This window comes from Theropithecus gelada, chromosome 20, assembly GCF_003255815.1.
Source record: "Theropithecus gelada isolate Dixy chromosome 20, Tgel_1.0, whole genome shotgun sequence".
NCBI classification, from domain to species: Eukaryota; Metazoa; Chordata; class Mammalia; order Primates; family Cercopithecidae; genus Theropithecus; species Theropithecus gelada.
This window is the reverse complement of record NC_037688.1, coordinates 47,739,044-47,789,924: the sequence shown is the minus strand read 5'-3', so window position 1 is coordinate 47,789,924 and position 50,881 is coordinate 47,739,044. Positions and strand designations below refer to the sequence as shown.

The following is a 50,881-nucleotide window of genomic DNA, read 5'->3' as shown; positions in this document are numbered from 1 at the left end:
TGGGAAGCAAGAGCAAAGAAAGAAATAAAAATAAAAAATAAAATAAAATGCACATATAAAATATATGATATATATAACATATATATTACATATATATTAATAATAAATATACATTAATATTTTTTTTAGCCATGGGGGTCTATGTTAGGCCAGGCTGGTCTTGAACTCCAGATTTCTAGCAATCCTTCTGCTTCGGCCTCCCAAAGCGCTGGGACTAAAGGCGTGAGCCACAGTGCCTAGCCTAAAACTGCATTTTAGACTGTAGACCTCAATTCAAACTTAACTCCTTTGTTATGTTCTTGTACCAGAAGTTGGGAGAGTCCTGGGTTCTGATTCCAATCCTATCAGTTATAGCTGTACATCACAGTCCAGGTTACTTAACCTCTGTGCACTGGAAATATAAAATAAGGAAAAATCATTTCATGGAGCAGCCAGGAGAGATAAATGAACTCAGGGATGAGACATGCCTAACTTTGTGCCCAGCACATAGCTGGCCTTAGCGGCCTTACATCATCAGGGTGCAGGGGCCATCATCCTCTTCTCTACTGAGATCACCAATCTCTACAGCCTTTCCATATAAGTTGTTGGTTTCCTACATCTTCAAGGTACTCTTAGAGGCCTGGCCTACTGGGCAGAATCCCCTTCCCAAAATATTTCACCACCCTCATTGCCAAACAGTCTGGAAGAGGGCTCAACCAAGGTTTGAGGTGACAGGAATCAGAGTCTGGCGCTAGGAATGGGTTGGATGTCTGCCAAGGCTGCTCTAGGACAGGGAACATGGGTGTGCTCTATGGGATTGTAGAACCCAGGGCTGTCATATATAGAGGAGTTGGGTGGAGGCACAGGGAGAGAGATTTGGGTTTAACTAATTTTTTTTTTTTTTTTGAGACAGAGTCTTGCTCTGTCATCCAGGCTGGAGTGCAGTGGCACGATCTCGGCTCATTGCAACCTCTGCCTCCTGGGTTCAAGTGAGGACGCTTGATTAATTTTTGCTTTTTTTTGTTTTTTTTGAGATGGAGTTTCACTCATTGCCCAGGCTGGAGCGCAATGGCGCAATTTTGGCTCACTGCAACATCCGCCTCCCGGGTTCAAGCGATTCTCCTGCCTCAGCCTCCCGAGTAGCTGGGATTACAGGCATGTGCCAACATGCCTGGCTAATTTTGTATTTTTAGTAGAGATGGGGTTTCTCTATGTTGGTCAGGCTGGTCTCAAACTCCCAACCTTAGGTGATCTGCCCGCCTTGGCCTCCCAAAGTGCTGGGATTACAGGCGTGAGCTACCGTGGCCAGCCTAACTTTTCTTATTTTTAGTAGAGATGGGGTTTCACCATGTTGGCCAGGCTGGTCTCAAACTCCTGACATTAAGTGATCTGTCACCTCGGCCTCCCAAAGTGCTGGGATTATAGGTGTGAGCTGCCACACCTGGCTGGCTTAACTGAATTATGTGTGTGTGTGTATATGTGTATACATACATACATATATACACACATACATATGTATACACATATATATACATACATATACATATGTATATATAAAAATATATATATTTTTTGAGACGGAGTTTTGCTCTCGTTACCCAGGCTGGAGTGCAATGGCATGATCTTGGCTCACTGCAACCTCCACCTCCCGGGTTCAAGCAATTCTTCTGCCTCAGCCTCCCAAGAAGCTGGGACTACAGGCGCGTGCCACCACGCCCAGCTAATTTTTGTATATTTAGTAGAGATGGGGTTTCACCATTTTGGCCAGGATGGTTTCAATCTCTTGACCTTGTGATTTGCCTGCCTCGGCCTCCCAAAGTGCTGGGATTACAGGTGTGAGCCACCGTGCCAGGCCTTTTTTTTTTTTTTTGAGACAGAGTCTCGCTCTGTTGCCCAGGCTGGAGTGCAGTGGTGCAATCTCGGTTCCCTGCAACCTCTGCCTCCTGGGTTCAAGTGATTCTTCTGCCTCAGCCTCCCAAGTAGCTGGGATTACAGGCGTGCACCACCACACCTGACCTGAATTATATCTTTGAGAGGACATTATGCCAGGCACTATGCCAAGGACTTCCTATATGTCATCTCATTTGATTGCACACAAACCTTATGAGATAGGTACTATCCCCATTTTACAGATAAAGAAACCAAGGCTCAGAGTCCCTGATCACTTGTCCAAAGTCACAGAAACAAATATAAAATGTATCAAAGTTTGAATCCAGGCCTACCTTAGTGCAAAATTTGGAAGCTTAAACACTGTGTTAAGAAGTCAGGGCCGGGCGCGGTGGCTCACGCCTGTAATCCCAGCACTTTGGGAGGCTAAGACGGGCGGATCACGAGGTCAGGAGATCGAGACCATTTGGCTAACACGGTGAAACCCCGTCTCTACTAAAAATACAAAAAAATTAGCCGGGTGAGGTGGCGGGCGCCTGTAGTCCCAGCTACTCGGGAGGCGAGGCAGGAGAATGGCGTGAACCCGGAAGGCGGAGCTTGCAGTGAGCCGAGATCCCTCCGACACACTCCAGCCAGGGCGTCTGAGCAAGACTCCGTCTCAAAAAAAAAAAAAGAAGTCAGGCCAGGCGCAGTGGCTCATGCCTGTAATCCCAGCACTTTGGGAAGCTGAGGCTGGCAGATCACGAGGTCAGGAGTTTAAGACCAGCCTGGCCAATATGGTGAAACCCTGTCTCTACTAAAAATACAAAAATTAGCCAGGTGTGGTGGCGCACGCCTGTAGTCCCAGCTGCTCGGGAGGCTGAGGCAGAAGAATTGCTTAAACCCAGGAGGCAGAGGTTGCAGTCAGCCAAGATCACACCACTGTACTCCAGCTTAGGTGACAGAGTGAGACTCTGTCTCAAAAAAAAAAAAAAAAAAAAAGAAGTCAAAGGCTGGCTGGGCACAGTGGCTCATACCTGTAATCCCAGCACTTTGGAAGGCTGAGACAGGTGGATCTCCTGAGCTCAGGAGTTTGACACCAACCTGGGCAACATGGTGAAACCCTGTCTCTACTAAAAATATAAAAAATTAGCTGGGCATGGTAGGATGTGCCTGTAGTCCCAGCTAAGTAGCTGCAGGAGAACTGCTTGAACCTGGGAGGTAGAGGTTACAGAGAGCCAAGATCACACCACTGCACTCCAGCCTGGGTAGCTGGGCGAGACTCTGTCTCAAAAAAAAAAAAAAAAAAAAAAAAAAAGTCACTGTGCGCCGTGACTCACACCTGTAATCCTAGCATTTTGGAAGGTGGAGGCTGGGGGTTACCTGAGGTCAGGAGTTCAATACCAGCCTGGCCAACATGGTGAAACTGGCCGGGCGCGGTGGCTCAAGCCTGTAATCCCAGCACTTTGGGAGGCCGAGGCGGGTGGATCACGAGGTCAGGAGATCGAGACCATCCTGGCTAACATGGTGAAACCCCCTCTCTACTAAAAATACAAAAAACTAGCCGGGCGTGGTGGCGGGCGCCTGTAGTCCCAGCTACTCGGAGGCTGAGGCAGGAGAATGGCGTGAACCTGAGAGGCGGAGCTTGCAGTGAGCCGAGATCACGCCACTGCACTCCAGCCTGGGTGACACAGCGCGAGACTCTGTCTCAAAAAAAAAAAAAAAAAAAAAAAAAAACATGGTGAAACCCTGTCTCTACTAAAATACAAAAATTAGCCCGGCATGATGGTGGGTGCCTGTAATCCCAGCTATTTGGGAGGCTGAGACAGGAGAATCACTTGAACCCAAGAGACAAAAGTTGCAGTGAGCCAAGATCGTGCCACTGCACTCCAGCCTGGGCAGCTGGGCGACACTCCGTCTCAAAAAAAAAAAAAAAGAAGTCAAAGGCCAAGTATTGAACAAATGTTAATTATCACTAAATTGTTATCATTATTTGACAACAATTCTACTTTAATGAGAGCTAGAGGTTTGGCAGTGGAATGAGCAATTTGGGGTGGGGGATGGGAGTTGCTTCTCCTCCAGTTCAGACAAAGGTTGGATTAGCTTCTTTTTTTTTTTTTTTTTTTTGAGACGGAGTCTCGCTCTGTCGCCCAGGCTGGAGTGCAGTGGCCGGATCTCAGCTCACTGCAAGCTCCGCCTCCCGGGTTTACGCCATTCTCCTGCCTCAGCCTCCCGAGTAGCTGGGACTACAGGCGCCCGCCACCTCGCCCGGCTAGTTTTTTGTATTTTTAGTAGAGACAGGGTTTCACCATGTTAGCCAGGATGGTCTCGATCTCCTGACCTTGTGATCCGCCCGTCTCGGCCTCCCAAAGTGCTGGGATTACAGGCTTGAGCCACCGCGCCCGGCCTTGGATTAGCTTCTGATAGAGATTCAAGTGTTTAGCACAGACAGTTGGATTGGGGCCCTAAGGTTCTAGTTGTGGGGGTACAAGGAGATTTCCAAGGCCTGTTCTCAGCGATCTTTTTTCCAGGGGAAGGGTTTCACTCTGTCAGCCAGGCTGGAGGGCAATAGTGCCATCATAGCTCACTGTAGCCTGGAACTTCCAGGCTTGGGTGATCCTTCTACCTCAGCCTTCCGAGTAGCTAGGACTACAGGTGCAAGTTCCCAAGCCTGGGTAATTTTTCTTTTCTTTTTTTTTTTTTTGAGACGGAGTCTCACTCTGTCACCCAGGCTGGAGTGCAGTGGCGCAATCTCGGCTCACTGCAAGCTCTGCCTTCCGGGTTCACGCCATTCTCCTGCCTCAGCCTCCTGAGTAGCTGGGACTACAGGCGCCCGCCACGGCGCCCGGCTAATTTTTTGTATTTTTAGTAGAGACGGGGTTTCACCGTGGTCTCCATCTCCTGACCTTGTGATCTGCCCGCCTCAGCCTCCCAAAGTGCTGGGATTACAGGCGTGAGCCACCGCACCCGGCTAATTTTTTCGTATATTTGTAGAGATGGGGTTTCACCATGTTGCCCAGGCTGGTCTCAAACTCCTGAGCTCACGCAATCTGCCTGCCTCAGCCTCACAAAGTGCTAGGATTATAGGCATGAGCCACCGCACCTGGCCTTGAAATCTGTCTTTTTCTTTTCTCTTCTTTTTTTTTTTTTTTTTTTGAGACGGAGTCTCGCTGTGTCTCCCAGGCTGGAGTGCAGTGGCGCGATCTCAGCTCACTGCAAACTCCGTCTCCCGGGTTTATGCCATTCCCTGCCTCAGCCTCCCAAGTAGCTGGGACTACAGGCGCCCGCCACCACGCCTGGCTAGTTTTTTGTATTTTTAGTAGAGACGGGGTTTCACCATGTTAGCCAGGATAGTCTCGATCTCCTGACCTCGTGATCCACCCGCCTCGGCCTCCCAAAGTGCTGGGATTACAGGCTTGAGCCACTGCGCCTGGCCTCTTTTTTTTCTTGAGACGGAGTCTTGCTCTGTTGCCCAGGCTGGAGTGCAGTGGCGCAATCTCGGCTCACTGCAAGCTCCGCCTCCCGGGTTCACGCTATTCTCCTGCCTCAGCCTCCCAAGTAGCTGGACTACAGGCGCCCGCCACCATGCCTGGCTCATTTTTCGTATTTTTAGTAGAGACAGGGTTTCTTTTTTTTTTTTTTTTTTTTTTTTGAGGCGGAGTCTCGCTCTGTCGCCCAGGCTGGAGTGCAGTGGCCAGATCTCAGCTCACTGCAAGCTCCGCCTCCTGGGTTTACGCCATTCTCCTGCCTCAGCCTCCCGAGTAGCTGGGACTACAAGCGCCCGCCACCTCGCCCGGCTAGTTTTTTGTATTTTTAGTAGAGACGGGGTTTCACCGTGTTAGCCAGGATGGTCTTGATCTCCTGACCTCGTGATCCGCCCGTCTCGGCCTCCCAAAGTGCTGGGATTACAGGCTTGAGCCACCGCGCCCGGCTAGACAGGGTTTCACCCTGTTAGCTAGGATGGTCTCGATCTCCTGACCTTGTGATCCGCCCACCTGGGCCTCCTAAAGTGCTGGGATTACAGGCGTGAGCCCCCGCACCCGGCCAAAATCTGTCTTTTTCAAAAGGCAATTCTGAGGCTGGGCGCGGTGGCTCACACCTGTAATTCCAGCACTTCGGGAGGCCGAGGCGGGCGGATCACGAGGTCAGGAGATTGAGACCATCCTGGCTAACACGCCCAAACCCCATCTCTACTAAAAATACAAAAAAAATTAGCTGGGTGTGGTGGTGGGTGCCTGTAGTCCCAGCTACTCGGGAGGCTGAGGCAGGAGAATGGCATGCACCCGGGACGTGGAGCTTGCAGTGAGCCGAGATCACACCACTGCACTCCAGCCTGGGTAATACAGCAAGACTCGGTCTCAAAAAAAAAAAAAAAAAAAAAAGGCAATTCCGGACTGCAGCCAAGTGTGGATTCCACTGGCTTGGTTGACCTCCAGAGATCTTTTATGTTACACAGGCTGAAGTGCAATGGTAGTATCACAGCTCTCTATAGCCTCCACCTTCAGGGCGAAAGTAATTCTACCTCAGCCTCCTGAGTAGCTGGGACCACAGGCACACACCACCATGCCCGGCTAGTTTTTGTGTTTTTTTTGAGACATTGTCTTGCTCTGTCGCCAGGCTGGATTGCAGTGGCACGATCTTGGCTCACTGCAAGCTCTGCCTCCTGGTTTCAAGTGATTCTCGTGCCTCAGCCTCCTGAGTAGCTGGGATTACAGGCACACACCACACACCCAGCTAATTTTGTATTTTTAGTAGAGATGGGATTTCATCATGTTGGCCAGGATAGTCTCGATCTCCTGACCTCATGAACCGCCTGCCTCAGCCTCCCAAAGTACTGGGATTACAGGCGTGAGTCACCGTGCCCAGCCTAGTTGTTGTTGTTGTTGTTGTTCTTTATAGAGATAGGGTTTTGCTATGTTGCCTAGGTTGGTCTCAATCCTTTAGCCTCGAGGGATCGTCCTGCCTTAGCCTCCCAAAGTGCTGGGATTACAGGTGTGAGTCACCGTGCCTGGCCCTAAGCCCCTTCTGCATAGGTTCTATGACCTGCGGTGCCCTAACACAGCACTGGGAAGTATTCCTTTGGGTTAGGCATTGCCCTCTCCCCCTACTGCCTCCTTAAATTTCTTTTTTTTTTTTTTGAGACGGAGTCTCGCTCTGTCGCCCAGGCTGGAGTACAGTGGCCGGATCTCAGCTCACTGCAAGCTCCGCCTCCCGGGTTTATGCCATTCTCCTGCCTCAGCCTCCCGAGTAGCTGGGACTACAGGCGCCCGCCACCTCGCCCGGCTAGTTTTTTGTATTTTTTAGTAGAGACGGGGTTTCACCGTGTTAGCCAGGATGGTCTCGATCTCCTGACCTCGTGATCCGCCCGTCTCGGCCTCCCAAAGTGCTGGGATTACAGGCTTGAGCCACCGCGCCCGGCCTGCCTCCTTAAATTTCTAAGGCCTTAGAGAGGATGAGTGTACCCTTCCCCTCATGGGCAATAGACTCTTCTGGATGGTAAAAAAGGCAGTAGAGGCGAGCATAGGCTCACACTGCCACCTTCAGTGGTGAGGGTAGAGACAGCTCATCTTCCCTCCTCACCCTATCCCACCTCATTCCATGTGGAGCCCCTGTCCCTGAGACTGTCAGTTGCCCCACTGGACTCTAGTCAAGTGTAACAATTCCTACTTTAAATCCCTTAGAAAAGTAGCCCGGTAGAGCCAGCCTCCTGAGAATGCTGGGCAATTCTGCAGTTGGTTTGGCCCAGAAGGCCCTCTCACAGGCTCTGGGAGGCCAGGGAATCAGGCAGGGAAGCAGGCCAGAGAGGCTTTCAGTGACCTTTGGTTCCCTGGGAAGGACTCAAAACCAGTAAAAGTTTAGCAAGTGTCATTAAATTGTTGCCAGAACTTAAAACTCATTTTAAAAAATGTGCACACACACACACACACACACTTTCTAGAGGATAAAAGATCATTTGGGGGGGTATGTATGAAAATATCTTTGATTAGGTTTGATTTTCTTTTTCTTAGAAAGAAAGCCTTTAAGCTACCTGCTTTTGAAATTAAACAAAGTATTAAGTGAATTCAGTACTTTGCTGTGTAACTTCAAGCTAGTTGATTTTGGCTGCTGAACCTCAGTTTCCCCATCAGCAAAGGCTGTGGTTTCATAGGAACTGGCAGTGAAGCAGGGCGTGGGCCCTGTGGTTTCATAGGCCCTGGGTGCTGAGAGGGAGGTATGAGCAGGGAGCTCAGGGTTCAGACAGAAACCTTTGGCCTGCCCAGACATCCCTTTGGGGCTTCTCTTTGTTTTTCAATCCTGGGTCCTCTCCTCATTCAGGTTCCTGGCATCTCACTTTCCCTCCCATCTTGGAAGAGAGGAAAAGCAGCCATTGACATGTTAGTGTAAAAATACTGTAGGGTAGGGCGTGGTGGCTCACGCCTGTAATCCCAGCACTTTGGGAGCCCAAGGCAGGCGGATCACAAGGTCAGGAGTTTGAGACCAGCTTGATGAACATGGTGAAACTCTGTCTCTACTAAAAATACAAAAATTAGCCAGGCATGGTGGCGAGTGCCTGTAATACCAGATACCCTGGAGGATGAGACAAGAAAATTCCTTGAACCCAGGAGGAGGAGGTTGCAGTGGGCCAAGCTTGCACCACTGTACTCCAGCCTAGGCAACAAAGCAAGACTCCGCCTCAAAACAAAACAAAACAAAAAAACTGCTGTCAGAGGTATTTCCTTAGCAACCCTAGCCTTTCAATCATTCAATATTCATTACTGAAGCCCCTCTGCCAGGACCTGAGCTGGGCTTCCAGGATTTGATTCAAAGATGAAGAGATGCTATCCCTGTCCTCAGGTGGTCCCCCGCTAATTTTCAGCTATGTGGTGGGGACAGAAGAAATAATGTCTTTGGGAGAAGGTGTGCAGGGAGGAGACACCACCTCTCAGGAAGGCTGGATCTGAAGTGAAGTTCTTGTGTTGTTCCTTTGCTGACTTTACAATCGCCCCTCCTGTTGTCTGTCCTGGGGCTTTGAGGACTTCAAAGAACTTTCAGCATCAGGATCTCATTTAATTCTTACAGAAGCCTGGGGAACACTCATGAGAGCCTGAAAGGTGTCTCTAGTTCTCTAGTTTTACCTTGAGAAAACAAAGCCTTGGAGAGATTAAACTATCTGCGTATAGTCACACGGGTTGCCATGGTGACCTGGACGCAGATCCTGGTCTTCTGGCACAGCTACTTTGGAAATACTGTTTGTCTTAGATTGGAACCTGGGATCCAGGTTCACAATGTGGCCCAGAGGAAGGCAAGGAGAGAAAGGGAGAGCTCAGGGATTTGGGGCTGAAATTAAGTGGCTGCCTGGGCTCGGTGGCTCATGCTTGTAATCCCAGTACTTTGGGAGGCTGAGGTTGGGCAGATCACCTGAGGTCAGGAGTTCGAGACCAGCCTGGCCAACATGGTGAAATCCTGTCTCTACAAAAATACAAAAATTAACCAGGCATGATGGTGGGTACCTGTAATCCCAGCTACTGGGAAGTCTGAGGCGGGAGAATCACTTGAACCTGGAAGGCAGAGATTGCAGTGAGCCGAGATCGCACCATTGCACTCCAGCCTGGGTGACAGAGCGAGACTCCATCTCAAAGGAAAAAAAAAAGAAATTACTCAGTCTATGATCTTGACGTGCAAACTAGCAGTGGAACCAGGGCAATAATCACAACCTCCAAGAGCTTACCATGAGCTCTTATCTTACTTAACACATTCCATGCAATTGTGCACTAGTATTCCCATTTTACAGATGAACTGACTGATACTAACTGGCGACTTGCCCAAGGTTACAGAATCAGAATCCTATCACAGGGCTATGTCATGCTTTTCCCACCATCCATTCCATCTACCAGTGGCTAGTGAAGGTCCCCTATTCCTATACCTAGGGATAGCAGGAACAATAGAAAGATTACATTAACTGCTTGGGGCAGCAGCCTGTCCCCTTTCCCTCCAGAGACCAGTTGCACTCATGTGGAGCTTAAACCTATAAACACTGGGCGGGTGTGGTGGCTCACACCTATAATCTCAGCACTTTGAGAGGCTGAGGCAGGCAGATCACTTGAGGTCAGGAGTTCGTGACCAGCCTGNTTTTTGTATTTCTTAGTAGAGACGGGGTTTCACCGTGTTAGCCAGGATGGTCTCGATCTCCTGACCTCGTGATCCGCCCATCTCGGCCTCCCAAAGTGCTGGGATTACAGGCTTGAGCCACCGCGCCCGGCCTTCTTGTTACTTTTTTAGAGAGGGTCTCACTCTGTTGCCCAAGCTGGAGTGCAGTGGTATGATCAGGCTTAATGCAGCCTTGGCCTCCTGGCCTCAAGCCATCCTCCCATCTCAGCCTCCAGAGTAGCTGGGAGCACAAGTGTGCACCGTCACGCCCAGCTAATGTTTATTTTTTTGTAGAAGAGGTCTCGCTGCGTTGCCCAGGTTGGTCTTAAACTCCTGGCCTCAACTGATCCTGTCCCTCCTTTGGCCTCCCAAAGTGCTGGGACCATAGGCCTGAGCTGCCATTGCCGGCTAATTTATTTTTACATTTGCTGAGGTGGGGTCCCACTGTGTGGCCCAGGCAGATCTTGAACTCCTGGCCTCCTCCATCTCTGAAAGTGTTGGGATGACAGGTGTGAGCCACTGTGCCCGGCCCAGGGTTTCTTTCTGAAGTGGTGAAAATGCTCTAAAATTGATGATAGTGGCAGATGCTTAACTGTGAATCTTCTAAAAACCCCTGCATTGTACTATTTAAATGGGTGAGTGGTCTGATGCATGAATTCTCTCTCAACAAAGCTGTTAAACAAGAACTCAGGGAACGGTGTCCATCCGGTCCTCCCCCCACCAGGCCCTGCTCTGCTGCCAGCCTGCCTGGGACAGGACCAAGTCCGCTGCTCACTTCTGCCCCGGCACTCGCAGCTGCCAAGATCACTGGCTTCGTGATCAGCCAGTGGGTGGGCTCACCTCATGTCCCCATAGGCTGCAAGCCCTGGGAGGGCCACCAGCACCACGGGTTCTCATGGCAGCAGTGCCTCTGTCTTAGGGAGAGGGCACATCCCTTGTTCAGGCCCCCGCCCCGGGCCCAGGCACCTTTTCTGTCTCTCGGCTGCATTTGATGATGAAGATGTTGGCATAGATGTCCTCCACGCACATCCAGCTGGACAGGGACAGTGTGGTGTCCGTCCACACCCAGTCCATCACTGCCCGCAGCTCCACCAGAAACGGCACCAGCCGGAACCTGCCCACAGCCAGGGTTCCCATCAGGTGGGCTCCCTCCTGCCCGGGCTGTGACCCCCACCCTGGCGGACCTGCACTCACGCTCACCCCTGGAAGAGGAAGAGGTTGAGGTGATTGTACTTCTTGGTGAGGAAGTTACCAAGGATGCGGGTGGGGTAGCCGCAGCGGATCTGGTAGGCGGACAGGGCGAAGTAGATGCATTTCACAAAGTACCACAGCTGGGCCACCACGTTCTGGCTGAACATCCTGGGGTGGGATGGCCAGGTCAAGGACCCCCTCAGAAACGGAGCCCTGCAGGGCCCCGCCCCCGGAGACCGAGCACCCCCGCGTGAGGGCCCACCTCTCGGTGACGGCAGGCAGGATGAAGAACATCCATAGGTGGATGGCCAGCACCAGCGCCACCTGGAAGGCCAGCTTGCCCAGCACGGTCTTGCGCAGGTAGAGGGCGCGGTCGACCACCATGGTACTGAACTGGATCAGCAGCATGACCAGAAAGGCCTCGGGTACCTGGTCGTCTGATAGGGAGGACGTGATATCCGTGGCCGCCGAGTGTTTCTGTGGCCGGGAGAGCACAGGTCAGGGGGAGCCAGGCCCTGGGGATGTGGGTGGCTGCTGAGCTCTGCGTACACTGGGGTGTCCCGGGTCTGGCTCACCCCAAAGGCCCAGAAGCCAAAAATGATGATGATGAAGTCGACGACGTCGGCCAGGAACATGAGGGCATAGACGTCGGTGGCTGCGCGGTACTTAGTGTGCAGGATGTCGTGGAAGAAGCGCCGTAGCGGCCGGTATGTGCCCTGGGCCCTGCGGAAGGGGCTGTTCAGCCTGGTGCCAGTACCCGCCTCCCCACCCCCACTGCCCAGCTGCCCCCGGCCACCATCACTCACAGGGACAGACAGAAGCCCTGCAGCCGCCGCCCAGCCGCCCTCACTCTTCTTCCAGCGCGGCTCGGCCTCTTCTCTCTCCCCGTGGGGGCCTCTTTCTCTTCCTCCCTGTCTTCAGCTTCTGTAGGGGAAAAGCTGACTTCTGCCTGAGCCCCCTGGGGACTGGGTCTGGCTCCCGACCCCCCTAAGAGGCTGGCATTCACCCCATCTGACAGACAAGCAGACTGAACACAGGAAGCGCCTAGTGTCACTGGCAAGGAGACAGCTGGGGCTGTGTCCTCTGTCTGGGGCAACCGTGAGGGACCAGCCCAGGCCAGCGGTCACCCTGCATGTGGGGGGCATCCCTGGGGGCAGAGCCAGGAGCTGTGGCTTCAGAGTGCCTTCCTGGGATCCAGGTGGGCCCTGCACTCGGCTTGGCCGTCTCATCTGAGAAGGACCCTCCCTGCAGTAGCCCCACTCAGAGAACTGGGTAGGCAGGAGGTGGTGGGACGGGGTGCTTATACCGATGGCTGCCAGTCCTCTCTGTGCTGGGCCCTCCTTCCTCCTCCTCCTAAAACGTAGACTGATGCGCCTCGTGTCACGGGGCCTGAGTTCCGCTTGGGGTTCTGCGGTCCCATCCGTCGATACGACCCTCGCTTCCACCTGAACATGGTCCTCGGTGGTGGCCTCGGGCGCTCCTGGCTCCTCCTCGAGCCCTGTGCCTGCCTTGGCCTGGGGTTCCGGCAGGGCCCCTGGCCCCTCCTCGGCCCCCTGCTCCTTCCTGCCGCTCTTGTCATGCTCCTTGGATGGTGAGTCCTCCTCGTGGTCCCAGAGGCCGTAGCACTGTGGGGCGGGAGGCTGTGGTGAGGGGGCCTTGCCTCCCGGCAGAGGGTGCAGGTGCCCAGAGGGCCTACCCACCCCCGCACTGGCAGGGCTCGCACTCACCAGCAACTGGGAGCGGTGGAAGAAGAGGGCCATGAGCTGCACCAGGTCGTACTTGATGTAGCCGTCAGTCTTCTCCAGGCCCAGGATGCGCGGCGGGAAGTAGGGCTTGTTCTCGTAGCGCCGCAGCACCGCGTGGCTGTTCCAGGGGAAGAATCCAAACTGGAACAGGTACTTGACGACCACTGAGACCTGCGGGGGAGGGGGCTCAGCACGCGGGGGGCTCAGCGCAGCGGGCCAGGCGCCCCCTCCCCCGCGGCCTCGGCCCACCTCGGTGAAGACGATGGCCGTCATCCAGAAGCGCTTGCTGGGCCGCGGGATGGACAGCATGGCCCACAGGAAGACGAGCACGGGCAGCACCAGCGAGCCAGCAGAGGCCGTGACCATGTGGTTGAGGATGATGATGAAGTAGCAGAGCAGCTCTGAGTGGGCGGCCACGCACTGGTACATGGCCCGCAGCAGCCGCAGCGCCCGGCCCTGCCCCTCCGCAAACAGCTCTGCCTCCTCCAGCTCTGGGATGCGCAAGCGCCTGCAGGGAGACCCGCGCGTTTGGGGGAGCCCGGGACTGCCCGGAGGCACACGGCCTGACCTGCTGCCGGTCACAGACAGGCTCCTGTCCCCCGTTCAGCGGCTCCCCGAGGGCCATGGTTAGGCTGGAGTTGTGCGCGTCCCGCCCCCACCTGTCCAGCAGCAGCTCGCTGGCCGTCCGCATGCGTCCCTGGGGCAGAGAGGTGCCAGCCTCGTGCTCCCCGGGGTCAGCGACCGCCTCCTCGCTGCCACTGCGCGTGTGGTAGCCAGTGCTCAGGGGGCTGCCCGTGTCGTCCGTTGTGCTGCTGAGTGGCTCCTCCGCGCCCAGCCCACTGGGGAGGGAAGCCGGGTCACAGAGAATCCTGCTCCAGAGCCTGACCCCAGGCTGCAGGGAGGGTCAGTGTGGAAAGTGCCCACGGTCCTTTGGTGGACAAGGGAATGGCGAGGGTCAGGGATGGCTGGACATTGCCCACCCTCCAGGGGCAGCAGCTGCGGTTCAGGGGTCACCCCAGCACCTACCTGGACACTGTGCTTGGTGCGTCGGGGGCCTCGGTGGGGCCTGGCAGCGTGGCCTCGGCCTCGCTTGTGTACAGCTGATCCAATATGCCCCGGTGCACTTCGCCACCCTGCAGGGCACAGGAGGGAGCTCAGGGCTGCCTGGCATGTGTCCCAGCTCTGGTCCCCACACAGGGTTTAGTGTAGCGTGGGCATGGGACTAGGCTGCTAAGCAGGCAGGGGCGTGGTCAGGCAGAGCAGGGATGAGCGTGGTGCGTGGGCCGGCTCACCTGCAGGAGCTCCTGCGTGAGGACGTAGCGCTCTGCCCGCAGCACGTCACTCATGGTGCTGTGGTGCCGGGTGAACTCCTGCAGCCAGCGCGTCAGCCCATCCACCAGCGCCTGCCCCAGCACCCACAGGAACTGCGCTGTGCTCAGCACCCTCTGCACCATGTGGCTCCGGCCTGCGGGAGGGCGGGAGGGGGCGCTGGATGGGCAGCCTGTGGGGCCCAGAGAGACCTCCCACTCCCCAGCCCTGGGGCCCACGCACCTGCCGCTGCCTCCTCGGGGTCCTCTGCCGGCTCCACCTCCTGGCTGGGGCCACCTCCTAGGCACAGGATGCTGGTCAGTGACTGGGAGTCCTGCAGCTTCCCCTCAGAGTCTCCACGCCACCCAGCTCACCTGTGGGTAGCTGTCCTGCCTGCTCCTGCCTTGCCTGCTCCTGCTGCTGCCGCCTCAGCACCGTCTGGGCGTTGGTCACCCATGCCTGGTATGCCATCTGTGGGCCAGCCCCCTGGGTTAGGACCCGGCCTTCCAAGCCATGGGACCCAGGAGGGAAGAGGAGGAATAGCCGGGGTTGGGCAAGCCTGGCACCAGATCCAGATCCCTGCTCTGTGTCTACCAGGGGCCTCCGTGTCCCTGAGCCCCTCCCAGATGTGGACCTTGAGGGGCTGTGGGTGAGGACCCCCATGCATGCAGCCCACCCAACTCCTGGTCTAGCACCGAGAGCCAGGGGCCCAAAGACAGACCCTGGACAGCCAGGCGGCCAGCACAAAGGTGTCAGGCCCATCTCACAGGTCAGGCCACAGGCAGCCACCAGAACCTGGGTGTTCAGAGCCAAGACCGTGGGGCAGCTACACGTGACCCACGTCCCTGGAGCCTGGTTTCCCATGGGACTTGGGGAGCTAACTGGAGGCGGAGGAGCTGGGCTTCCAGGCCCTGGGGGCATCTGGCACCCCCTCTGCTGCCCTGGCCGAGGGCCACAAGCTCTGTGGTTGCAGTGGGGCAGCGGGGGCTCCCCCACCTCACCTGGAAGGCACTCTGGGCCGATGGCCTAGGGTCTTCAGGGGCAGCCTCCTCCTCTTCCTCGCTGTCAGACTCAAACAGGAAGTAGTCCCCGGAGTGGATGACTGTGGGCAGGCAGTGCTGAGAGCCGGCCTTCCATGCAGGGAGACCCCCAGCCACACCCTCTCCGCCTGCATGGGCCAAGGCCCAACAGCCACCCTTCCCATGTGGAGCAGCCGGGAGCGGTGCAGGCACAGGACACAGGCCAGCGCGGTGGGACAAGACAGAGGTGGGCAGGGCAGCTGAGGAGCAGAGCCAGTGCAGGCTGGGGTGCTGAGTGGGCTGACTGCAGAGGACCCGGGGAAACCCAGGAGAGTTAGAAAAACAGACCGGGCACAGTGGCTGACACCTGTCATCCCAGCACTGTGGGAGACTGAGGCGGGTGGATCACCTGAGGTCAGAGATTCGAGACCAGCCTGGCCAACGTGGTGAAACCCCATCTCTACTAAAAATACAAAAATTAGTTGGGCATGGTGGCGGGCACGTGTAATCCCCGCTACTTGGGAGGCTGAGGCAGGAGAATCCTTTAAACCTGGGAGGTGGGGGTTGCAGTGAGCTGAGGTCACGCCCTTGCATTGCAGCCTGGGCAACAGGTCAAGACTCCGTTTCAAAAAAAAAAAAAACCCTGGCTTGGAGTGGGGCGCATGCTTGTAGTCTCAGCTACTTGGGAGCCTGAGGCAGGAGAATCACTTGAACCCGGGAGGTGGAGGTTGCAGTGAGCTGAGATCACACTATTGCACTCCAACCTGGGTGACAGAGTGAGACTCCGTCTCAAAAAGAAACAGAAAACGTAGAATGATGCAGTGCTTGCTGCTGGGACCGACCAGGTGAAACTGCCGCTCAGCTCCTGTGGCATCGGAGCGAGCTCTGAGACACCCCCGTTGGAAGGGCTGGGGCATCGCCGGGAGGACATTCAGCCCAGGGGTCTGCAGCCAGTGAGGCACCCCCCGACCCAGGAGGCCTGAGCGCGTCCTGACACTCAGGGCCTGGGGGTCGGGGAAGGAGGGGAAGACAGCTGCCCAGGCAGAGGACAGGTGAGGGCACAGAGGGCCTGAGAGGGTGGTCACAGGTGGGCTAATTGGGGGTACCTGTGGCGTGGTCCAGCCAGGGCCGCCACCACTGCCTCCGTGGCGGGGAGGAGCCCCCTGGACTGTCGGGCCCTGTGGAGGGGTGGGGTGAGTGTGAGGCAGCAGTCAAGGCACCAGGAGGGGTCGGGGCTGTGAGTGTCTTGGGGACAAGATGGGTGGAGACAGACACAGAGACCCACAGTGATGGGGGCCACGTGAGGCCACGGGGCTCAGAGCCCATGTGCGTGGACGGACAGTCACGGGGCGGTGATCACGCGGACAGGACAGGTGGGCGGGGAGCCCTGTGGGACATCACACGGGCACAGACGAGGCACACACCAGCAGGCACAGATATGCTGGACATGGGGCCTTGGATGCTAGACTCCAGCTGCACTCACCTGGCTCCGGACCTGGGTCCTTGGGGCCCAGGGTGTCCTGGGGGTGACCGCGGTCCGCCCGGCCCTGCCTGTGCTTCTCCTGCTTGGCACGGATACGCTCCATCCTGTAGGGGGAAAGGCCAGGTATGCTAAGCGCTGGGTGGAGGAGCCAGGGAGTCCCCGCCCTAGAGGCACCTACTGTCTTTTCAGCTGGGCCAGGGACTTTTCCTCTGTCCTGCGGTGGAAGTCGATGCTCTTGAGGTTGGCAGCGTTGTAGAGGGCAAAGCCCCTGTCGGGAGGCAGGGATGGGGTGTGAGCACCAGACACTCAGCCCCAGCAGCACGGGCAGCCGCCGCTCCCCGCTCAGCCCGGGACGGCTCAGCCGGCTCCTCTCTGCCCATGCTGGGCGAGAGGCACCCACCGGGGAGGCATCTGCTACCCCCACCCTCTGCGCTGTCTGCGATGAGGACAGGCCCTTCTGCCGTACAGATGCAGGGGTGTCTGGTGGCACCCACCCCACTGGGGCTGCAGGGAAGCAGGCAAAGCTGGCCCCAAGCCCGAACCCCTCCCTGGGGCATTCGTGATACCACACGGGGCCCTCCCGCCAGTGGGACACAGCCCCTAGCAGGCAAGTTGGCCGGGGGATGAGACACCAGCCACCGTCGGAACTGCAGCATGTGGTCTCTGACAGACCCAGCACTGGGGCAGGGTGTGATGGTGCCGGGAGTCTGCTGTCCTTCATTCTCTAGATGACATGCCCATGTCCCAGAGTGGTGGAGCCTGTTCTCCACAGGCTGGGGCCTGAGACAGCGAGGTCCCTCCCATTGCCCCCTCCCAGCTCCAGGACGGGAGCTCTGGGCGGTGTCTGGGCCAGAGCTTGCCTGGAGGCCAGCAGGGCGGTGGCCTGGAGGTCGGCCCTGACGTGCAGGTAGTAATAGCTGAGGAAGACACGGCGCTGCAGCAGCAGGAAGAAGAAGCAGATGCTGTCCCAGATGATGCCGGCCTCCTCCACCGGCAGCAGGCAGTCCTGGTCTCTGCCCATCATCTCCTTGGCTGCAAGGCAGGCGCCAGCAAGGCTCAGGGCCCAGGAGCAGGGGCTTCCCCACACCCTCCCCAGCGGCCATCCTCGCCACTCACGGTCATAGTAGCCCTTGACGGTGCACACAAGGCTGAAGAGCTGGATGACCCAGCAGAAGCCGGTCTGCATCTGCTCCACGAAGACGCAGGCCAGGAGCTGGGGGAGAGCAGGGTCAGCAGGGCCAGCAGGGCCCCGGGGCAGGGCGGGCGGGTGGGGCCGGGGCTGGGCTCACCGACAGCATGTTCTTGGAGATGATGACGGTGACGTTGTACAGAATGAGGCAGTCCCACAGCACGAGGCGGGCCCGCGTGTCCCTCTGCAGCAGGGCGGTGCCGAAGAGCAGCAGGTAGAAGCAGGCCAGCAGGTAGCCCAGCCCGAAGATGCTGATTCGGGTGGCCCCCGTGACAAACACCACCACCAGCACCAGCCAAAACAGGTACCGGAAGACGGCCACCTTCAGCATGTCGAGGTAGGACCTGCCAGGCCGGAGTGTCACGGCAGGTGCCCCGGCCACCCCTCCCAGAGGACTCCCCATGGAGGGTGGTGTGGGACCCACCTGCAGTGGATAAAGTTGGGCACAGGGTTGGGCTCCCCCCGCAGCGGCTCCAGGCGGTCGGTGTTGACACCAGCCATGCACTGCCACTCCTCCGTGCGCTCAGCTGAGAACACTTGCCACTGCTGGGAGGCGCACAGCAGCAGGAGGAAGTCGCCTGCAGGACGCAGGAGCTGCTGCTGTGCTGCTCGGGGACCCACACGAGGTGGGCATGGCGCACACAGCCCGCCTCCCACCCCAAGCCTGTTGGCGTGGAGCCACTGGGAGCGGGGACACGTCTGCCTGGGGGAGTGGCCGGGTGCCACTGAGGGAGCCCTGGTGTGGGGGCGTCCGCACAAGGGCTGCCATACACACATGTTGGGGTCTATGTGTGTGCGTGTGAGGTCAGGGCCTGCAGACCGCCATATGCCTGACTGCATGTCTGCCCTTGCAAGCCTGTGTGCACACTTGTGAGCAGATTGTGGGGTGTGAACATGCTCTGAGGGTCCTCTGTGGAGGCGGGGGTGGTGGGGGGCACTCACTGATGAGGTTGGTGGAGTTGGGGGCCCGGAAGAAATCAGGCAGGTACAGCCACTTGATGAGTGCGGAGTTCATGGGGACAGCCCGGCTCCAGCGCCACGGGTAATCTGGGGATGGCAGCGTCATGTTAGGAAGGGCCTGGCCTGCCTGGGGCCTGAGATATCCCGTCCCCACCTGCTGACCAGTGGCTTCAGAGCCCGAGACTTTTTCACCAACCCTCAGGATCCATGGGAATCACCTCACGCACACCTGCTGTCTTGAGAACTGACAGCTCTCGTGTCCTGTGTGTTCACACACACGCATTCCTTCAACTATGCGCCAAGCCCCTGGGGGCAAAGGAACCAAGCGGGAGGCCGGAGAGCACGGGGATGGGGGCTGCTGGGCCTCCCTGGGTTGTGGCTCACACGGCCTCATAGTCCATGATACCACAGTGTGTGTGATGTGACGGCTCTGAAAACAGCCAGGAGCCGCACGCAGTGCAGACCCCTGCAGCAGCCACAACAGGGAACGCCGCTCAGCACGTGGGACCGGGATCCACGGGACAGCCTAGACAGACCTCAGTGTGCTCTGCCAAGTGAAAGTCATACCCAGCAGCACCTGCTGTGAGTCCTGCTGACATGGCGTCCTGACAGGACCACGTGCCAGGATGGGAGGGGCCAGGGCCTGCGGGGGGAGGGAGCCATGGCTTTGCTGGCCCCGGCCACACTTCCTGGGAGGCATGTGAGGCAGGGAGGGTTGGTCCCTAAGGACTGAGTGGGTGGATGTGACTCCACACGTCTGCAAAACCCACAACACCGTCTGCCGCAGAGGGAACCTCACGATACGAAAACGAAGTTGCCTCGAAGAACCCAGGTTCTCTAACGCAGGTGTTTTACAGGAAAGATCTGGAGGGCCCAGAGGCAGGGGCAGCCCTGTAGCAACAGGCACAGCCGGCGCCCAGACCCCCGGCTCTAAACCTGACACTCCTGGAACGCGATCGGGCTCCCCAGAGCAGTGGCTGTGAGCACAGAGCTGAGCCTGGGAGCAGAAAACAGGACAGGGCCGGGCGGGGCGGCTCACGCCTGTCATCCCAGCACTTTGGGAGACTGAGGCGGGCAGATCACCTGAGTGCAGGAGTTTGAGACCAGCCTGGCCAACAGGGTGAAACCCTGTCTCTACTAAAAATACAAAAATTAGCCGGGCGTGGTGGTGGGCGCCTGTAAGCCCAGCTACTCAGGAGGGAGGCTGAGGCAGGAGAATCGCTTGAACCCGGGAGGTGGAGGTTGCGGTGAGCAGAGATGGCTCCACTGCAGTCCAGCCTGGGCGACAGAGCAGGACTCCATCTTGGAAAAAAAAAAGAAAAAACAAGACGGGCTTGAAAAGGGTGGGGCAGGTGGAGAAGGCCCAGAGCTCCCAGGGCCTGAAGCTGGGACCACATGAGACTAAACAGTGCTGGTCCCACAGCCAGTCCCAGAGATGACGACCAACATCAGTGTCCACACAGACATAAATACCTGAGTAAAGAAATCAGCAGAGGACAAAGGACAGCTTTTCCTTAGGGAAGATGCCAATTAATATACGTAGAAGAGTTGAGGAAACAGGAAACCGCCATTAGGAAACAGGGCCGAGCGCGGTGGCTCACACCTGTAACCCCAGCACTTTGGGAGGCCGAGGGGAGTGGATCACCTGAGATCAGGAGTTCAAGACCAGCCTGGCCAACATGATGAAACCCTGTCTCTACTAAAAAAAATAGGAAAATTAGCTGGGCATGGTGGTGCCTGCCTGTAATCCCAGCTACTTGGGAAGCTGAGGCAGAGAATCGCTTGAACCAGGGAGGCAGAGGCTGCAGTGAGCCGAGATTGTGTCACTGTACTCCAGCCTGGGTGAGGAAAAAAAAAAAAAGTTCTTGCTATGTTGACCAGAGTGGTTTCAAACTCCTGGCCTCAAGGGATCCTCCTGCCTCGGCCTCCCAAAGTGCTGAGATCACAGGTGTGAACCACCACGCCCAGCCAAATAAGGGGAGACGACGTAACAGTGTGTGGCCAGAGGGGCCAGGGCTTCCACTCAGCAGGGGGGAGGCCCAGTGTCTGTGGATGACAGAATTCTCGGAAAGTGGCCAGTGAGAAATGGCAGCTCTCCTGGATGGGAAACCCAGCTGACGGACGCACAGAGATAACAGAAAGGGTCTGTTTCATGAAGCCACAAGGCTGACCCCAGACAGCTCACCAATGCCAACAGGCTGGGTGCCATTGTGGGGCAGGAGGAACGCCCCTGAGCCGGCCACATGCACAAATGTGACTCCCCATCTCAGACTGCGGGTGCTGTGTGCCTTGAGCAGACCCTCATCACCAGGACAGCCACGCAAATCCAGTCTCAGGGCGCCAGCAACACCACCGGCCTCCCTCCGCAACTTCCCAAGAGACAGGAGAGGCGGGGGCGGCCTAGACCCAAGACAAGAGACTAGAGCAAACATCAGACCAGATCCCATCTGAAAACCAAACCGCCACAAAGCAGGGTGCTGGGGCCGGGGCTGTTTCAATGCAGAGGACACATTTGACGATGGCACTGCCAGGAGACAGGTCCGTGCGTGTGGGGCTGTGGGCTCAGGGACACCCACCCCCGGGAGACACTCGAGGCAGCTCTTGGGTGTGAGGTATCACGGCCGACCCACGTGGGGACCAGAGAGGACGCAGCACTCCTTGTGTGACTCACAACTTTCCTGAAGGTTTGAAATATTTTAAGATAGAATATTGGGCAAAAAGGAAAGAACAGCAGAGCCTGGAGAGGGCCGGGCCGCCCCCAAGAGAGGACGTAGATGAGGGCGCTGGGTAGGATGTGGGGTGGGCAGGAGGGACTGGGGGAGGCCAAGGCTAAGTCCAGGAGGGTGGACAGGAGCCCGGGGCAGGCGGGAAACACCCCACGGGTGTCCACAAAGCCCCAAAGCCCACACCCACCCAAGCCACGTGATCCTCACCGATGCACAGGGCCGGGGGCATCCCCAGGCACAGCAGGTACTGGTACAGCAGGAACAGAGCCAGGAAGAGGCAGTAGTTGGGCCAGAGGCGGGCGATGGCCTGGCGGTGCCTGCGGGTGAGGATGGCCACCAGCCAGCAGCCGTGCAGGGTCACCATAAAGTTCATGCGCTGCCCAATCACGTTCACGGCCATCAGGAAGCAGATCTGGGGAGGGGAGAGGGTGGGGTGTGGGGGTGCAGTGAGTCAGGGAGGGCGGGGTGTGTGGGGGTGCAGTGAGTCGGGGGANAGTGACATGTCCATGGAAAGTGTTTCTGGAACCCTTTTGAAGGTACTTTCTTTTTAAGCTGAAGACCTAAGTTAATAGGCCACCACTTGACACACTCCCAGCTCCTTTCATCAAATCAGAATGAAGGGGCTTGTTACTAAAGGAGCAACATAAACATGTCCATTGCCCTGTAGATTATCTACAGGACCCTCCAGGGAAACAAAGCCACCTTCCTTGAATCTCCACAGCAGTTTGTTCTGCTCTGCCTTACATCTTTTAGCAGTTTGCATATCTGTCCTTGCTATTAGACTATAGCTATATCCTTTACATCTATTCCTTACAGGCAAGATTTTGGCTTTGGAATCATGCCGTCACTCAGGTGCCAGTACATGGTTTTGGAGACAGTAAACACTCTGGACATGCTTCTCTATACAGGTGACTTTCCTTCTCTTTTCGTTCTAGACCCTGTGTCCAAGATAGCAAGTAAGTGCTGAATCTGGATGTTTCTACCACTGTCTCAGACCCACATGCCACGGTCCTATTTCAGGGCCCCGGCCCCCCAGTTCCCCAACCCCCAGCTGTCCCTTCTGAATCACTGCATCGGCTGCCAACTGAAAACCCCACGTCGCTGCCACTTCTAGAACCTTGATCAACAGCTTCCCGGGCACAGAAGAAAATTCAGACTCCTCTGCCTTGCTCTCAAAACTCTGGGATAGATCCCAGTTCCCCTGTCCAAGCTCATTCCTCCTCTCTAGCTCTTCTGCTTGCCCCGTCCCTCTGCCTCTTACCCTCCAGCCATTCTGGATCACTTGTTGTTCCCCAAACTTGCTTTGATGTTCCCAAATTGCTTTGTTCACACTGAACTCTACCCTCAGCCAGCTTACTATGACTGTTCATTGCGTGCTTACCAAGTGCCAAGTCCAGGTTTCAGTTATGTCACTAGAGGTTATATAAACTCAGAAGTTTGTTCTGGTGAGATAACACATCCCCATTAGCCCTAATACCCTTTATGAACTCTTACAATGTTCTTCGGTTAATCATTTTCCCTTTAGAACTGAGTGACCTTTACTAGTGTAATGCCTCACAATTTACCAAAGCAAAGAATCCAGTGTCAAAACGAGAAAAAGGAGGAGGTGAAGAGAACTCAGATCTCAAAAAAATATCCCCTCAAAATTCACGGTCATGACATAGCAGTTCTAGTGGAAATAATCACTGCATCTCAAGTTTATAGCACGCCAGTATATGGCTTCGATACAGTAACTAGTGCTGTATTTCCTTTTGTCTGAGAGGATCTCCCTGGTGTTTGTTTTAGCAGTCAAGAAAAGTGAATAACACACACAGTTGACCCTCCATATACTCGGGCTTCACATCTGCAGATTCAGTCAACAGCAGATTGAAAATATTTGGGGGGAATAGAAATGAAAAAAAAAAAACAAAACAAATAATACAACTTAAAAAACCAATACTGTAAAACAACTTTTTACATAGCATTTACATTTATTAGGTAAAAGTAATCAAGAGACGATTACAGGTTTAAAGGAGGATATGGGTAGGTTATATACAAATACTGTGCCATTTTATAAAAGGAGCTTGAGCATCTAGATTTTGGTATGAGGAGGAGTGTTGTCCTAAACTAATCCCTTCAGAATACCAGGGACTACTGTACTAGACTAGCACGTCTCTAAAATATGAGCCAGGAAATCCTAGGGATCCCCAAGAATTTTTCAGGAGAATTTTGTAAAGTCAAAACTATTTCCATAATAATGCTACTTGATTTTTTCACTGTCATTCTCTCACAAATGTACAGTGGAGTTTTCCAGAAGCTACATGGGTGATGTGTAATATCACAATAGATTGAATGCAGAAGCTGACACAAGAATCCAGCTTTCTATTGAGCCACGTTCTAAAGAGAGATGCAAAAAACGTAAAACGATGCCACTCTTCTCACTACATTTTGTCTCAAAAAAAGTTAAATAAAAACGAGGTTTGTTAGTGTGTCATGGGTTTATTCTTATTAAATTGCCCAATGAATATGTTTTTAATTCTGTTTTAATCTCTAATGCAGTACATATGATAGGTATAATCCACATGAACAAAAGCAAACGGGTACCCGGGCTGGAACGTTAGAGAACTGCAGTCCTAAACAACAGGATGTCTTCAGCCCTGGTCAGACTAAACTCACTCCCACCACCCCCTTCCCTCCTGTGGCCGAGGAAAAAGACTGATATAAAGCCGACTTTAAGAAAAACAGTTCTTCAGGCAGCTAAAGTCAAAGCCCTCTCTTTTCCTTGACTTCTTTTTCCTACCCTTTTTGGAGACCATGGCTTTGGGGGTCGAAGTGGGCGGGGCCTGGTCGTGGAGCATCACAGAGCCTCACAGAGAGCAGGGCCAGTCCCAGCAGCACTGCATCCTGGGAAGCGAGGCGCTCGCAGGCCTCGACCAATGAGATGTGGCTGCGTCACAAGGGGCGTCCCTCCAGGCGACCCAGGTCGCCAACCACTCGGGCCCGCGCTCGCTGCGCCAGTGCCCCGCAGGCCGTTCTGGGCGTCCAGCATGGTGGACTACTACGAGGTGCTGGGCGTGCCCCCGCAGGCCTCGACCGAGGCCATCAAGAGGGCTTACCGCAAGCTGGCGCTCAAGTGGCACCCGGACAAAAACCCCGAGAAAAAAGAGGAAGCAGAAAGGAGATTCAAGCAGGTGGCCGAGACCTACGAGGTGTTGTCGGACGCCAAGAAACATGATGTGTACGACCGCTATGGCGAGGCGGGAGCGGAGGGTAGCTGCGCAGGTGGCAGACCCTTTGAGGACCCCTTCGAGTACATCTTCAGCTTCCGCGACCCGGCCGAGGTCTTCAGGGAGTTCTTCGGTGGCCAGGACCCATTCTCCTTTGACTTCTTCGGAAACCCGCTGGAAAATGTTTTTGGGAGTCGGAGGAACTCCCGGGGAAGCAGAAGCAGAGGGTCTGCACCCCTTTTCTCCACCTTCAGTGAATTTCCAGCTTTTGAGGGTGGTTTTTCTTCTTTTGATACAGGATTTAGTTCCTTTGGCTCCCTGGGAAGTGGGGGCCTTTCTTCATTCTGCATGTCCTATGGTAGTGATGGGACAGGCAGCTTCAAGTCCATGTCGACTTCCACTGAAATAGTTGATGGCAAAAAAAACCACCACCAAGAGAATCATTGAGAATGGCCAAGAAAGGGTGGAAGTGGAGGAAGATGGAGAGTTCAGTTAAAGTCCTTCATAATAAATGGCATAGAGCAGTTGCCCCACATTGACACCGAGTAATCCCAGTCCACATTTGACTTAAAGAATATCTGGAGGAATAGCGGACTTTTTTTAGGATTGAAAGTGAACTTTGCTTTCAGAAAAACTGTACCCAAGAATTTATAAACATTTTATGCCAATGCCTGTCTTTACCGTTGGGACTACTACGGATAGGACCTCTGTTTGTCTTTCGATCACTGTAAACATCTGTATGCACTTTGCTGTTTATTAAACTTAAGCCTGAGGCTGACAATGATTATTTCCTTGTGCTAGGACAGAATGTTCTGCTCAGCACTTTAAGCCTTAACTTTTTCTGTTGGGAAAGAGTTGAGCCAGGTGGTTTGCTCTAAATCATTTGACTTCAATGTTTTACTGTGTGGTGGTGAAATTATGAATATATTAATACTCTGGCTTAATTTAATGATGGTTTTTAATTGCACATAAATGCTGGTGATGTAGGAAGAGTTGACCATTATTTAGATAAAAGGTTAAACCCAGGCTTTATAAAAGCAGGTAAACCTGGTAAGGTGGATGCATTAGTTTCCTATCATGGCTGTAACAAATTACCCAAACTTGGTGGCTTAAAACAACACACGTTTTTTTCTGTTAATATTTTGGAGGTCAGACATTTGAATCCCGTATCACTGAGCTGAAATCAGTGTAAGAAGCATGTTCCCTCTGAAGGCTAAGGACAGACCTTGTGGTTACATGGTTGGTCAATGGTGTACTAGAACTATCTTCAGCCCTAACGTGGTTCTCCAACTATGGTAGGTCCCAGAAATGTAAAAAAAGCATTTCCAGAAGGCCACACAGGACTATCCTATTGCTGTGCTTGGGACATATCAAATTAGGTTGATGAAAGCCAAATGTATCTGTAATATTGTTTGGGTGAGTCACCATATACACAACTGAGAGAGTACCTTTCTGTTGGCACGGGTTATGCCCCAAATGAAGACCTTTTGGGGCATGTTGTCTTGGGGTAGTCCATCACAAAGGGTCCCATCTTACAGGGTCAACTCTGAGGAAAGGTTTGCATAAGACATGAGAGCAAAAGGGCAACTGAACTAGACAGGCTAAAAAAAATCAAGAGCAGCATGCTGGTAATTTTTTACAGAAAAATCATGGCCTGAACACATCATTAACCAACAAAGACTGTGATAATGGGTTTAGATATGCTCTAGAACCCTCAAAATTCAGTCTACATGGAATGGCACCCAAGCAATAAACAGCAGGAACATGGCAGTTAGCTGGCACCATCCCACAGGGGCACACAGGGTCTCACACTGAACTCTGAAATCAACATGCTACAAGGTGCCTGGGTAGTTGCTTCTTATATAATAATTACACAAGAAGTATCAGAATAAGACAGCCTGTCACGGCTTTTGAAAAATGAGTTCATATTTTAGAGAACCAGACAAGGGAACTTACATGTGTGAAGATACTCACTGAGTAGTTTGCTGGGAGTGGGTTTGCTTTTGGAGCAGTTCAGGGATGAAAAGAGTTTTGAGAGATAGTAGGAAGGCATGGAAACAGTTTCATGGTAGTTTTGTGTGTTGGAAATCACCACTCTGGGTAGGGTAGAATGAGTGGTATTGTATCTACACAATTGGTTACATAAATCCTATTGTTCGGGTCAGCAAAGAGTGGCATACCAGTGTCACTCAGAGGTAGTGGGTCCCTGTAACAACTCTGGCTAGTTTTAACAGTTGAAAGCAAACACAACGTTCAAATTTTGATATATCCTGGATTACTGATGTCATAAATGGGAAGTGTTCCTTTTACAGAAGTGTAAAGCTTGATTGATTATTGTTTGTTTGTTTTAGAGATGGGGTATTGCTCTGTGGCTGTTGCCTAAGCAAGATTATACCTCACTGTAACCACAAATTCCTGGGCTCAAGTGATCCTTCCTCCTCAGCATTCCCAGTAACTGAGACTACAGCTACCACGCCTAGCTAATTAAAAAAAATCTTCTTGTAGAGATGGGAATGATGTTTACCCACTCTGTTGTCCCAGCAAGAGCATTTTATTTAAAGAATTTTTAGAATTCAAAAATCTCCTTTTAAAATGTCTCATCTCAAAAACATAACTGCTAGAGGCCTGTATGTGTGTACTCATCTCTTATAAAAGGATTTGATAAATCAGGTTTTCAGAATGGAAAAAGGGGTATTTCCTCTGGTGCAAAGATGACCATCTTGAGACTCCTAAAATGAATTCCCTCCGTGGAATCACTTGTTTCTTCTCACCAAGCACAGTGGGCAAGGAAAGGCATGACCCTATGAGCCCCAAGAGACCTGGAGTCCTGTGACCAACTCAGTAGGGTCCAAAAAACCAAAATGCCAGGTATCTTTTCTGTCTAGAGCTCAACACAGCTGGTTTTAATTCAGCTTACATCACACACTGGAGAGCATCTGGAAGAGGGAATGATCCTTTCTGTCCATCATCTTCTTCCCCTCTGATTCCACTTTCTGTCTCCAAACAGGTAGAGAGACTTCCCCATCATGGGAAATCATTCACATAACAGCTTACCTTTCTAGGAATTTCTAATTCCACTTTCTCATCAATGTTCTCAATAAATCTAGATTCATTTCCTTTTCTCACACTCTCCTTTAAACCCTTTCAGTATAACATCAATCACCACCAATCTTGTATTAGTCTGTTCTCACACTGCTATAAAGACATACTCAAGACTGGGTAATTTATAAAAGAAAGAGGTTTAAATGACTCACAGTTCCACATTGCTAGGGAGGCCTCAGGAAACTTACAATCATGACAGAAGGTGAGAGATAAGCAAAGGCATGTCTCACATGGCAGCAAGCAAGAGAGAAACAGAGAGGAAGAGCTTGTGAATGAATGGGGAAGAGCCCCTTATAAAACCATCAGCTCTCATGAGAATTCACTCAGTAGGATGAGAACAGCATGGGGGAAATTGCACATATGATCCAATCAGCTCCCACCAGGTCCCACCCTTAACACATGGGGATTATGGAGATTACAGTTTGAGATGAGATTTGGGTGGAAACACAGAGTCAAACCATATCATTCTGCCCCCTGGCCCCTCCCAAATCTCATGTCTTTTCACATTTCAAAACCAATCGTGCTATCCCAACAATCCTCCAAAGTCTTAACTTATTTCTGCACTAATTCAAAAGTCCATAGTCCTAAGTCTCATCTGAGACAAGGCAAGTCCCTTCCCCCTATGAGCCTGTAAAATCAAAAGTTAGTAACTTCCAAGACACAATTGGGGTACAGAAATTGGGTAAATATTCCCATTCCAAATGGGAGAAACTGGCCAAAAAAAGGAGGGGAGGGGGCTACAGGCCCCATGCAAGTCCAAAATCAGGCAGGGCAGTCATTAAATCTTAAAGCTCCAAAATGATCTCTTTTTACTTCATGTCTCACATCTAGGTCATGCTGATGCCAGAAGTGTGCTCTCACAGTCTCAGGCAACTTGGACACTGTGGCTTTGCAGGGTAAAGTCCCCCTCTATGCTGTCTTCAGAGACTGGCATTGAATGTCTGTGGCTTTTCCAGGCACATAGTGCAAGCTATTGGGTCTACTATTTGAGGTTCTGGAGGATGGTGGCCTTCTTCTCACAACTCCACTAGGCAGTGCCCCAGTGGAGACTGTGTGGGGGCTCCAACCTCACATTTCTTTACCACCCTGCACTAGCAGAGGTTCTCCATAAGGGCTTCACCCATGCAGCAAACTTCTGCCTGGACTTCCAGGCGTTTTCATACTCCTCTGAAATTTATGTGGAGGTTCCCAAACCTAAATTCTTATCTTCTGTGTACCCATAGGCCCAACACCACATGGAAGCTGCCAAGACTTGAGGCTTGCACCCTCTGAAGCAACAGCCTGAGCTGTACCTTGGCCCCTTTTAGCCATGGCTAGAGTCACTGGGACACAGGGCACCAAGTCCTGAGGCTGCACACAGCACGGGGGGGCCTAGACCCAGCCCACAAAACCATTTTTCCTTCCTAGGCCTCCAGGCCTGTGATGGGAGGGTCTGCTGCAAAGGTCTCTGATATGCCCTGAAGCCATTTTCCACATTGTCTTGGCGATTAATATTTGGCTCCTCCTTATTTATGGAAATTTCTTTAGCCAGTATTTCTGCAGCTGGCTTGAATTTCTCCCTAGAAAATGGGTTTTTCTTTTATACCACATGGTCAGTCTGCAAATTTTCCAAACTTGTATGGTCTGCTTCCCTTTTAAACCTAAATTCCAATTTCAGATCATCTCTCTCAAGTTCATAGTTCCACAGATCTCTAGGGCAGGGGAAAAAATGCCACCAGTCTCTTTGCTAAAGCACAGTAAGAGTGACCTTTGCTCCAGTTCCCAACAAGTTCCTCATCTCCATCTGACACTCAGCCTGGACTTCATTGTCCACAACATTATCAACATTTTGGTCAAAACCATTCAACAAGCCTCTAGGAAGTTCCAAACTTTCCCACATCTTCCTGTCTTCTTCTGAGCTCTCCAAACTGTTCCAACCTCTGCCTGTTACCCAGTTCCAAAGTCACTTGCACATTTTCAAGTATCTTTATAGCAGTACCCCACTCTCCATGGCACCAATTTACTGTATTAGTCCATTCTCACACTGCTATAAAGACAAACCCAAGACTGGGTCATTTATAAAGGAAAGAGCTTTAATTGACTCACAGTTCCATGTTGCTGTGGGGGCCTCAGGAAACTTATAATCCTGGCAGAAGGTGAGAGAGACGCAAAGCCATGTCTTATATAGTGGCAAGCAAGAAAGAGAGAGGAAGAGCTTGCAAGTGAAGGGATAAGGGCTCCTTATAAAACCATCAGATCTCATAAGAACTCACTATGATGAGGGCAGCAGGTGGAAAACTGCCCCCATGATCCAATCATCTCCCACCAGGTCCCATCCTTGACCAGTGGGGATGATGGGGATTACAATTCAAGTTGAGATTTGGCGGGGACACAGAGCCAAACCATATTAAATCTAGTGTGACCTCATGCTGGGAAAGAGTCAGTGGCCTCACTATTGCATACATTCACCTGTTCTTTACCATACTCAAAAATTAGCCTTGTTGATGTGGAATTCTCTAAGGGGCATAGCAAGAGTGATCTGTGCCACAGTTCCCAATTTGTTCTGCTCCACTGAGATAACAGTGAAGATTTGAGCAATGTAGTTAACACTGGAGAATATGTTCACATTGAAAAACTGGAAGAAAAGGGCAAGAGTCACTATTTAAATGCCATCCCATTTTTCAACATTTTTACAAATCTAATAAACCCATATTTTATAATTGAATAACTACACTGCATAAGAGGGAAAATCACCAATAAAAAAAACATCATGCAGTTTGATTTAAAAAATGAAACTTAAGAGTATTTTGCAATAATACCTATGTTAATAAAAAGAATTACAGAAATAAAAATACAAAAGGATCTAAAGTTATGGAAGTTCATATGCATTCGGTGAATATGACATAAAAAGGCTGAATTCATATCAATGAACCCCAAATATTCTGGAATAATGAAAGCTGCCTTTGAAATGTTTGGTAAAGGAGTAGATCCCACTATAGAAACTTGGAGTGGGATAGGGTGGGTTTGGTGATGTGATCAGCCTCTCCTGAGAAATGCTTTCCTTGTTGGACACATGTCCATTCATTACTGTCCCCAGGTTACTGGGCTTATACACTCACAGTTTATCTCCTCCCTAGTCCCTTCCACAATTTCTTGATAATTTCAGCATTCCAAGTAGAAGACCCATTTGACCTGCAACCATCACTATTCCTTCCAAAATCTGAGATGTCCGCACGTCATGCACCAGACCCCAAATCCTGAACAGATAATCTTTTATTAGCACAGATCCCTCTCTGGAAACTGAATTCCGTGTGTAATTCCATAATCACAGACAGACATCCCACTTTCATTGCCCTACTTCCACTGAACTGAGTCAACCTCTTTGACACTTCTACTTCCTGTGAGTGCTTAGGTCTCCTGTGGTCACCTCTCTATCTTTTGCAAGATGGGACCACTAAAAATTATCACGTTAACTATTGTAATTTGCTGTTGTATCATCTTTCCCCTGAAAAATATGCAAACAAAAAATCCAGGATGGGTCAATTCTCAATGTAGAGTGTCCCTGCTCCTGCCCAATGAAGGGCATGCACAACCATGACTATGGTGCCTTTACAAACGAACAGTCTCCATGAGTCACACCAGTCCTTGCCCATCCTTTGACAAACATTCGTGTCTGCCTCTTCTTCCTCTCAGTGACCATTTAAAACCTGAAATACCCTACTAGAGACCCCTTAACAGTTTATCTCATGGAAGACTATCATGACAACAAGCAGAAATAAAAGCCCTGGAAAGAGAAGTAGATATAGAGGCAATTGTAAGTAAACACATTTTTTAAAAAAGTGTTTTGCTTGGAACATTGATTGGATGAAGGCACGAACACCAACCTGAGATAGTGGCTTCCTGTTGGCACAGTTGATGCCCCCAATGAAGACCATGTTGGGCATGATCGGCCTGGGGTAGTCCATCACAAAGTCCCCTCGGAACAGCCACACGGATGCATGGCTGAGAAGATCCACCACTGACACCTCTCTCTGAAAAAGCTCAGAGGCAAGGCTTGCATAAGGGGCAGAAAGAGCATCGCAAATGTAGGACAGGGCCAGAGGATAGAGCATGTTCTTGACCCTTTGCAGGAATGTCATGTGATCTGAATTGGTTGTTAATAACTTAGGAATATAGGAGTAAGGATTTGGACACTGTGTGCCCTTAAAGTCTAAATCGCATGGAATGTTCCTTAAAAAAAACACAGCAGGAATTGACAAGTACTTAGCCAGCACCACCCCACAGAGGTAAATGGGGTCTATTAAAACCACATCAAAGGAAGTAGCATTCAGGTGCCTCATTAGGGTCTCATTATGCAGTAGCTCCACACAAGACCTATGAAAGACCAAAGACATATTTTTCAAAATTGCCATGCTTTTAGAAAATGTCTTCAGAAAATGTTCTGTTTCAAAGTACAGTTGAGTGTGGCCCAGCACAAGACGATCAAATTCATCCTGGGTCCACGGAATGGCATAGGTTGTCAGGGTGAAAAAGTTCTCTTCTTTGATGTGCATTTTCACCTCCGGGGTGAGGACCACCGCCTGGTGGCCTCTGGCATGGAGCTCCCGCACGGCCTCCCGCATGCTGAGCCAGTGGCTGCCATCAGTGGGCACCACCAGCACCTTCCCACTCTCAGCCCAGGGCTGGACACTGAGGAGGAGCAGCAGTCCTGTAGCCAGCCACAGCAGGGGAACCTGGGGTCCTGTGGCCATCTCAGCAGAAGCCGCCAACAGCTGACTGTCCACCCCACGCTGTGCCTTCTACATTTGTTTTCTTCATCTTAATTACCTTGTCACTGAGCCACCTAGCAAATCATCATGTAATTGGAAGACAGAGTGCCCTCCTCCAGTTACTTATTACCTGTTCGTTAATCTATCATTGCCTTTCATTATGGGCCCCACCCTGGGAAAGACTGATCACTTCTATCTTGAAAAACTCATCTGACCTTGCGCTCACTCTGGGGAACATCCAAGTTCAAGCTCTTGTTTCTCATCCAATTCCCAACACAAGGCTGTGAACACCCATTTCATGTCACTACCTCCTACTTCTCTATGAACCACATTTATCAGGTTGCAGCTGAGGTCTGAGGAGTCACCACTGCCCTAGTCCCCAACCATATGCTCTCTGCTGGATGTGACCCTATTTGCTAATGCTTCAAACTCTTTCTTCTCATGTATGAGTAACATAGCACATCCAAAAAACATACAACATTGCTAAGCAAACTTTCTCTAGCAGGGACTGGGGAGGCTGGATATTTGGTTTTGGTCATTTTTTGCAGCAGGATATTTATTGTAAGGATCAAAGAGGACTCTCTCTGAAGTGGCTGTCAATATGAAAAAAAGCTGCAGGGAGGCTGAGCTCAAGATGTGATGATCGGATTCTTGGGAAGACCTTGTTGAGAATTCTCCATCTATCCCATGGAAAAAGAGGTCCTGCTGTCTAAAGCACACATGGGCAAGATAACCCTAGCAAGGACCCACGGTGGGTTCAGGGAGCTCCCTGCTCACCAAGGGACCGGGGGAGCTAGAACCTGGCTTCAGATCTTGTACAGTCTGAATTCCTCTTCTGAATGCTGAAGGCTCCAGTCTTCTGCAAGTCTGCTTAAAGACTAAAGTGTCCATTCACCCAGGCCTTTATTTCATCCTGAAGATTATGATCAGGCTTTTCTCCAAGTCAATCCAGCACCAAGTTCTGATAAGAACGGTTCCTCCAGAACAGCATGGGCTGCATAATTTGTGGGGACCCAAGTTCAAATTTCAGATGGAGAATTAAATGTGTGCCCTTCTAAGAGAGAGACACCCTGAGCACTCACAAGGGTCTCAAGTCCACAAGGTTCGTCCTGTTCCGGAAAGTCACCACTACATGTGCTCACAAGATTGCTCATGCCTCCTTGTACTGGTCACCCCAGGATGATGTGGGCAGGTTCTCTGGTCTGTGCACACTTTCTATATCACTGTCTCTGTGTCTTCTTGCCTGGCCATGTCTGCCATTTCTGTTGAGGCTGAGGCTTCCCTTAGAGAGGAAGTTACCCCCATTAGATATCCACATTGATAATAGATTCCACCTTTGGACAGAAACTATGGGACAGGCAGTGAATGGAAGCATCCACCAGGGACACACCCAGCTCAAGGGCAACACAAGCAGGATGGCACAGAGAAGGAAGGTCTTCAAGGGCTTTGGGAACTCTCCAGGGGAGGACAATTCCTGGGGAATTGTGAAGATATAAAGGGCTAGAAAGGGATTCTTAGCAGTGAGTGCAACGTCTCAGCCTCTGAATTATACTTCCAACCCATTTAAAATTCTTTCCCTCTAAGCACCCTCCTGATGAGTCCAAGGTGAGGGGTGGAACACACCTGGGAGGTTGCTCTTGCCACATTCATGGGCTCCCGTGTTCTACCTCCAAGTAGTGGTGTTTTATTTAGACAGCGAAGTCATCTGATTTCAAGTGACACATCTGGAACACCTAGACACTGGGGAGGCCCATGTACCTTGGAAGATGGTGGTACTCCAGAGACCTGGGGGTGCTGAGGAGAGCAGAACTACAGGGAGGGAGGAGCTCCTGGTGCCTGGGAAAGAGGAGCAGCTGCCCAAGGCACCAGCTTCCAGGGTCTGGAGATGAGGAGGGGTCTGGGCTGCACAGATAGACTTGGAGCCATCTGAATATGTGGTGGTTGAAGCCATGGGTGTCAGTGAGGTCACCTCAGCAAAGTCCAGAGACAGAAAAAGGCATCCTGAAAGCCTGACCTGTGTAGTCTTATTCGCCTCTGCCAATCTCACAGACCTAAACATACAAACTGGAACTCTTTCATGTTTTTAAGAGAACGTAGAAACTAATCTTCACATCTTGGAGTGGACAAGTTTCCTTAGGGTACAAAAAGTACAAACAATAAAAACTTTGCTAGAATGTACCTCATCAAAATCTAGAACTTTTGCTCTTTGAAAGGTATCGTTTTTTAAAGATGAAAAAAAAAAAAGGAAGACAAGGAGAAAAGGAGATAATTGAATGGTAAGCTGATAGCTCTGAAGGCTGGAGAATAGAACTCTATGGAGTGCAGGAACAAAAACTAAATTTAAATTAACTTTAAAGGAACAAAAATTAAATTCCTCATATAGAGGAAAATCTCCTAGCTTTGAATTAGATGTGGGTTTCACTTTAAGCTTAGTGTCTGTGGTAGGCAGAATCACAGCCCCACGAAAGTATCTACATTGTAGTTCCTCAAATCTGGGAATATGTTCCATTACAGGTGGAAGAGACTTCACAGATATGATTAAATTAAGGGTTTTCAGTTGGGGAGGTCATCCTGGATGTCTGGGTGGGACGATGTAATCACAAGGGCTCTTACAAGTGAAAGAGACAGATGTAAGAGTTGGAGACTTGAGGATGCTGCACTGCGTCTCCATGGAAATGGAAAAGTACCATGGAATTCCAAAATTAAGAAGGAAAAAGAAAATTTCTGTTAGAGGAATGAGCTTACACTCAGTGGAAAGAATACAATTAAGAACAGAGAGAATCAGAATGCTGACATCAAAGAAACTATCAGATTGAAACCATTCTGGTTTTTGTTGTATTTTAAATAAATAAATTTAAAAACCATAGGAGCTGAAACTCCTGAGCTCAATGATTCTCCCACCTGAGCCCCCCAAGTAGCTGGGACCACAGGTGCATTCCACTGCACCTAACTTTTCATATTGGACTTTAAAAAACTGTTTTCTAAACTTTTAAAACACGATTTTCACATGCCAAAGAAATTTTCATTTTTTTAAGACAGGGCCTCACTCTGTCACCCAGGCTGGAGTTAGGTGGTGTGAACACATGGCACACTGCAGTCTCCATCTCCTGGGATCAAGTGATCCTCCTGCCCCAGCCTCCCCAGTAGCTGGGACTACAGGCCTGCACCATCACAGCTGGATGATGTTCTGATTTTTTGTAGAGATGGAGTCTCAGCATGTTGCCCAGGCAGCTCTCAGACTCCTGGGCTCAAACAATCCTCTTGCCTCAGTCTCCCAAAGGGCTGAAATTACAGGTGTGAGCCACCCACCTGCACACAAATTATTTTCAAATTAAAAGAGATGGGGAATTTTAAAAATAATGTAGGGGTAGCAATACTGATATCAGATAAAATGTATTTTAAGAATTATTATCTAATGACAATAGCAAACTATGTGAAGAAAATACAAGTCTCAAACCTACATGCATCAATCTAATCACTATGTATAAAGCAAAAACTATTCAAGAACCAAAATATAACTGGAGCAGAATTTGTTATGTAAGGGGATTTTTAAAAAGACATCCTTCCCAGAATTGGGAAGGTTTAGTAGAGGGTTTTTAAAAGATAGGAAAATTGCCCAGTGTGGTGATGGCTCACACCTGTAATCCCAGCATTTTCGAAAGCCAAGGCTAGTGAATCACTTGAGATCAGGCATTTGAGACCAAACTGGCCAACATGATGAAACTCCATCTCCAGAAAAATGCAAAAAAAAAAAAATTAGCTGGGCATGGTTTCATGCACCTCTAGTCCCAGCCACTTGGGAGACTGAGGCAGGAGAATCAGTTCAACCCAGGAGGTGGAGGTTGCAATGAGCTGAGATCCCACCACTGCCCTCCAGCCTGGGAAACAGAGCGAGACTCATTCTTAAAAAAAAAAAAAAAAAAAGAAAAGAAAAGAAAAGAAAAAGACAAGAAGAGAAAAATTGAAAAGACAGAATTTTAGTTGTGTCCATGGAACATTTATAAACATTGACCATATTGTTGTCACTAACTGCATAGGACAACTGAGCACTTGAAATGTGGCTATTCCAAATGGAGATATGCTGTAAGTGTCAGATATATGCTAGAGTTTGAAGACTTAACAAGAAAAAAAATCTACGAAAGATAGCTAAGTCATAATCTCATATTGAATACATGTTGAAAGAATAATATTTGGGATACATCTGGTTTAATAAAATGCATTTTAAAATTAATTTCAGTGGTTTCTTTTTTGCTGGTTTCTAACATGCCCACTAGAAGAGTTTAAATTATGTATGTGGCTTACATTATATTTCTATTCTGTATTAGACTATCAAGTAACCGATTAAGAATTTCTTAAGTAGTGTCTTCACAAGAAACGTTTTCTTATTATAATGCAAAATAACTAGAAAAAATAAGAGGGAGATGACTACAAAAAATATTCACAATATCAGAATTAGGAAACAGACTTATAGACAGTCATTGCATCAAAGGAGAAATTTTAAAACTGATATTTAAATTATCTAAAAGCAGTGACAAGAACAGCAATTTTTACCAAAACCTGAGGGACACAGAAAAAGTTTTACTCAGAGCCCTCAATGCTTCATTAAGAAAAATCAAACGTAAAGAAATGTAACATTCCTCTAACGAAGTTAGAAAAGCAGCTACAAAATCAGCCAAAAGAAACGAGGATGAAATCATTAAGGCAAAAATAAGCTGCAATTAATGAAACAGAAAATGAAACAGTAAAAAGAATATACAAATTCCACAATTATTTCTTTGAGAAGACCAGTCAAATAATTCAACCTATCATAAACTTTAAATCAAGGAGAAAGACAGGCAGAAAAAACATGAGATTTCAAATATGGTCTTGCATATTTGCAGAAAAATTTCAAATATAAGGGTCAACCAAACCAAGTAAGTAAGGGTGACAAAATAACAGGGAAATTAATGTAATAAAAATGATAATGGCATGCCTATCACAGATAACACATGATAAAGATTTTGGTGTAAATGATCTCTCATGCACTCAGTAAATTGGCATGAACGTGGCAAAGGTCTCCAGGTGAAATACCTTGTTCTGCAGGAGTCTTTTAAACTCTAGTAATGATGATGACAGTTCTTCCTCTAAGAGGCCTAAGGTGATCTGTGAAAATTCTTCTTTATTCACTTGACCCAGAAACACCACAAAATCATGCAAAACAAGAGGTTTCAGTTTTCCTGTTCACTTAAAGGACATTCGTGAAACTACCCAGGCCATCAAGTATATGCATACACAAAGAGCCACCAAGTGTCTGAAAGCTGTCACTTTACGGAAGCAGTGTGTACCATTTCGATGTTGCAATGGAGGGGCCGGCAACGTGCCCAGGGCCGAACAGTGGGGCTGTACACAGGGTCGGTGACCCAAATAGGGTGCTGGATTTTAGATGCACATGCTTCAAAATGCAAAGAATAATGCTGAATGTCAGGGTTTAGGTGCAGATTCTCTCATCATTAAGCATATCCAAGTAAACAAAGCATCCAAATGAGCCATGGGTCTTGCAGAGCTCATTATTGGATTAACCCTTACATGACCCCCACTGCCATATCAAGATGATTTTTACTGATAAGGAACAAATTGTTCCTAAACCTGAGGATGAGGTTGCANCCTGCGCTCACTCTGGGGAACATCCAAGTTCAAGCTCTTGTTTCTCATCCAATTCTCAACAAAAGCCTGTGGTAACCCATTTAACGTCACAGCCTCCTACTTCTCTGTTAACCACGTTTATCAGGCTGCAGCTGAGGTCTGAGAAGTCACCAACAGTGGTAGGCAATAGTAGGCAATCCATATTCATGCTCATGAATAACAACAGAGAAACACTACTAAGCAATCCAATAAATCTCTGTTTTGGAACCAAAGCAGAATCCATTGCTAATTCCCTCATCCACCAAATATTTATGGAATGTGTGAGCCCTACTGTATGCCAGTCACTATGCTAGGAACTAGGGCCAGAAGGCCAAGTTAGAAATGGTCCTTGCCTGAAAGGAGGGGTCACGTGGACGGAGACAAATTCAGGACCAGGCAATTACAGGGTATGGTGCTCTGGGGGCTGAGAAATCACACGGCAGGGCAGCAATGTGATGGTCTTACTTTGAGGGCTACTAAAGAGTGACATGTCCATGGAAAGTGTTTCTGGAACCCTTTTGAAGGTACTTTCTTTTTAAGCTGAAGACCTAAGTTAATAGGCCACCACTTGACACACTCCCAGCTCCTTTCATCAAATCAGAATGAAGGGGCTTGTTACTAAAGGAGCAACATAAACATGTCCATTGCCCTGTAGATTATGTACAGGACCCTCCAGGGAAACAAAGCCACCTTCCTTGAATCTCCACAGCAGTTTGTTCTGCTCTGCCTTACATCTTTTAGCAGTTTGCATATCTGTCCTTGCTATTAGACTATAGCTATATCCTTTACATCTATTCCTTACAGGCAAGATTTTGGCTTTGGAATCATGCCGTCACTCAGGTGCCAGTACATGGTTTTGGAGACAGTAAACACTCTGGACATGCTTCTCTATACAGGTGACTTTCCTTCTCTTTTCGTTCTAGACCCTGTGTCCAAGATAGCAAGTAAGTGCTGAATCTGGATGTTTCTACCACTGTCTCAGACCCACATGCCATGGTCCTATTTCAGGGCCCCAGCCCCCCAGTTCCCCAACCCCCAGCTGTCCCTTCTGAATCACTGCATCGGCTGCCAACTGAAAACCCCACGTCGCTGCCACTTCTAGAACCTTGATCAACAGCTTCCCGGGCACAGAAGAAAATTCAGACTCCTCTGCCTTGCTCTCAAAACTCTGGGATAGATCCCAGTTCCCCTGTCCAAGCTCATTCCTCCTCTCTAGCTCTTCTGCTTGCCCCGTCCCTCTGCCTCTTACCCTCCAGCCATTCTGGATCACTTGTTGTTCCCCAAACTTGCTTTGATGTTCCCAAATTGCTTTGTTCACACTGAACTCTACCCTCAGCCAGCTTACTATGACTGTTCATTGCGTGCTTACCAAGTGCCAAGTCCAGGTTTCAGTTATGTCACTAGAGGTTATATAAACTCAGAAGTTTGTTCTGGTGAGATAACACATCCCCATTAGCCCTAATACCCTTTATGAACTCTTACAATGTTCTTCGGTTAATCATTTTCCCTTTAGAACTGAGTGACCTTTACTAGTGTAATGCCTCACAATTTACCAAAGCAAAGAATCCAGTGTCAAAACGAGAAAAAGGAGGAGGTGAAGAGAACTCAGATCTCAAAAAAATATCCCCTCAAAATTCACGGTCATGACATAGCAGTTCTAGTGGAAATAATCACTGCATCTCAAGTTTATAGCACGCCAGTATATGGCTTCGATACAGTAACTAGTGCTGTATTTCCTTTTGTCTGAGAGGATCTCCCTGGTGTTTGTTTTAGCAGTCAAGAAAAGTGAATAACACACACAGTTGACCCTCCATATACTCGGGCTTCACATCTGCAGATTCAGTCAACAGCAGATTGAAAATATTTGGGGGGAATAGAAATGAAAAAAAAAAAACAAAACAAATAATACAACTTAAAAAACCAATACTGTAAAACAACTTTTTACATAGCATTTACATTTATTAGGTAAAAGTAATCAAGAGACGATTACAGGTTTAAAGGAGGATATGGGTAGGTTATATACAAATACTGTGCCATTTTATAAAAGGAGCTTGAGCATCTAGATTTTGGTATGAGGAGGAGTGTTGTCCTAAACTAATCCCTTCAGAATACCAGGGACTACTGTACTAGACTAGCACGTCTCTAAAATATGAGCCAGGAAATCCTAGGGATCCCCAAGAATTTTTCAGGAGAATTTTGTAAAGTCAAAACTATTTCCATAATAATGCTACTTGATTTTTTCACTGTCATTCTCTCACAAATGTACAGTGGAGTTTTCCAGAAGCTACATGGGTGATGTGTAATATCACAATAGATTGAATGCAGAAGCTGACACAAGAATCCAGCTTTCTATTGAGCCACGTTCTAAAGAGAGATGCAAAAAACGTAAAACGATGCCACTCTTCTCACTACATTTTGTCTCAAAAAAAGTTAAATAAAAACGAGGTTTGTTAGTGTGTCATGGGTTTATTCTTATTAAATTGCCCAATGAATATGTTTTTAATTCTGTTTTAATCTCTAATGCAGTACATATGATAGGTATAATCCACATGAACAAAAGCAAACGGGTACCCGGGCTGGAACGTTAGAGAACTGCAGTCCTAAACAACAGGATGTCTTCAGCCCTGGTCAGACTAAACTCACTCCCACCACCCCCTTCCCTCCTGTGGCCGAGGAAAAAGACTGATATAAAGCCGACTTTAAGAAAAACAGTTCTTCAGGCAGCTAAAGTCAAAGCCCTCTCTTTTCCTTGACTTCTTTTTCCTACCCTTTTTGGAGACCATGGCTTTGGGGGTCGAAGTGGGCGGGGCCTGGTCGTGGAGCATCACAGAGCCTCACAGAGAGCAGGGCCAGTCCCAGCAGCACTGCATCCTGGGAAGCGAGGCGCTCGCAGGCCTCGACCAATGAGATGTGGCTGCGTCACAAGGGGCGTCCCTCCAGGCGACCCAGGTCGCCAACCACTCGGGCCCGCGCTCGCTGCGCCAGTGCCCCGCAGGCCGTTCTGGGCGTCCAGCATGGTGGACTACTACGAGGTGCTGGGCGTGCCCCCGCAGGCCTCGACCGAGGCCATCAAGAGGGCTTACCGCAAGCTGGCGCTCAAGTGGCACCCGGACAAAAACCCCGAGAAAAAAGAGGAAGCAGAAAGGAGATTCAAGCAGGTGGCCGAGACCTACGAGGTGTTGTCGGACGCCAAGAAACATGATGTGTACGACCGCTATGGCGAGGCGGGAGCGGAGGGTAGCTGCGCAGGTGGCAGACCCTTTGAGGACCCCTTCGAGTACATCTTCAGCTTCCGCGACCCGGCCGAGGTCTTCAGGGAGTTCTTTGGTGGCCAGGACCCATTCTCCTTTGACCTCTTCGGAAACCCGCTGGAAAATATTTTTGGGAGTCGGAGGAACTCCCGGGGAAGCAGAAGCAGAGGGTCTGCACCCCTTTTCTCCACCTTCAGTGAATTTCCAGCTTTTGAGGGTGGTTTTTCTTCTTTTGATACAGGATTTAGTTCCTTTGGCTCCCTGGGAAGTGGGGGCCTTTCTTCATTCTGCATGTCCTATGGTAGTGATGGGACAGGCAGCTTCAAGTCCATGTCGACTTCCACTGAAATAGTTGATGGCAAAAAAAACCACCACCAAGAGAATCATTGAGAATGGCCAAGAAAGGGTGGAAGTGGAGGAAGATGGAGAGTTCAGTTAAAGTCCTTCATAATAAATGGCATAGAGCAGTTGCCCCACATTGACACCGAGTAATCCCAGTCCACATTTGACTTAAAGAATATCTGGAGGAATAGCGGACTTTTTTTAGGATTGAAAGTGAACTTTGCTTTCAGAAAAACTGTACCCAAGAATTTATAAACATTTTATGCCAATGCCTGTCTTTACCGTTGGGACTACTACGGATAGGACCTCTGTTTGTCTTTCGATCACTGTAAACATCTGTATGCACTTTGCTGTTTATTAAACTTAAGCCTGAGGCTGACAATGATTATTTCCTTGTGCTAGGACAGAATGTTCTGCTCAGCACTTTAAGCCTTAACTTTTTCTGTTGGGAAAGAGTTGAGCCAGGTGGTTTGCTCTAAATCATTTGACTTCAATGTTTTACTGTGTGGTGGTGAAATTATGAATATATTAATACTCTGGCTTAATTTAATGATGGTTTTTAATTGCACATAAATGCTGGTGATGTAGGAAGAGTTGACCATTATTTAGATAAAAGGTTAAACCCAGGCTTTATAAAAGCAGGTAAACCTGGTAAGGTGGATGCATTAGTTTCCTATCATGGCTGTAACAAATTACCCAAACTTGGTGGCTTAAAACAACACACGTTTTTTTCTGTTAATATTTTGGAGGTCAGACATTTGAATCCCGTATCACTGAGCTGAAATCAGTGTAAGAAGCATGTTCCCTCTGAAGGCTAAGGACAGACCTTGTGGTTACATGGTTGGTCAATGGTGTACTAGAACTATCTTCAGCCCTAACGTGGTTCTCCAACTATGGTAGGTCCCAGAAATGTAAAAAAAGCATTTCCAGAAGGCCACACAGGACTATCCTATTGCTGTGCTTGGGACATATCAAATTAGGTTGATGAAAGCCAAATGTATCTGTAATATTGTTTGGGTGAGTCACCATATACACAACTGAGAGAGTACCTTTCTGTTGGCACGGGTTATGCCCCAAATGAAGACCTTTTGGGGCATGTTGTCTTGGGGTAGTCCATCACAAAGGGTCCCATCTTACAGGGTCAACTCTGAGGAAAGGTTTGCATAAGACATGAGAGCAAAAGGGCAACTGAACTAGACAGGCTAAAAAAAATCAAGAGCAGCATGCTGGTAATTTTTTACAGAAAAATCATGGCCTGAACACATCATTAACCAACAAAGACTGTGATAATGGGTTTAGATATGCTCTAGAACCCTCAAAATTCAGTCTACATGGAATGGCACCCAAGCAATAAACAGCAGGAACATGGCAGTTAGCTGGCACCATCCCACAGGGGCACACAGGGTCTCACACTGAACTCTGAAATCAACATGCTACAAGGTGCCTGGGTAGTTGCTTCTTATATAATAATTACACAAGAAGTATCAGAATAAGACAGCCTGTCACGGCTTTTGAAAAATGAGTTCATATTTTAGAGAACCAGACAAGGGAACTTACATGTGTGAAGATACTCACTGAGTAGTTTGCTGGGAGTGGGTTTGCTTTTGGAGCAGTTCAGGGATGAAAAGAGTTTTGAGAGATAGTAGGAAGGCATGGAAACAGTTTCATGGTAGTTTTGTGTGTTGGAAATCACCACTCTGGGTAGGGTAGAATGAGTGGTATTGTATCTACACAATTGGTTACATAAATCCTATTGTTCGGGTCAGCAAAGAGTGGCATACCAGTGTCACTCAGAGGTAGTGGGTCCCTGTAACAACTCTGGCTAGTTTTAACAGTTGAAAGCAAACACAACGTTCAAATTTTGATATATCCTGGATTACTGATGTCATAAATGGGAAGTGTTCCTTTTACAGAAGTGTAAAGCTTGATTGATTATTGTTTGTTTGTTTTAGAGATGGGGTATTGCTCTGTGGCTGTTGCCTAAGCAAGATTATACCTCACTGTAACCACAAATTCCTGGGCTCAAGTGATCCTTCCTCCTCAGCATTCCCAGTAACTGAGACTACAGCTACCACGCCTAGCTAATTAAAAAAAATCTTCTTGTAGAGATGGGAATGATGTTTACCCACTCTGTTGTCCCAGCAAGAGCATTTTATTTAAAGAATTTTTAGAATTCAAAAATCTCCTTTTAAAATGTCTCATCTCAAAAACATAACTGCTAGAGGCCTGTATGTGTGTACTCATCTCTTATAAAAGGATTTGATAAATCAGGTTTTCAGAATGGAAAAAGGGGTATTTCCTCTGGTGCAAAGATGACCATCTTGAGACTCCTAAAATGAATTCCCTCCGTGGAATCACTTGTTTCTTCTCACCAAGCACAGTGGGCAAGGAAAGGCATGACCCTATGAGCCCCAAGAGACCTGGAGTCCTGTGACCAACTCAGTAGGGTCCAAAAAACCAAAATGCCAGGTATCTTTTCTGTCTAGAGCTCAACACAGCTGGTTTTAATTCAGCTTACATCACACACTGGAGAGCATCTGGAAGAGGGAATGATCCTTTCTGTCCATCATCTTCTTCCCCTCTGATTCCACTTTCTGTCTCCAAACAGGTAGAGAGACTTCCCCATCATGGGAAATCATTCACATAACAGCTTACCTTTCTAGGAATTTCTAATTCCACTTTCTCATCAATGTTCTCAATAAATCTAGATTCATTTCCTTTTCTCACACTCTCCTTTAAACCCTTTCAGTATAACATCAATCACCACCAATCTTGTATTAGTCTGTTCTCACACTGCTATAAAGACATACTCAAGACTGGGTAATTTATAAAAGAAAGAGGTTTAAATGACTCACAGTTCCACATTGCTAGGGAGGCCTCAGGAAACTTACAATCATGACAGAAGGTGAGAGATAAGCAAAGGCATGTCTCACATGGCAGCAAGCAAGAGAGAAACAGAGAGGAAGAGCTTGTGAATGAATGGGGAAGAGCCCCTTATAAAACCATCAGCTCTCATGAGAATTCACTCAGTAGGATGAGAACAGCATGGGGGAAATTGCACATATGATCCAATCAGCTCCCACCAGGTCCCACCCTTAACACATGGGGATTATGGAGATTACAGTTTGAGATGAGATTTGGGTGGAAACACAGAGTCAAACCATATCATTCTGCCCCCTGGCCCCTCCCAAATCTCATGTCTTTTCACATTTCAAAACCAATCGTGCTATCCCAACAATCCTCCAAAGTCTTAACTTATTTCTGCACTAATTCAAAAGTCCATAGTCCTAAGTCTCATCTGAGACAAGGCAAGTCCCTTCCCCCTATGAGCCTGTAAAATCAAAAGTTAGTAACTTCCAAGACACAATTGGGGTACAGAAATTGGGTAAATATTCCCATTCCAAATGGGAGAAACTGGCCAAAAAAAGGAGGGGAGGGGGCTACAGGCCCCATGCAAGTCCAAAATCAGGCAGGGCAGTCATTAAATCTTAAAGCTCCAAAATGATCTCTTTTTACTTCATGTCTCACATCTAGGTCATGCTGATGCCAGAAGTGTGCTCTCACAGTCTCAGGCAACTTGGACACTGTGGCTTTGCAGGGTAAAGTCCCCCTCTATGCTGTCTTCAGAGACTGGCATTGAATGTCTGTGGCTTTTCCAGGCACATAGTGCAAGCTATTGGGTCTACTATTTGAGGTTCTGGAGGATGGTGGCCTTCTTCTCACAACTCCACTAGGCAGTGCCCCAGTGGAGACTGTGTGGGGGCTCCAACCTCACATTTCTTTACCACCCTGCACTAGCAGAGGTTCTCCATAAGGGCTTCACCCATGCAGCAAACTTCTGCCTGGACTTCCAGGCGTTTTCATACTCCTCTGAAATTTATGTGGAGGTTCCCAAACCTAAATTCTTATCTTCTGTGTACCCATAGGCCCAACACCACATGGAAGCTGCCAAGACTTGAGGCTTGCACCCTCTGAAGCAACAGCCTGAGCTGTACCTTGGCCCCTTTTAGCCATGGCTAGAGTCACTGGGACACAGGGCACCAAGTCCTGAGGCTGCACACAGCACGGGGGGGCCTAGACCCAGCCCACAAAACCATTTTTCCTTCCTAGGCCTCCAGGCCTGTGATGGGAGGGTCTGCTGCAAAGGTCTCTGATATGCCCTGAAGCCATTTTCCACATTGTCTTGGCGATTAATATTTGGCTCCTCCTTATTTATGGAAATTTCTTTAGCCAGTATTTCTGCAGCTGGCTTGAATTTCTCCCTAGAAAATGGGTTTTTCTTTTATACCACATGGTCAGTCTGCAAATTTTCCAAACTTGTATGGTCTGCTTCCCTTTTAAACCTAAATTCCAATTTCAGATCATCTCTCTCAAGTTCATAGTTCCACAGATCTCTAGGGCAGGGGAAAAAATGCCACCAGTCTCTTTGCTAAAGCACAGTAAGAGTGACCTTTGCTCCAGTTCCCAACAAGTTCCTCATCTCCATCTGACACTCAGCCTGGACTTCATTGTCCACAACATTATCAACATTTTGGTCAAAACCATTCAACAAGCCTCTAGGAAGTTCCAAACTTTCCCACATCTTCCTGTCTTCTTCTGAGCTCTCCAAACTGTTCCAACCTCTGCCTGTTACCCAGTTCCAAAGTCACTTGCACATTTTCAAGTATCTTTATAGCAGTACCCCACTCTCCATGGCACCAATTTACTGTATTAGTCCATTCTCACACTGCTATAAAGACAAACCCAAGACTGGGTCATTTATAAAGGAAAGAGCTTTAATTGACTCACAGTTCCATGTTGCTGTGGGGGCCTCAGGAAACTTATAATCCTGGCAGAAGGTGAGAGAGACGCAAAGCCATGTCTTATATAGTGGCAAGCAAGAAAGAGAGAGGAAGAGCTTGCAAGTGAAGGGATAAGGGCTCCTTATAAAACCATCAGATCTCATAAGAACTCACTATGATGAGGGCAGCAGGTGGAAAACTGCCCCCATGATCCAATCATCTCCCACCAGGTCCCATCCTTGACCAGTGGGGATGATGGGGATTACAATTCAAGTTGAGATTTGGCGGGGACACAGAGCCAAACCATATTAAATCTAGTGTGACCTCATGCTGGGAAAGAGTCAGTGGCCTCACTATTGCATACATTCACCTGTTCTTTACCATACTCAAAAATTAGCCTTGTTGATGTGGAATTCTCTAAGGGGCATAGCAAGAGTGATCTGTGCCACAGTTCCCAATTTGTTCTGCTCCACTGAGATAACAGTGAAGATTTGAGCAATGTAGTTAACACTGGAGAATATGTTCACATTGAAAAACTGGAAGAAAAGGGCAAGAGTCACTATTTAAATGCCATCCCATTTTTCAACATTTTTACAAATCTAATAAACCCATATTTTATAATTGAATAACTACACTGCATAAGAGGGAAAATCACCAATAAAAAAAACATCATGCAGTTTGATTTAAAAAATGAAACTTAAGAGTATTTTGCAATAATACCTATGTTAATAAAAAGAATTACAGAAATAAAAATACAAAAGGATCTAAAGTTATGGAAGTTCATATGCATTCGGTGAATATGACATAAAAAGGCTGAATTCATATCAATGAACCCCAAATATTCTGGAATAATGAAAGCTGCCTTTGAAATGTTTGGTAAAGGAGTAGATCCCACTATAGAAACTTGGAGTGGGATAGGGTGGGTTTGGTGATGTGATCAGCCTCTCCTGAGAAATGCTTTCCTTGTTGGACACATGTCCATTCATTACTGTCCCCAGGTTACTGGGCTTATACACTCACAGTTTATCTCCTCCCTAGTCCCTTCCACAATTTCTTGATAATTTCAGCATTCCAAGTAGAAGACCCATTTGACCTGCAACCATCACTATTCCTTCCAAAATCTGAGATGTCCGCACGTCATGCACCAGACCCCAAATCCTGAACAGATAATCTTTTATTAGCACAGATCCCTCTCTGGAAACTGAATTCCGTGTGTAATTCCATAATCACAGACAGACATCCCACTTTCATTGCCCTACTTCCACTGAACTGAGTCAACCTCTTTGACACTTCTACTTCCTGTGAGTGCTTAGGTCTCCTGTGGTCACCTCTCTATCTTTTGCAAGATGGGACCACTAAAAATTATCACGTTAACTATTGTAATTTGCTGTTGTATCATCTTTCCCCTGAAAAATATGCAAACAAAAAATCCAGGATGGGTCAATTCTCAATGTAGAGTGTCCCTGCTCCTGCCCAATGAAGGGCATGCACAACCATGACTATGGTGCCTTTACAAACGAACAGTCTCCATGAGTCACACCAGTCCTTGCCCATCCTTTGACAAACATTCGTGTCTGCCTCTTCTTCCTCTCAGTGACCATTTAAAACCTGAAATACCCTACTAGAGACCCCTTAACAGTTTATCTCATGGAAGACTATCATGACAACAAGCAGAAATAAAAGCCCTGGAAAGAGAAGTAGATATAGAGGCAATTGTAAGTAAACACATTTTTTAAAAAAGTGTTTTGCTTGGAACATTGATTGGATGAAGGCACGAACACCAACCTGAGATAGTGGCTTCCTGTTGGCACAGTTGATGCCCCCAATGAAGACCATGTTGGGCATGATCGGCCTGGGGTAGTCCATCACAAAGTCCCCTCGGAACAGCCACACGGATGCATGGCTGAGAAGATCCACCACTGACACCTCTCTCTGAAAAAGCTCAGAGGCAAGGCTTGCATAAGGGGCAGAAAGAGCATCGCAAATGTAGGACAGGGCCAGAGGATAGAGCATGTTCTTGACCCTTTGCAGGAATGTCATGTGATCTGAATTGGTTGTTAATAACTTAGGAATATAGGAGTAAGGATTTGGACACTGTGTGCCCTTAAAGTCTAAATCGCATGGAATGTTCCTTAAAAAAAACACAGCAGGAATTGACAAGTACTTAGCCAGCACCACCCCACAGAGGTAAATGGGGTCTATTAAAACCACATCAAAGGAAGTAGCATTCAGGTGCCTCATTAGGGTCTCATTATGCAGTAGCTCCACACAAGACCTATGAAAGACCAAAGACATATTTTTCAAAATTGCCATGCTTTTAGAAAATGTCTTCAGAAAATGTTCTGTTTCAAAGTACAGTTGAGTGTGGCCCAGCACAAGACGATCAAATTCATCCTGGGTCCACGGAATGGCATAGGTTGTCAGGGTGAAAAAGTTCTCTTCTTTGATGTGCATTTTCACCTCCGGGGTGAGGACCACCGCCTGGTGGCCTCTGGCATGGAGCTCCCGCACGGCCTCCCGCATGCTGAGCCAGTGGCTGCCATCAGTGGGCACCACCAGCACCTTCCCACTCTCAGCCCAGGGCTGGACACTGAGGAGGAGCAGCAGTCCTGTAGCCAGCCACAGCAGGGGAACCTGGGGTCCTGTGGCCATCTCAGCAGAAGCCGCCAACAGCTGACTGTCCACCCCACGCTGTGCCTTCTACATTTGTTTTCTTCATCTTAATTACCTTGTCACTGAGCCACCTAGCAAATCATCATGTAATTGGAAGACAGAGTGCCCTCCTCCAGTTACTTATTACCTGTTCGTTAATCTATCATTGCCTTTCATTATGGGCCCCACCCTGGGAAAGACTGATCACTTCTATCTTGAAAAACTCATCTGACCTTGCGCTCACTCTGGGGAACATCCAAGTTCAAGCTCTTGTTTCTCATCCAATTCCCAACACAAGGCTGTGAACACCCATTTCATGTCACTACCTCCTACTTCTCTATGAACCACATTTATCAGGTTGCAGCTGAGGTCTGAGGAGTCACCACTGCCCTAGTCCCCAACCATATGCTCTCTGCTGGATGTGACCCTATTTGCTAATGCTTCAAACTCTTTCTTCTCATGTATGAGTAACATAGCACATCCAAAAAACATACAACATTGCTAAGCAAACTTTCTCTAGCAGGGACTGGGGAGGCTGGATATTTGGTTTTGGTCATTTTTTGCAGCAGGATATTTATTGTAAGGATCAAAGAGGACTCTCTCTGAAGTGGCTGTCAATATGAAAAAAAGCTGCAGGGAGGCTGAGCTCAAGATGTGATGATCGGATTCTTGGGAAGACCTTGTTGAGAATTCTCCATCTATCCCATGGAAAAAGAGGTCCTGCTGTCTAAAGCACACATGGGCAAGATAACCCTAGCAAGGACCCACGGTGGGTTCAGGGAGCTCCCTGCTCACCAAGGGACCGGGGGAGCTAGAACCTGGCTTCAGATCTTGTACAGTCTGAATTCCTCTTCTGAATGCTGAAGGCTCCAGTCTTCTGCAAGTCTGCTTAAAGACTAAAGTGTCCATTCACCCAGGCCTTTATTTCATCCTGAAGATTATGATCAGGCTTTTCTCCAAGTCAATCCAGCACCAAGTTCTGATAAGAACGGTTCCTCCAGAACAGCATGGGCTGCATAATTTGTGGGGACCCAAGTTCAAATTTCAGATGGAGAATTAAATGTGTGCCCTTCTAAGAGAGAGACACCCTGAGCACTCACAAGGGTCTCAAGTCCACAAGGTTCGTCCTGTTCCGGAAAGTCACCACTACATGTGCTCACAAGATTGCTCATGCCTCCTTGTACTGGTCACCCCAGGATGATGTGGGCAGGTTCTCTGGTCTGTGCACACTTTCTATATCACTGTCTCTGTGTCTTCTTGCCTGGCCATGTCTGCCATTTCTGTTGAGGCTGAGGCTTCCCTTAGAGAGGAAGTTACCCCCATTAGATATCCACATTGATAATAGATTCCACCTTTGGACAGAAACTATGGGACAGGCAGTGAATGGAAGCATCCACCAGGGACACACCCAGCTCAAGGGCAACACAAGCAGGATGGCACAGAGAAGGAAGGTCTTCAAGGGCTTTGGGAACTCTCCAGGGGAGGACAATTCCTGGGGAATTGTGAAGATATAAAGGGCTAGAAAGGGATTCTTAGCAGTGAGTG

General features: G+C 49.3%; 4 protein-coding genes and 1 pseudogene across 5 annotated transcripts; 2 read left to right on the top strand and 3 right to left on the bottom strand.

Annotated features, from left to right (window-relative positions):
- Positions 1-10,684: 10,684 nt before the first annotated feature.
- Positions 10,685-24,621, bottom strand: LOC112613857 (piezo-type mechanosensitive ion channel component 1-like). Its single transcript, XM_025369734.1, has 24 exons — positions 24,529-24,621; positions 21,801-22,005; positions 18,850-18,954; positions 18,332-18,485; positions 18,008-18,251; positions 17,835-17,931; positions 17,579-17,750; positions 16,897-16,986; positions 16,719-16,822; positions 16,342-16,413; positions 15,218-15,318; positions 14,591-14,687; positions 14,460-14,516; positions 14,201-14,373; positions 13,935-14,041; positions 13,568-13,747; positions 13,158-13,416; positions 12,891-13,079; positions 12,470-12,788; positions 11,970-12,087; positions 11,739-11,886; positions 11,426-11,640; positions 11,173-11,331; positions 10,685-11,086 (listed from the first exon to the last, which is right to left on the bottom strand). The coding sequence occupies exons 1-24, from the start codon at positions 24,619-24,621 to the stop codon at positions 10,912-10,914; spliced, it is 3,633 nt and encodes a 1,210-aa protein (XP_025225519.1). The 3' UTR covers positions 10,685-10,911.
- Positions 24,582-25,574, top strand: LOC112614455 (dnaJ homolog subfamily B member 3-like). Its single transcript, XM_025371009.1, is given in 3 exon segments — positions 24,582-25,216; positions 25,218-25,286; positions 25,289-25,574. Coding segments are annotated over 3 exon segments (726 nt in total). The 5' UTR covers positions 24,582-24,619; the 3' UTR covers positions 25,349-25,574.
- Positions 25,575-30,365: 4,791 nt separating this feature from the next.
- On the bottom strand, positions 30,366-32,636 carry LOC112614480 (UDP-glucuronosyltransferase 1-3-like). Its single transcript, XM_025371061.1, has 2 exons — positions 31,765-32,636; positions 30,366-30,515 (listed from the first exon to the last, which is right to left on the bottom strand). The coding sequence occupies exons 1-2, from the start codon at positions 32,629-32,631 to the stop codon at positions 30,366-30,368; spliced, it is 1,017 nt and encodes a 338-aa protein (XP_025226846.1). The 5' UTR covers positions 32,632-32,636.
- An 8,650-nt stretch (positions 32,637-41,286) lies between these two features.
- Positions 41,287-42,279, top strand: LOC112614399 (annotated as a pseudogene). The gene has a single exon (XR_003117076.1). The product of XR_003117076.1 is annotated as a dnaJ homolog subfamily B member 3-like (transcript).
- A 4,791-nt stretch (positions 42,280-47,070) lies between these two features.
- Positions 47,071-49,341, bottom strand: LOC112614481 (UDP-glucuronosyltransferase 1-3-like). The gene is made up of 2 exons (XM_025371062.1): positions 48,470-49,341; positions 47,071-47,220 (listed from the first exon to the last, which is right to left on the bottom strand). Exons 1-2 carry the CDS (start codon positions 49,334-49,336, stop codon positions 47,071-47,073), a joined length of 1,017 nt encoding a protein of 338 aa, XP_025226847.1. The 5' UTR covers positions 49,337-49,341.
- Between the last annotated feature and the right edge of the window lie 1,540 nt (positions 49,342-50,881).

Excerpts from the sequence above, each read along its gene's own strand:
- LOC112614481 (XM_025371062.1), bottom strand. The coding sequence starts at position 49,336 with ATGGCCACAGGACCCCAGGTTCCCCTGCTGTGGCTGGCTACAGGACTG. Across the intron at positions 47,221-48,469 it reads ACAGGAAGCCACTATCTCAG|TTTTTCAATGTGAACATATT; the intron begins GTTGGTGTTCGT and ends CTTTTCTTCCAG.
- LOC112613857 (XM_025369734.1), bottom strand. The coding sequence starts at position 24,621 with ATGCTGGACGCCCAGAACGGCCTGCGGGGCACTGGCGCAGCGAGCGCG. Across the intron at positions 18,486-18,849 it reads CAACTCCACCAACCTCATCA|GCGACTTCCTCCTGCTGCTG; the intron begins GTGAGTGCCCCC and ends TGCGTCCTGCAG. Across the intron at positions 16,987-17,578 it reads ACCGCCCTGCTGGCCTCCAG|GGGCTTTGCCCTCTACAACG; the intron begins GCAAGCTCTGGC and ends GCCTCCCGACAG.
- LOC112614480 (XM_025371061.1), bottom strand. The coding sequence starts at position 32,631 with ATGGCCACAGGACCCCAGGTTCCCCTGCTGTGGCTGGCTACAGGACTG. Across the intron at positions 30,516-31,764 it reads ACAGGAAGCCACTATCTCAG|TTTTTCAATGTGAACATATT; the intron begins GTTGGTGTTCGT and ends CTTTTCTTCCAG.